At 35.7% G+C, this 71,262-nt stretch overlaps 8 protein-coding genes across 13 annotated transcripts in view; all 8 read right to left on the bottom strand.

Moving 5' to 3' along the window:
• The window catches only part of mus81 (MUS81 structure-specific endonuclease subunit), a 17,086-nt gene extending 16,891 nt beyond the window's left edge, over nt 1-195 (bottom strand). Inside the window, exon 1 of the mRNA XM_039659310.2 lies at nt 58-195. The gene's annotated coding sequence lies outside the window, so the exon portion shown is untranslated. The remainder of the gene's footprint in view (nt 1-57) is intronic.
• Nucleotides 196-1,705: 1,510 nt separating this feature from the next.
• ovol1a (ovo-like zinc finger 1a) lies at nt 1,706-9,367 on the bottom strand. Its single transcript, XM_039658397.2, has 4 exons — nt 9,144-9,367; nt 5,163-5,401; nt 4,657-4,948; nt 1,706-2,154 (listed from the first exon to the last, which is right to left on the bottom strand). Exons 1-4 carry the CDS (start codon nt 9,241-9,243, stop codon nt 1,814-1,816), a joined length of 972 nt encoding a protein of 323 aa, XP_039514331.1. The 5' UTR covers nt 9,244-9,367; the 3' UTR covers nt 1,706-1,813.
• A 5,753-nt stretch (nt 9,368-15,120) lies between these two features.
• On the bottom strand, nt 15,121-27,050 carry LOC120470253 (E3 ubiquitin-protein ligase TRIM39). Of its 4 annotated transcripts, none has more exons than XM_039659755.2 (9): nt 26,862-27,050; nt 23,912-24,070; nt 21,335-21,954; nt 19,218-19,313; nt 18,874-19,107; nt 17,398-17,545; nt 17,265-17,309; nt 17,128-17,154; nt 15,121-15,774 (listed from the first exon to the last, which is right to left on the bottom strand). In XM_039659755.2, the coding sequence occupies exons 3-9, from the start codon at nt 21,950-21,952 to the stop codon at nt 15,239-15,241; spliced, it is 1,704 nt and encodes a 567-aa protein (XP_039515689.2). In that variant the 5' UTR covers nt 21,953-21,954; nt 23,912-24,070; nt 26,862-27,050; the 3' UTR covers nt 15,121-15,238. The 4 variants fall into 4 exon arrangements, with proteins under 4 accessions (XP_039515689.2, XP_039515692.2, XP_039515690.2 ...); XM_039659758.2 differs by having other exon boundaries at nt 18,874-19,104; XM_039659756.2 differs by having other exon boundaries at nt 26,959-27,050.
• Nucleotides 27,051-28,968: 1,918 nt separating this feature from the next.
• On the bottom strand, nt 28,969-46,592 carry LOC120469827 (circularly permutated Ras protein 1). 3 transcript variants are annotated; one of them, XM_039659042.2, is made up of 21 exons: nt 46,458-46,592; nt 46,176-46,332; nt 45,300-45,383; nt 44,798-44,890; nt 42,935-43,027; nt 42,669-42,755; nt 42,488-42,585; nt 42,203-42,403; nt 42,063-42,113; nt 41,897-41,986; nt 39,141-39,292; nt 36,569-36,650; nt 36,175-36,296; nt 35,939-36,023; nt 34,071-34,177; nt 33,861-33,970; nt 33,581-33,692; nt 32,326-32,466; nt 32,148-32,241; nt 29,494-29,544; nt 28,969-29,381 (listed from the first exon to the last, which is right to left on the bottom strand). In XM_039659042.2, exons 3-21 carry the CDS (start codon nt 45,379-45,381, stop codon nt 29,280-29,282), a joined length of 1,953 nt encoding a protein of 650 aa, XP_039514976.2. In that variant the 5' UTR covers nt 45,382-45,383; nt 46,176-46,332; nt 46,458-46,592; the 3' UTR covers nt 28,969-29,279. The 3 variants fall into 3 exon arrangements, with proteins under 3 accessions (XP_039514976.2, XP_039514975.2, XP_088986606.1); XM_039659041.2 differs by having other exon boundaries at nt 46,176-46,534; XM_089130480.1 differs by lacking the exons at nt 46,176-46,332; nt 46,458-46,592 and adding an exon at nt 45,475-45,619.
• A 542-nt stretch (nt 46,593-47,134) lies between these two features.
• Nucleotides 47,135-59,518, bottom strand: tkfc (triokinase/FMN cyclase). The gene is made up of 16 exons (XM_039659940.2): nt 59,396-59,518; nt 59,045-59,234; nt 57,939-58,231; nt 57,785-57,863; nt 57,482-57,571; nt 56,223-56,257; nt 56,062-56,146; nt 55,885-55,974; nt 55,628-55,744; nt 54,230-54,346; nt 52,851-52,988; nt 51,890-51,996; nt 49,693-49,796; nt 49,258-49,291; nt 48,464-48,556; nt 47,135-48,372 (listed from the first exon to the last, which is right to left on the bottom strand). Exons 1-16 carry the CDS (start codon nt 59,399-59,401, stop codon nt 48,214-48,216), a joined length of 1,737 nt encoding a protein of 578 aa, XP_039515874.2. The 5' UTR covers nt 59,402-59,518; the 3' UTR covers nt 47,135-48,213.
• A 3,170-nt stretch (nt 59,519-62,688) lies between these two features.
• On the bottom strand, nt 62,689-66,308 carry LOC148998515 (uncharacterized). Its single transcript, XM_089130533.1, has 3 exons — nt 66,205-66,308; nt 63,682-63,792; nt 62,689-63,578 (listed from the first exon to the last, which is right to left on the bottom strand). The coding sequence occupies exon 3, from the start codon at nt 63,552-63,554 to the stop codon at nt 62,730-62,732; it is 825 nt and encodes a 274-aa protein (XP_088986659.1). The 5' UTR covers nt 63,555-63,578; nt 63,682-63,792; nt 66,205-66,308; the 3' UTR covers nt 62,689-62,729.
• Nucleotides 65,394-66,357, bottom strand: LOC148998514 (uncharacterized). The gene has a single exon (XM_089121828.1). The coding sequence runs from the start codon at nt 66,270-66,272 to the stop codon at nt 65,394-65,396; it is 879 nt and encodes a 292-aa protein (XP_088977954.1). The 5' UTR covers nt 66,273-66,357.
• Nucleotides 66,358-71,110: 4,753 nt separating this feature from the next.
• The window catches only part of LOC148998513 (uncharacterized), a 1,383-nt gene continuing 1,231 nt past the window's right edge, over nt 71,111-71,262 (bottom strand). The window contains exon 2 of the mRNA XM_089130526.1: nt 71,111-71,262. This exon is cut by the window's right edge and continues 797 nt beyond it. Within this exon, the coding sequence (XP_088986652.1) occupies nt 71,199-71,262 (64 nt within the window). The 3' untranslated portion in view covers nt 71,111-71,198.

The raw sequence follows: 71,262 nt of genomic DNA, 5'->3' as shown, positions 1-71,262 counted from the left end.
GATTGAATGCTAGCTACAGTGATCATGTAATTAGATTAACTGTGATTCTTTATTTACCTAGTTTAGTTGCCACACTGTTTCCCCGCCTGTGCTTTCGAAAGCACTGGAACTGCGTCATTTCCGGCCGACGATAACACGAGTAGCGCCACTCAAAGGGTTGACGCTGCATTTTAGTCAAGCTCAAAAATTAAGAAACATGACATAGTGGATAATAATAGCCCAACTATTTTAACATTATTTCACAATATGGTTGGATGATGTTTCGGTGAATGTTTCACAGTATTATAAAACGACGGTTACGCAACTTAGAAGGTTAGTTCACCCAAACAATTCTGTCATCATTTACTCACCCTCAAGTTGTTCCAAACCAGTATGAATTTCTTTCTTCTGCTGAACACGAAAGAAGATATTTAGAATAAGAATATGGTTGATGAGCCCCATTGACTTGCAAATTATTTTCCCTTCCATACAATGGAAGTAAATGGAGCAAATGTTTGGTTAAACATTCTTCAAAATATCTTCTTTTGTGTATGACAGAAATTCATGCAGTTTCGGAACAACACGAGGGCGAGTAAATGAGGTCAGAATTTAAATTTTGTGGTGAACTATCCCTTTAAAAGTACATTTCCCATTTCACTTCAACTTCTGTTTGTTTTAAACGAGAAATTCTTGTACTGTTTCTAAAGGGTGGTACTGCATTTGTTGGTGTTGAAAATAACGGTTCTAAAGGGATAGGTTTCTTTGAGCCGTTAATGCCTGATGGCCCCACAATGAAACAGACACTGGATTCCATGAACAAGACCAAACAAGGATCTGGAATCCACCAACACCAACATACACCCACTGAATCTCTCGCTCTCTCCTTCATCCTCTCTTACATGCAAATTACTAAATGCTTTATTGCTCTTATCTCCCATTTACTAGCTGGCATCATGCATAACAATAAAATAGCCTATAATTTAAAATATCAATAATTAAGTTCTAGTGAGTTTCTGATGTTGCCTAATCCTAAAACAATACAAGTGAATGAACCACACTCATTTGCAAACCATCAACAAAAACATTTATTGTTGAGGTGTGTTGTGATGATGATCACCCAAAATAGAATGACACGGTCTACTTATTTAAAGAAACAGTAACAAGAAATTACAATGTTATGTTGATGCTTTTGAATGTAAAAAAGTACAAAAAACAATAATACCACCCAAAATAAAAAAACAAACACATACACACAAGAGAAGCCAGTTACATGCGAAAACAAATGTATAAAATCTACAGCAAAAATTTTTAAACATAGCCCAGAAAATATAAAACTACACCAGGATAAATATAAATCTTTTTATGATAAATTTATGCATATATATATATATAACATAAAGCAGTAATTAGCAACACAAAATTAAATCCCTTTCGATTTCAAACATTCAGAGACCACTGATAATATCAGTTGAGTTCATAAAAGCACTATTTTAGTGTTGCTACATAAAATGAATGTCCCACACAGTACAAATGGAGCCATTAAATATCACATTCATGTGTGTATTTCTCCTGAGTTGTGTTTTATCTCATCAATATTATTATGTAAAGTGAAGTAGTGCATACTTATGCTGTTGTGGACATTATCGTCAGCTTTTGTGTGGGAAAAGTACAACAAAAGTGTAAACTGAATCTCAGCGTACTGCCATAAAAACAGCATTTTGCATGACATCACACTTCAATTATTTTGTCCCCTCTCCCTCGTACTCTGAATGAAACGATAAATCGTCAGAATGCGCGTCAATCACATCCTTTTGTATAAAAAACTATATTTTTTTTATAGGGAAAATCCTCCTGACCCAACAGTATCATCGCTGTGGAGTGAGAGAGGGGATCCAGGTTGGGAGTTGTCGTCTTTAGCGTTCGCCGACGGGGACAGTCTTCGCGCCGCCTTGGCCCGCAGGAGGACACTGTCTGGGTGTTCAGTGTGGAGGTGGCGCACCAGTGCATCCTGGGTAGACGCAGTGTGGCCACACTCTTCACAGACGTACAGCTTGCTGCGGCGCTCCTTGTAAGCGTACTGCTGCGTGACGCCGTGGATCTTCTTCATGTGGGACTCCAGAGAGCAGCGCTGGGTGAAGGCCTTCTCACAGAGACTGCACTTGTATGGACGAACACCTGCGGGAGGACGACAACAATATTCTCCATTTAAAAAAGGCGTTTTAAAAAAGCTAAACGTTCTGCTAACAAAACAAAAAAGAAAGAAAAATAAGGGATTCAAACTGAGAAGGAGATCACAGTAATGTTTTAAACTAACCAACAAGTTGTCATGATTTTATATTTTGTAAAAGCATGTTATAGATATTATTGTCAATGATTCATCCATATATACAGCGTATATATATATATATATATATATATATATATACAGTATATACACACACACTGCCATTCAAAAGTTTGAGATCGGTTCGATTTTGTAAGAGAGGTCTCTTATGCTCACCAATTTATTTGAATAAAAAAAACAGCAATATTGTGAAATATTATTACAATAACTGTTATTTTAATAATACATATTATTAAATAAACTGTTAATAAACTGTAATAAGTTTTATTAAACTGTTATTTTAATGATAAATATTATTAAAATAACTGTTTTCTATTTAAAAAAGCTTTCTATTTAAGCATAAACAAGCTGTTCTTTTAAACATTTTATAAATCAAAGAATCCTGAAAGAAATTTTACATGACAGTTTAACATTATTCATAAATGTTTCTTAAGCAATAAAATCAGCATATCAGAATGATTTCTGAAGGATCATGTGACACTGAAGACTGGAGTAATGATGATCACAGGAATAAATTACATTTTATAACATATTCAAATTGAAAAGTTATTTTAAATTGTAATAATATTTCAAATTTTTGGTATTTATAAATAAATAAATACAGCCTTGGTGTGCAGAAGACACTTTTAAAAACATTAAAATCTTACTGATCCCAAACTTTTGTACAGCAGTGTGTGTATATGACACACACCCATACAAACACATGTTGTGTTTCCATGTTTTATGGGGACTTTTACTATAGACATAATGATTTTTAAACTGTATCCCCTAACTCTTAACACATTTTTTTTAACCAAAGCTGCATTTATTGGATCAAAAATCAGAAATAAAAAAAATCAGGGCTCAATTATTATTGCAGTTTATAATTAACTATTATTATGTAGAAAAACTACCATTCAAGAGTTTCATTTAGAAAATCTTAATTATGCCATACAGTGGTAAGTGTATATCTAGTTCAGTCATGAATCTCTAGATGGCACAAGCCTCTGAGGATCCTGTAGCCAATGAGATTGCTTGCTTTACATTTAAAGAGTAACTAAACAGTAAACCAACTTTTTTCAGTTAATGATCTGAAAGAATGGATCTTTATTAATACCAGCCATTGATTCGAGTAACTTTTTTGACATTTGTGTATAAAGTGTTTTATTTCTACAATATATGGTGTAAAAACGTCTTAGTGCTGCCCTCTTCAGGTTGAACGGTGGCTACTGCAGTTGAATTTTCCTATTGGATGTTTCGCACTTTGTGACGTACGCAGGTTTCAGCTCACCACACGAGCTACGACCTTGGCACTATAAAAACCAGCTTGTTTCGTCAAAACCACTGTAGCGAGTCAGGAGTTGGAATTGCGAGTATTGAAAACGATCAGGATAGAGTGTTTTAGCATCTATTTCGTCCCCTCTATCTCCGCTGGGCTGTGCCCACTTTTTCAGTATTTTCAAATATTGCCAGTGGGTGGAGTCAGGCTCTGACCAGGGGTTTAGTTACCCTTTAATCAGTCTGGTTCACTGTTTACTATAAGTCCGTCCCACTTTCGGAGTTCCTCTGAAACCCTTGAAGGCTTTCGATTGAAGGCTTTCGATTGAGACGATTGAAGCCCGTTTTTGGCGATTTTTTTAGCACTTCAGTCCCTGACGCGCAGACTCAAACATAGCTTGACTACGTAGATGTGACGAGAGCAACCCGTCTGTCTTCTAGTGCTGTGGCATGAGAAATCTGAATCATTCCCTTCCGAAACATGCATAGGCGGAGGGTGTGAATAGGAGATGTCCATGAGCTAGAAGGAGACAATTTTGCTAGCTATTCTGATTAATTATTTTGTCATTTTGCCTCCACGTTTCCCTGATTGCGCGCGAGCTTCTCCTCCTGTCCATACGGTAATCTCTCTCCACTGTGCGACAGAGAGTCGCGTGGGTATGACGCAATCGTTAGCCTACTTTCACTAAAACTGCTTCTACGGGGCCATAACATAAGCTACAAGGTAATGGAGCCTTGTCGTTACATTGTCGTGTTTCTTTAGAAATAAATAGGACAAATGGGGTCTTCAAACGCCTCAGATGTAAAATTATTTGCCGTCAAAGTGATGCCAAAATGAATGGGAGTCAATGGGAATGCTAACGCAAGTGAAGTTCTGCTACAAGATGGCAGCTCCCGCGAGGCTTCAACTTCCCACCTTAAATCCCACCCTCCCCCAATCGAACGTAAGCCCGCAACCTTAAAAACCAATCCGCAACTAAAGGACAGAATCACATTTGATTACTTTTATGATAACCCATTGTCACATTGCAAAACAATCGATTTATTGCAACTTCAATTTCAGATGAATCTCTTACCCGTGTGTGTGCGGACGTGCCTCTTGAGATCGAACGTGTCGTTGAATCCCTTTCCGCAGAAGTCGCACAAGTGCCTCTTCTGCTCGCTGTGACACTTCAGGTGTCTGTTTAGCATGCGCTGGAACTGGAAAACTTTTTCACACACCTGGCAAACATAGGTATTGCTACGTGACTGCGCTGCAGGTGACTTAGGGACAGGTGGTGAGCAAGGTGTCCCTACAGAAACAGGTGGACTTGCAGTTACATTAGGGACGGCGGCCGGGACCTCTATGGGAAGCTCACCTGTGGTGACCTGCAGCCAAATAACAAACAAAGAGAGAAATAGAAAGAGCAAATTAGCGGCAGGGTAAACATTCAAACTAATAAAGTGATATGAGTAGAACCACACACATAAGCAATATGGAAAGACAAATCAATTGTGTTTAACAGCGGCACGACAGCTTAATGCTGCCGAAACTAGATCTTAGATCAACACAGCATAAGCAAACATTTTCCTGAAGCCTCACCTTTATTTTAGTGCGCACATACGCATTGTTTTGTGCGCTTCGGATGTGCTCGGTCTCTGGACTCTGGCCTAGAGCGGTGCATGATGGGAGCTCAGCGGCAGGGACCACCGCGCCAGGGTCATCGGTGTACGTCTGGTTGTACGTGTAGATGCTGTGGTCCTTGCGTGTGGACAGACACAACGCCACCTCTGCAGGACTGGCTTCGCTCTCCTCTCGCAGAGCGACTGGAGACATGGAGACTGGAAGAAACGTCCCAAAACATTAGAAACCATTTGTGTCACCCCAATATTTGATTGATGTTTAAAGACGAGCACAGGTTTACAACATCTTGGCCTTGTGAACAAGTGTGGATTACATCCTACACTGCTGAAGATGAAGGATTGCTAGACAATCAGAAACTGGGTGTGTATGTGGCTCTCGAGGCTAAGGGGGACAGTTGTGCCTCCGGGCCAGGTGTGTGAGAGTGTGAGTGGGTGGGTTGGCTGGTGCGCATGAGTGTGTGAGTGTATTGTGCCGGGCTGAAGTCAAACCACTCCTGTTACTGCTTTACCAGTCAGACCAGCTGGGCTAGAGGCACAGGCTTGAGCTCCCTTTATACAAACCTCCATGCAACACAATACATCAGATGAACAATCTGCAAATGTTTGACGGTAAACTATCATGTTCTTTCCTGAGAGGTTGTCCAAATAGCAAACACAAAACTAGGATTATTAGATCACAAAAAAACATTGGTTGAATGGAGATTTTAGATGATCACCAACACTAATACTAGCAGCCTTGAACAATGAATCTGTTGATTCTGGTGTGGCACAATCGACCGAGTTGCAAATTAAAATGCAAATATCTAATGGGTGCAGTGGCTAACGGTAGCCCATCCAATAACTGATATTTCATAATGGCCATTTTGACTTGTACTGAGCAAACTCAGTTTCCTGTCTAGAAGAAATCTGACGTTTTAATGTTTTTAAAAGAAGTCTCCTATAGCTTACTCGTCAATGCTGCATTTATTTGATCCAAAATACAACAAAAACAGTAATATTGTGAAATACATATTTACAATTCAAAATAACTGTTTTCTATTGAAAAATATATTTTAAATTCCTGTGAATTTTCAGCATCTTTACGCCATTCTTTAGTGTCACGCGATCCTTCAGAAATCATTCGATGATGATTTGCTGCTCAAGAAACATTTATTATTATCAATGTTGAAAACAATTATATTATGTCTTTACTGTCACTTTTAATCAATTGAATGCCTCCTTGTTGAATAAAAGTTTTCAACATTGATAATAAACATTGTTTCTGAGGGATCATACAGTACACAGCCGTGATTGTTGTTTCGTTTAGCCTTTGTCTTGTTTGCCAACCCCTCCCTTCAAAGACAGTCAGCCAAACCACAAACATTAACACGAAGATGAACGAGAAACGAAAGAATTTGATCTTTTTTTAAAAAAAGCGACCGCATTCGATGTCGACAAATAGGCTGTGTTTGATTCGAGTGAACGTGCGTTAAAATGAAACACACAAGCCGTAAATAATAATCAGGGAAGTGTCATGTTTTACCTCATATCAGTTAGTAAAGTTTCCATTAACCCTAAACTGGTTTATCAGTCATTTAGCTTATTATGTTTCAAAGTCAATTTTCTTTACTATGACAATTTGCGTCACATCACATGGAGGGCGGAATAAAACAATTAAAAAACAAGCAATGGGTTAAAACAAGAGTCATAAAATGGGTAGGCGACGTCGATAAATACATAACAATGCCTGTGCTCCGGGTTTGTTCAGCAGTCAGATATCGAAAAGTGAGGTGAAAGGTACACTCGCTGTGTGTGTGTGTGTGTGTGTGTGTGTGTGTGTGTGTGTGTGTGTGTGTGTGTGTGTGTGTGTGTGTGTGTGTGTGTGTTTGCTAAGGGTGTATAGCGGGAGAAGGGAACCAGCGCGGTGAAGCCCGTTATTTCCTTCACCGCTGTAAACATTAACCCGACACCATATCACGGCCGACAAAATAAAGGACCACGATGCGTTACACGGATGCTGCATTGATAAGAAAGAAAGAAAGAAAGAAAGAAAGAAAGAAAGAAAGAAAGAAAGAAAGAAAGAAAGAAAGAAAGAAAGAAAGAAAGAAAGAAAGAAAGAAAGAAAGAAAGGTGTCATAACTGAGAAAGAAAGAAAGAAAGAAAGAAAGAAAGAAAGAAAGAAAGAAAGAAAGAAAGAAAGAAAGAAAGAAAGAAAGAAAGAAAGGTGTCATAACTGAGAAAGAAAGAAAGAAAGAAAGAAAGAAAGAAAGAAAGAAAGAAAGAAAGAAAGAAAGAAAGAAAGAAAGAAAGAAAGAAAGAAAGAAAGAAAGAAAGAAAGAAAGAAAGAAAGAAGTTTTGTAAATACACATGTGAACAGTAGGCTAATCGTTATGGCAACGAATGAAACAGGTGTCCACAACAACCTCCTGGCATACCTGCATGAATCAATGCTATAAATGTCTCTGTTTCAAGTTGGTTCAGTTTATGAATGCGCTGTTACGCAAATGGATTACACTTTCAAAAAAAAAAAAAAAAAACCGCATGGCCGACGAACGCATAATTAACGAATTATTTAGAAATGGCAGTTCTACACATATTTTAGCCATACCTTTAACTGTGGACCGTATAAAAAATGCTGGGTTGTTTTAACCCAATTTTGGGTCAAATATGGACAAACCCAGCCATCGGGTTACATTTTTAACACAATGTTTGAGTTTGTCCATATTTGACAGAAAATTGGGTTAAAACAATATATATATATATATATATATATATATATATATATATATATATATATATATATATATATATATATATATATATATATATGAAGAGTTCAGGTGCAAAAGCCTCTAAGTGCCATTTGAAATTTTCTTCTAAAATGATCATTATTATCAAGCTTGTATATTTAAGTTCAATTTCACTTAAATGGCAATGAAGATTACCTATTAATTGCCATTTAAGTGATTATATATACACTCTAAAAAATGCTGGGTTGTTTTAACCCAATTTTGGGTAAAATATGGACAAACCCAGCCATTGGGTAAAAAATGTAATTCAAAAATGTAACCCAATGGCTGGGTTTGTCCATATTTTACCCAAAATTGGGTTAAAACAACCCAGCATTTTTTAGAGTGTATATATATAGTATATATATCACTATACATCTCAGAATATCTCATTGTGATGATAGACTGAATTAGGGGGTCATAATGAACGGTTAATAGTCCAAATTGTTAACTTCCAAAAACAGTGAAATCTGGCAATTTTCAGTAACTTGATTGTAAATATCACCCAATATATACCTAGCCTATAATTAATTACAGTGATTAGTCGAGTAGCTTAGGGGGAAACGTTTAGCTTTAGTATATTTATTTATATAGGCCTGCTTTAATTTTAGACGACTAACGTTGTATAGGCCAAACTGGCACCGTCCTGTGTTGCAATGAGTTTCATGTTATAAGGAAGACAGTTGGGTCTGAAGGTCAACTAAGGTGCAGTATAACGGCCCTCTTAACACACACACACACACACACACACACACACACAAACACATTTTATAAGATCAAATAGCCTAGTTGTTCAATCGCTCATAATTACAGAAATGGTCACATTTAGGCAAGTTGTGTCTATTTTAATTCAGTCTAGGCTAAATCACATACAGCCTATAGTTACAAATAATAATTGGGCAATAAAAAAATAGGCTAAAATAAGCTTATCAATTTGGCACGGCTGTTCCTTACACAACTCACTCTAAAAATGATGGGTTGTTTCAACCCATGTTTGGGTCAAATATGGACAAACCCAACCGTTGGATTTTATATATAGGCCTAGGGTATTTTAATTAAAACAACGATTTAAAAAAAACAACAACATTGTAGACCCCCTGGAATGAACTGTTGCACCCGTACCGTTATCCGGATTGTGATCTGAAAAAGAGTTTACTTTTGTATCTTCTCACCTGGAATATAAATGTCACCGCGTTCATGATCTGGCAGATTGCTCCAGTTTCTCTTGCCGGGTGAATGTCCCGTTTTCTTCACCAGGAAAGCTCGTGGCATGGTCTATTCCCGAGGTCCTTCCCCGCTATCTCTCGAAATTAAACAGCAGGTTTTTTAACACCGACCTACTTTTGATAAAACTGCAAAGTAAGTGGAAGTCCTTCTTGAATGGTGCCTTCCTCAATTTGGAAAAGCAAAGCCGAGTTACGCACACCTTACTCCAAACTTTTTGTACCTGTCCAGGTTTCCGTGGAGTTTCCCACTCTTTACCCGCTTCTGCTACACCTTCCGCCGTCTTCCGCTACTCCGAGTGGACGAGGCTTTTTCGGAAATTCACTCAGTCCAGTTACCTTAGGTTAAGACAGAGCTAGGTGTCTTTGTCCAGGTGGGAGATGATGTTTGTGGCAGATAAATAGTCTAAACTGCTCAACACGACGGAGTACAAAACGAATTTCAGTGGCTGATTAAAGCGCAGGTACACATTTCATGAGGAAACAGGTAACAATGCGCATGCGCCTGAATATAACGGTGACAACAAACCCGACCCAGTCCTGCCTCTACGTCTTACCTGTCCAACCGGTTTTCTCTCTCTCTCTCTCTTTCTCTCTCTCTCTCTCCTCATCTGAACATGAATGTGAATGAAGTGTCTTACGAGGCAATATGCGACCAAAAATGAACTAAAAAGAAATCCTACACCGATTGTATAAAGTTAATGTCTCCCATGTCGCCATTTAAATATGGTCGAAACAGCTTAAATATCATTATAAAGATCATATTTTCTAACTGTTCAAATGAACCAAGACTGTTCAAACTCCAACAGTCAAAATTCAAATTTAAACATCCAGAAGCCCATTAAGCCATTATGCATCCCAATCCCATTCATATTTCTAAAACATATTCATTTAAGTTTTCATTCTATCTGTGATATTGCTTACTGGGCTAAAGCATTAGGAACAGCCAGTGATGATATAGTTTCCTTGTAGTTTTAGTTAATTGCCAAATACACTGTGCATTCAGCCCCTGATAATAATAATAATAATAATAATAATAATAATAATAATAAAAGACCATGACACCATAAGACCTATAATCCTCCCCACACATATTCACAGTTTATTTATGAGGCAAATGATGACAGAACACAATTACACAAACACCTCAAGTGTAGCCTCAGCAGTTCATCATGATGCTAATTGAACAATTAGGAAAATAGGCCTTCTCACTTCCCAGTTTCATGTTGGCACAAGTTTCTAAAGGCAAAGATATCTGCTTTTTTGCAGTTTCGCTGCTGAAATGTTTGTTAGATTAGAAGTGCACACTCATATTCCAGAAGTGCTAACAAACCATGAAGTTTATACCATGAAGTTTCTAAAAAAAAAATTAGCGTTAAATATGGTAAAACATGGCAGCTGTGGTTTCCAGAAGTTTACCGTAAAAAAAATCAAGGTAGCAGCAATTTAGGTTTTACAGATTTACCGTAAATTTACTGTAAAAAACAGTGTTAATTTACCAACCTATAAGCACTAAAATCTGTTCTCCTTTGTAATACACTGACAACCACTCAAAAACAGGTGGTCATTGTCCATCATGCTTATGAGAAAGTAAATTCAATAGAAATAAATAGAAGGTGCATAGTGTCATTCACACAAACACTAAACACCATCATGGTAACTCAAATGAAATAAAAAAAAAAATGCAATAAACATTAATATGACAACATAAGGGCCGGTTTCACAGACAGGGCTTAGATTAATCCAGGATTAGGCCTTAGTTCAATAAGGATATTAATGTAGCTTTTATAAATGTGACTTTGGAAAAAACACTGGAGTGAATCTTGAGACAAACTTCAAGATATGCCAGTGCAAGTTTCTTTAATTTAAAACAGCTCAAACATGAATTTTAGTCTGTGAAACCGGGAAATGTGTAACCCGTAAATAACTGATTAGAAAAAACTGAAAGAAACAGTTATTTCAATGAAAATAGTGTCACGCATGCAGGGAATTCTGGAAATGTCATGGGTTTTAACTGTAAATTATACAATCAATTACTATAATTTTGTGCATTTGTTCTTTTTCACTTCCAAAAACTGTAAATGTAACAGTTACAGTAAATGTACAGTTATATTTATTACAGTTATTCACTGTAATTATACAGAAATGTTCTGTTAACCAATTGACATGTTTCTATAGTAGCTTTTCTTTTTTTTTTTTTTTACAGTGTTTTACTGTTAAAATCACGATCCGCACAATGTAAAAAAAATGGAAAAATGTCTAAAAAGAAAAGATGAGGAGATGATTTAGGCTTTTTGCAATTGAGAAAGAGAAAGACTTTGAGCAACAAAAAAGAAAAAGGAGTGTGTAGGTGTGCAGAATGACAGGTATGCGACCTGGGCTGTTGGAGCGGTTGAGGCAGAACTTTTCACTTACGTGTTTTTGTTTTTTAAACATTTTTGATCAACCTCTCTATCCTTTAATTAGAATTAAACTACCACTATTTTCAAACTTCTAGGGATTTATAAATTCAACATTCCTAGTACGAGCTTCATAACTGCAAGGCTTGCACTCTATAATGCGTTATAAATAAGTTCAGCCTCAAGACGGAAGTCCCGTGCACTTGATGACGCTATAACTTTGCGGTTTCAAACGTGGGTCTCAGAGAGACGGAGACGTTTGCTGCCATGCGAGTAGAGCTGCCAGGAGGGCAAGAGTCAGTACATCAGGCTGAACCTGATAGACGGCCATTTCTCTTAACAATCACTCCACCCCTTCCCCCATTGCTCTTCTTCTCGTCTTGCTCGTGGCCTGCTTCGCTTCATTTACTTCTAAGCCATAAGAATGACTGGTGACTTTTACTAAACTATAGGTTATTTTCCCTCAGCTGGGTGGAGTTGTGACCATGCATTTCTCTGCCTATAGTATTTGTGACATGACTTTAACGTGCGTCACACCTGTTGACCAGAAACAGTTTGCGGTGTGTGAAAAGGCTCGGAAAAACTCTTCTCACAGATCCACATTCTGGAGAGTAGCCTATTAGTGAGGAATGTTGGTTACTATATTTAAATATTGTAATAGTCATCTCTCACACATGCTTTCTCGTTCTGTCAATTTTGTAATCTCAGAGCGTTCCTGTTTGGCTCGTTACATATGCGATTCTGCCATGATGAAACTTGAGGTTCACATGCAGCTTTTTTTCATATGTCGAAATTAGCCTATTTGTAGCTATTTATTCCGATCCTTATCTTTTTTTTTTATTATTAGGTGCCCATTTGCCACATGGAATTGATTTATTGGTGAATTTTACTTCACAAGAGCAACCCCCCGCTCCCCTAAATAGCCTACTTAAATTTAATAATTGGATTAAACTCATTCAAAGATTGAATAATTATTCGCAGAAACATTGCAAATAATGCACAAAACATCATAACATAATAAAGGCTCGGTATCTACTGAGGCATTTAAACCATGCTGAACTCATTGACCTAGAACAGATCAATAGAATACATCACGTATCAAAAAATAAAATTCAGCACAGATTTTTTGCCCCTATATTTTAAATACTTGGGAATTTTGGGGGATTTCCTGTTCCTCATTCGTCATTTTATTTACTTTCAAACCCTGAATGCCCAATGCACATATTTTTAAGCTCACATGGCGTATTTCCAAGTTCACCTTTCCAGGAACTGTTTCACTAAATTAGTAGCCTATGCAAGTAGTTTTAGAACGCAACACACTAAACATGACATTAAAGGAGTAGTTCACTTTAAAAAACACTTTTGTTGATAATTTACTCACCCCCATGTCATCCAAGATATCCATGTCTTTCTTTCTTCAGTCGAAAAGAAATTAAGGTTTTTGATGAAAACGTTCCAATATCATCTCCATACAATGGACTTCAATGGGAACCAAACAGTTCAAGGTCCAAATGAGAGTTTCAGTGCAGCTTCAAAGGGCTTTAAACGACACCAGACGATGAAAAAGGGTCTTATCTAGGACCCTTCGAGTCATGACTCGAAAAAAGATTTGTTCATTTTGATGAACGAGTTCGAACAAGAGAGTCACGAACGTGCATCACGGATCAGAGCAAGGCGAGTGTTTGTGCTTATAAAACTTTTTTATTTATTTTTCTAAATGACCGATCATTTCATTAGATAAGACCCTTATTCATCGTCTGGTGTCGTTTAAAGCCCTTTGAAGCTGCACTGAAACTCTCATTTGGATCTTGAACCGTTTGATTCCCATTGAAGTCCATTATATGACGAAAATCCTGAATTTCTTTTCGACTTTTCTTGGATGACATGGGGGTGAGTAAATTATCAGCAAAAGTGTTTTTTAAAAGTGAACAACTCCTTTAATAAGAAAAATGGTGCCAAAGAGTGAGAAAAAAGAGATTTTATTAAATAAAAAGAAACTGTTTTTGACAAGGATCAAGGATTTTGGATATTGCCATCTTTGTGGGGACATTGTGTCCCTATAGGGTTAACCTCAAACACACACACACACACACACACATGAATTAAAGTACAGGGGAGATAGAGAATAATTTTTTATTCTAAGGTTGCTGTTGAAAGTTCATTTCCACACACATCTTAAAGTCCTGGCTACAAAACAAAAGATAATATAAAATTTCCACTAAACTGCCATCAAGAGGAAAAAAGTTAACTGAACATGACACTGAACACTTTTGACATGTTCTCATGATGAAACCTGCCAATAAGCAGTCTATTATAAGCTTTTCAGGAAAATGTAAAGGTAAAACATTTATGCAACACCTTCCACTGCCTTTGTGACAACTAGCCCCGGTATTCCTTATATGTCTGTTCAAAATCGATCAGTTTAACATATTAGCAAGGAAAAACATGTCAACACCTGTGAAGTGTGTTTTATGTAATTCATAAAGAGCCTTTTGGATAGATGGCGTGAACAAACGTTACGTAGGCCCGTTTAAACCACGTGTTTGCCTTAGAAAGCGTTTGCGGTTGATATTCACTCAGTAGTTCTGCCATCTGGCGGTGCGTTGAGGAAACTCACACACTCAGCCCTCGGGGATCTTCTCTCCGACAGTTACTTTTGACATGCTTCAACACGATGTACAGAGAGAAAATACCGTTAGGATTTGGTTGGGAGTAACCCAAATTGAGCAGTAAGACAAACAACAATGTAAAGAGCGTGTTGATTACTGTGTGTGTCATTAATAAACACGAGGTGGTTGCAATGTAGGCCTATTAGACTATATCGTGTAAGCAGGAGCGAACTTTCGTCTTGGTATGAAAGAGAGAGAGACAGAAAGGGTGGAATGTCATAAAGAGAGACATTACCTGCAGTAACTTGCCGTCTGACACTGAAATGTTTATTTCATCATGCTCGCAATTACACTTCATAACAGGAACTTAAGGTGCAGTGTGTGAGAATTACATGATTGGCGGTGGACGGTGGACAAGATACAAACTAAATTAAATACAAACTAATGAATTAATTAACATTCAGATTTTATTAAAGTATTAGGCTAACTAACTTAATCTTCAATGACAAGTAATACAGTGTACACAATAAGTGCAGTCTGCAAGAAATATTTAGTCTTTTTATTCTGAAGAAAAGATAAATTCCTGTTGATTTTGTTATGTAAAGGTCAGATCAAAATGGACATTTATTTTAATGCAATGTAAATGATTAAGAGCAATAATAAAATAAATGTACTGTAATCTTTAAATCAAAATATCTTCCTCCTCCCTTCTTGCAGGGATATCTCTTCTCTAATGATGTGTTTACTTGCGTGAGGGCGGGGCAACCTGTCACTTACGTGAGATCGACCAATAGCAAACCACAAACGTCCAATGACACCCAAAGGACAAAATCAAGTCCCGCCCTGAATTTTTTCTTGTTCAAGAAGCCAGTTCACTCAGATGTATGTCACAATAGGGAATAAAAGACTATTGCAACCTTTGTTTAATGCCGACTTTAATATAATAAGAAAGATTTGTGGGTATGAAAAGGCTATTTTGTTAGGCGAAAAAGAAAAGCCCAAAACATTAGAGGTGGAGATGTTTGGTCACAAAACGTCACTGGACAGGCGTGATCACCAGCGGAGCATCGTTTTTGCCTGTTTTGTTGGTACAGGGACTGAAGAACGGATAAATGGTCTCGGAGAAGTTGTCCATGAACGTGTAGATGTGCATCTTTGCGTCCACATTATAAAAGGACACTTGGCCTTTTTCGTAGTCCACAAACAGCCCAATCTTCTGAGGCTTCAGGCTGAGGGGTAGGGCAGTGGAAGGCTCAGTCCTGAAGGCTAAATTGTTCTTGTCCCGCAAGCTAAGAAACCAGTAGCCGTTGCTGGGGCTGACTGTGATCTTACCTTTCCTGTTGCAGGAATGACTGGCCACCCCCAGGTCCCAGTCGGTCTTTCCACCGACCTCTACCTCCCAGTAGTGTCGACCCCCGCTGAAGCCCTCGCGCCCCAGAACGCAGACGACACGGTCAAAGCGCTCACGGTTGTTGGGAACATGTTGGTGCCTGTCACCGCACCACACCTTCTTCTTGTCTTCTGATAGGAGGAGACGTGGATGAGCAGTGCTGGAGTCCAGGGTCACATCAACTGATGGAAAAAGTTCATTATTACCTTTTTATGTTTTCGAATATAGTTTGGATTTAAAAGAGTCTGTGATTGGATCATAATTGCTGTGATAATTATGTTTCTAGCATGTTATATGTTCATCAGGCTCAAATTATGAAAGAATGGTTGGGAGAAGCACGGAGAACCTCTTGATGGAAATAAATGTTTAGATGTTATTTCCATCAAGAGGTGCATACATTTTTTGGTCAAGATCTTAGAATAATGATGTTAAATACTGTAAAAAAAAATTATATATATATATATATATATATATATATATAGTATATGTAACAATAATATATATATATATATATATATATATATATATATATATGAAGAGTTCAGATGCAAAAGCCTCTAAATGCCATTTGAAATTTTCTTCTTTAATGATGATTTTTGTCAAACTTGTATATTTAAGTTCAGTGATTTCACTTAAATGGCAATGATAATTACCTATTAATTGTTATTTAAGTTAAATTACTGGAGTTAAATATACAAGTTTGACAAAAATCATCATTAAAGAAGAAAATTTCAAATGGCATTTAGAGGCTTTTGCATCTGAACTCTTCATATATACACACACATATACTGAATATATATATATATATATATATATATATATATATATATATATATATATATATTCCTGTAATGCATACATATTTTATATTTTTAATTTTATTTGATATATTAAAGCAGAAAACTTTTATTTTAAATTGCAATATTTCACAATATTACTGTTTATACTGTATTATTAATCAAATAAAAGTGGCCTTGGTGAGCAGAAGGGACTTCTTTCAAAAACGTAATATATATATATATATATATATATATATATATATATATATATACACGTATATATATGCATGTATGTATATACACCGACCCCAAAATTTTGAATAGACACACACATAAAAATTGTATATAATTTTGATTAAAAATTCTGGTACTATAAAAAAATATCTAACTATAATTCTATTAAATATTATGTAATTCAATATTATTTATTTTATATACAAAAATAGGATTTGGCAACTAACGGGTCAAGCCAATCAGAAAAATGCAGTTTAATATAGTTTAATAAATAATATCATGTCATACTGCTTGACATGTCACGTTCTTGCACAAGAACAACAGAAATGAAGTTCTTTTGGCCTTCCTAAACACACAGGATGCAGATGAATCAACAAACAATAGAAACTGTTATCTCAACTATTTAGGACTTTATACAAGAGGGCAAAGCCTAGAGGAAATATATATATATATATATATATATATATATATATATATATATATATATACACACTGCAATAAAATTTAATCTAGAACTCATACCTGCGTATTCCTGTACTCTCTTCACTTCTGAAAAACATTGAAATAAGAACATGTTATTGAAAAGAAAAATGCATTTCGTAATTCTACATCTGTAGTTATATAACAAATCTTGGTATGATAAACACTTGCAATCTTACTTGGGTGTGACTTCAATGGCGTTTGGTTAGCGGACACAGAGAGGCCTAGAACAGAAAGAGATGATGTCACTGCATGCAGGAGCATCCGCCACTAGATGGCGCTGTAGTTTAGTGTTTGACAGATGTCACTCACAGACTGCAGGCAGTTTCTGAAGCTCCTGCTTATACTGTTCTAGTAGCTGACAGACTGAGGCGTAGATTGCTTTAGTTCCAAGGTCACAGGTCAGCGAGACACCCGTCCAGTCTTTCTTTGACATGGGGGTACTGACATCAGAGTAGCCCTGTTGGAGAAGACCAAGAGCAATTATTGAGCTTGGTGTTGTTTAAAGTGTCATGCTTATTTTCTTTCTAGAGTTTGCACATTATGAAATATCCGGATTAATTGATTAATCCAAAGGAAATTCCAAGCATTCAGTAGCTTATACAACAGAGAACACACCAATACACACAATATCAGATATAACAAATATATAAAAATCAGCAGTCCTATTTAACATTCAAGTATCCACATGTGTCAACATGATAAAATATATGCAAGATAAAGTATGTGTGCTGGAGGTTATAATACTATAGTGCAAATTCAATAAATAGCTTAATATTGCAAGGATAACAATGAAAATATATAAGTTAACAAGAACAAATAACAATTGTGCATGAAGGCTAATTTAGCCAGAAAGCAACAGGTTACAGCCACAAGACAAGAGTATGCCAATGAGTTTATAGCATTGGCAAAAGAATTAAAGATTTTAAAAATGTAATTTATGCAATTATACTTACTTTTAATAATATTTTAAACATTTGGGGAAACTTTTACATAAAGTGTTTAATTAAAAATAATTAAATTTACTATTAAAAATTTCATAAAATTATTACATTTAATATATATATATATATATATATATATATATATATATATAGAATTAGTTCAAAAGTTTTCAGTGTTTTTTTTAATAATGCTTTTATCCAGGAAAGTGCATTACATTAATCAAAACTGACAGTGAAGTAAAAGAAATTGGTACAAATATTTATATTTCAAATGAATACCTTTTTATAAACTTTCTAATTTATCTAAAAAAATTATCTAAATTTTTTTTTTTGAATAAAAATATTTAAAAACAATAATAAGCAGCAAATCGGCATTTCTGAATGATTTCTAAAGGATCATGTGACACTGAAGACTGGAGTAATGTTGCTGAAAATTCAGCTTTGATCACAGGAATAAATTACATTTTAAAATAATAAAATTTAGTTTAAAGTTATTTTAAACTGTAATATTTCTCTATTTTTTATTGTATTTTTGATTAAATACAGTACATGCAGCCTTGGTGAGAATAAGATACTTCTTTCAAAACACATTTCACCAAAACATTTATACATATACATATATATATATGTGTGTGTGTGTGTGTGTGTATATTGATAAACATTCCACAGTGTTGTGAGTGTCTTTGCTATGTGGGCACTGAGGTGATTTCTTATCGGCTCATGTCAAAAGAGCTCTATGATATTTGAAACAGACTTAATAGTCGAAGAGAAGAGACTGAAAGGATGGGTCTCAAGTGAAATCTGATGCACACTTCCCAAGGCATGTTCTCGACACATTACAAACCTTCAGTCCAGTGACAAAATTGTCAGTCTGGGCCAGTTTAGCCAGCGCTGCGCTTCTCCTCCTCATCTCCGTGATCTCCAGCTCCAGCTCTCGGATCATGAGCTCCGCCTGGTGCTCCGCCGAGCGCCGGTTCATCTCCATCACTTCCAGCAGCTCGGCCTGGCTGCGCTCGAGAGAACCCATCAGCGCTCCGAACACCTGCATGCTGCGCTGCACCTCGTCCTCGGACAGCTTCTGGAGAAGAAGAGCTGGATTTACACAGCGGGTCACTTTTCTCTAAGACATGCGGGACTTTTATTGTTGTGGGATGATGAAAACAAGTGAAAGCTTCTGTGTAAACTCACTTTGACGTCAACTATTGATTGTTTGATCTCCTCCACCTTCTGCATCCTCTCCCTGGTCATCTCCTGTATCTCTGTCTCTGTGGTGGAAATCTTCATCTGTGTGAACGTAAACAGGAAATGATGCAGCAGGAAGTGGCTTTTACCAGTAATGCTACCTTATATTAATATAGCTCCAAACCAGTGCTTAAGCTATATCAGAGCTTCATGTACATTTTTACATCCCAAATATATATATATATATATATTTTAGGAATGACTGTTCCTTGTTTTTGAATCATAATAGTGGCCAAAGATCTCTGCCCACATCAGTTATACTCAGTGGACCCAAAAGATTACCGGTGTGTGGACACTGAAGTCACACTTCCAAATGTATGAATGCCATTGGTTTAGATAAAATAAAACCAAGTGGAATTGCAAGAGAAGTTACATTTTCATTTATTATTTTATTTATTTATTTTATAGATTGACAGCACAAACACATTATTAAAAAAAAAAACAATACATATATTTATATCTATTTATTCGGTTATCATTTAATTTTATAATTTAACCTAAATTAAATTATGGAATTAAATGATTGAAGATAACACAAAAACACATTTCAAACAAAAAATCTGTCATTTATTTTGTTTCATTTTTACCATTTAAAATGTATTTAGCTCTTATTGAATTGAACTCCACTGACAGCAGTTGGTTAAAAGTAAATAAATAAGTTACTTCATTAGTTTGCAAATGCCACATATTTTTAAGGGGACATACAAATTAAGAGCACAGTAATATATAATAAAAATAATGTAATAGTTTGGGGGTCAGTGAGGTGTGAGGGGTTTTTACAAAGTTACTTTCAAAAGTAATGCATTAAGATTGCGTTACTCAATATATTGGGCCAAGATACTTTCAGAAATGGGTAATATCTTTAATATGGAGTTGGCACTGGATCCTTTATTTTTGATACTGGGTCTGCCTGATAAAGCTTTGATTCTTTCAAAAGAAAAAAAGTTATATAATCGTCTTACTTTTGCTGCTAGGAAAAACATATTACTGAGGTGGATAACCAGACTCCTAATATATTGGGTTGGCATAAGATTTTAATGGGACTTATTCTGCTGGAATATTTAACGTGTGTAGTTAATGGTCAGCCAGACCAGTTTTATAATATCTGGAAACCCTAAATATATAATCTCGGACTCAGGGTTGAGCTTTCAACTATTCTGCAGAAAGGTTTCTCCTCTCAAATGCCTTTTGAGTGAGTGCTTATTGTGTCTGAAATTGTATTGTACCTTTATTTATTTTTAATTCTTAAAGTGGCCTATGTTAAATGTGATTGGTATCATCTATGCCAAATTTTTTCTTTTTCTTTCATGGTTGTAATCCGTGTTGTGTTTTGTTAAAGTTGGAAAATGTTCAATAAATATATTTTTAAAAAGAAAAAGATTGCGTTATTCTCTAAAAAGTAACTAATTGCATTATGGAAAGTAAAGTGCATTACGTTATATTTTTGCATTTCTTTTCTCTTCGGTGGCTTGCTTGTTTGTTTTTCAATAACAAAAAAAAAAAACTTGTTTTTATTTTATTTTTTGCCAAACATAAAGGCCCTTTCACAACAAAAGAGAAATGAATAAGCCTCAGGCTGAAGGAAATACACAGTAGAGGGCGAAACCTGGTGCTGTCCTGGATTTTAAAAGAAGCAAATTCAACACAAATGTGCTGTTTATCTAAAGTAGTTTTTACTTATTCAAAGGTCAGCAGCAAATACACTGGTTAATAAAGCGATATTAAATACATAAAGTATAATTGTGAATTTTTTCATATTTAATTGCAGGTTTGCAATATTCACATTTCACACGGGATTATTTATTTTGAGAAACACTGAATGTGTTTTTGTGCAAGTGAGATGAGTGTTCACATTTAGACCAGCAGAACTACAATATCCATCAGGTTCACACACACACACACACACACACAACACCTCTGCACTTATGATTGCTCTCAACATGTGGATAAAAGATCAGTTGCTTGCGTTAGTATTGTTATTTTACTAGATACTTGAAAAAAAGTAAATGATTACTAGGCCAACACTGTAAACAGACAGACTCTTATTCCTCATTTCATCCTACCTTATAACTGCGCCACTCTTTCTCGGCACATGCGATGTCGTGTGATTGGTGTTCGGTTTGTCCACACTCAATACAAATACACTCCAGATCCGACAGGCAGAACAGCTCCAGGTTACGGTGATGTTTTGGACAAAGGGGCACTTTCATGGTATCTGCCGCCCCACTCAGGGTATACCTTCGCAGGGACAGCTGTCTGGCAATAACAGGCAATTGGGTGCCGTTAGCATCTGTGTTCGGGGTTTGTACAGACCTGCTTGATAATCTCTGCTTCATTTCTTCAAGAAGACAACCTGAGAGGTGGCCTGGCTCTGTTTTTTTACTCTCATCTTCAGCCTCTACACCTGCCCCGACCCCCCTAGAGTCCCCCGGGTTTGCCACCATATGCTTAAACTGTTCGGTGATCTCGCGTAGAGTCCGATTAATGTGGAGATCGGGCTTTCTCTTGAAGGACTGCTTGCAGAGAGGGCACTGGCAGAGCTTCGCCGTGTCCCAGTAGTGTCTGATGCAGGTCATGCAGAAACTGTGGCCGCATGGCGTGGACACCGGATTGTCGAACACATCCAAGCATATTGAACACAGCAGCTGCTCTTCAGACAAGAAGCTGCGGGAGAAAGGCATGGCTGTGCAGAGGGAAAGCAAGATGAGATTGAGAGAAAAATGCAGAAATTACTGGAAATCTACATATTTGGCTGCATGAAATGGGTAGGAAAATTAAGGGTAACACCTTTGCAGTCAATAATTTTATCCCTTAAAACTCAGTTTTGAGAATCAAAAAGATATATTTAAATGTTTTTCCAGTGAAAATAATTTATTCATGCCTTAAAATTGTTTGAATGTAACTCTACAGACTTCATCTATGTGGATTAATGAATATGCAAATTGGTCCCCGCCTCCACTCATTCACACCAGCTGAGAATACATCCACTCGTTTAACTCTAGGCTACTAAACGCTACACGATGGCAAATGGAAATATTAGTTTATTTCATTCATAAATGTTTGAATCAGAAACGGATTCAGAAAAAGAAGTGTGAAAGTGAATTGTACAAGTCGATGTATCAGAATGGGTTTCATGTATCGCTCTCTACAACGTTGAACACATAGGCTAATGGTAGTTAATTGTATGATTAGCCGGCTAGGCGGCTACATTATCAAAAAACAGCTAATAATGTGTAGCTAATGTTTCACAAAAATGAAAAGTCTTCTAAAAATCTGAATCTAAGAAACGCTTTGAAGAACTTATGAGGAAAATAGTTAATCATGACATCATCATAGTTCACCCGCTTTATTATTACTTCATGTGCCCGATTTCCCGGTCCCTTCTTAAAGGGATAGTTCACCCAAAATGTTGTCAAACACAAAAGAAGATATTTTGAAGCATATGGGTAACCAAACAGTAAATGACTTTCATGGGATGAAAAAAACAAAACAATACTACGGAAATTAATGGGGCATGTGGAATTACAAATTAAGAAACGGTTTAAGATCTGCTGATCCTATATCCAGACATAACATCACATGGAAAACTAAGGTGAACTACTCTGTATTGGGCATTCAAGGTGAACATGATAGCATCAGATCAGTTTACTGATAGTTTCCAGTGAGTTGGTTGTGTCAGTCTTTGATCTTCCCATTGCTAGTTAAGGTTTACATTGTCTTAGTTCTCCGAATGGTGCTTAAACCTTTTTACAATGATGTCTAACCCATCGATCCTGTTGTTTGAATTCTTTTGAGATAGATCTGCTGGAGTTTCATGACCAGAGGTGATTTTCTGTATTGTCTTTAGAAGCTTTTGGTTTATCAGTCACTTCTAGGTCAATACATTTAAGGACTGCCCACTGAATGGATGCCTATAAGACACTATGTAAAGTACCCTTGGCTAGACTTGATGACTGCAGATACCAACAGCTCGTGTTGTCAATAAAGAATCCTGCAACACAGTCTCCTTCACTTCTGAGAGTCCTACAGGCCCATAAACGTAACAATCTTCAAAATATCTTCTCTTGTGTTCAGCAGAAGAAACTCATACAGGTTTGGAACAACTCGAGGGCACGTGAATGACAGAATTGTAATTTTTGGGTGAACTATGTCTTTAAAGATGTTCTTGCCCATTAATAATGGGAGAAGCCCGGCCCCGCATGTTGATGGGATTGTTTATATGTGACGGATGATTTCAAACCCTATATTTGATACCGTCTTTGGTTCATTGCAGTTTTAAGGTGAACATACTCATCAAAGGGGTTGTTGAATGATTCATTTGCATAGGGGATCTTTAACATTAGTCAATACATTGAGTATCAATGACTAACATCACTATACAAAGGTATCCAAATAATGTCCTTCATGTGGTACTATCTAATAATACGTAAAAATGCCAAATCAACCTGACAAATTGGGCTATACCAATAAAAATAATTTCAGTTGGTATGACTTCACATTCACTTCTGTGTTGATCTGAAAGAATGGGAACATGATAAATGCAACCTATAGGATTATTGGACGTTAGTAGTAATAGTCTTTAGTTTCATTGAGCTTCTAAACACACTAAATGAGTCAGATTGAGAAAATGGTGTTCTCACCTGTAATCAGCACTTTTACACTGGAATGAGGCACTACTGGCTAAAGCGTGCACATATTGTGTAAGGACTCGAATCACGTTTCACTTCTGCTAAACTGGAATGTTCCTTGTTTTCCAAGTATCTTAGTCATCTGCTGCTAGATGAGTTCTGCGAATCCAACTGAGGAAATAAACACTTGCACACAAATACAATCATTTAGTTGTACTATCATTCTGTCAGTGGCACCCAGAGTTTTTTTTTATAAAGATGCACTTAAAACACCTGCATGCAAACCAAGGAACATCTGCTAAACATGATCCAATTTTTCAATCGATCATTTTCCCAATGACTTTTAAAGAGCAAGTTCACGCAAATATGAAAATTCTGTCATTAATTACTCCCCCTCATGTCGTTGCAAACCCAAAAGACTTTCGTACATCTTTGGAAAACAAATCTGTCCCTCCATTGACAGCCTATGCAACTACCACTTTCAATCCCAAGAAAGGTAGCAAAAGACATCATTAAACTAATTAATGTGACTCTAGTAGTTAAAAAACCCCCACAATTTACCACTTTACAAAATATTACTCTCGAGAGCACCACGATGCATGCATGCTGTGTTGAGGCGAGCAGGCAAATATAAGAATAACTGGATCTGTAATGTAGGTTAGGTAATAATAAACATCAAATCTAAGAATAAATGGATCAGTAATGTTAGGATACATAATAATAAACATCAAATCTAAGAATAATTGGATCAGTAATGTTAGGATAGGTAAAAATAAACATCAAATCTAAGAATAAATGGATCAGTAATGTTAGGATAGGTAAAAATAAACATCAAATCTAAGAAAAAATAGATCTGCAACATTAGGATAGGTAATAATAGACATCAAATATAAGAATAAATGGATCTGTAATGTTAGGATCAGTAATAATAAACATAAAATCTAAGAATAAATGGATCTGTAATGTTAGGATCAGTAATAATTAACATAAAATCTAAGAATAAATGGATCTGTAATGTTAGGATCAGTAATAATAAACATAAAATCTAAGAATAAATGGATCTGTAATGTTAGGATCGGTAATAATAAACATAAAATCTAAGAATAAATGGATCTGTAATGTTAGGATCAGTAATAATTAACATAAAATCTAAGAATAAATGGATCAGTAATGTTAGGATCGGTAATAATAAACATCAAATCTAAGAATAAATGGATCTGTAATGTTAGGATCAGTAATAATAAACATAAAATCTAAGAATAAATGGATCTGTAATGTTAGGATCGGTAATAGTAATCATCAAATATAAGAATAAATGGATCTGTAATGTTAGGATAGGTAATAATAGACATAAAATCTAAGAATAAATGGATCTGTAATGTTAGGATCGGTAATAATAAACATCAAATCTAAGAATAAATGGATCTGTAATGTTAGGATCAGTAATAATAAACATCAAATCTAAGAATAAATGGATCTGTAATGTTAGGATTGGTAATAGTAATCATCAAATATAAGAATAAATGGATCTGTAATGTTAGGATTGGTAGTAATCATCAAATATAAGAATAAATGGATCAGTAATGTTAGGATTGGTAATAATAATCATCAAATATAAGAATAAATGGATCTGTAATGTTAGGATCAGTAATAATAAACATCAAATATAAGAATAAATGGATCTGTAATGTTAGGATCGGTAATAATAAACATCAAATCTAAGAATAAATGGATCTGTAATGTTAGGATCAGTAATAATAAACATCAAATCTAAGAATAAATGGATCTGTAATGTTAGGATTGGTAATAGTAATCATCAAATATAAGAATAAATGGATCTGTAATGTTAGGATTGGTAATAGTAATCATCAAATATAAGAATAAATGGATCAGTAATGTTAGGATTGGTAATAATAATCATCAAATCTAAGAATCAATGGATCTGTAATGTTAGGATAGGTAATAATAAACATCAAATATAAGAATAAATGGATCTGTAATGTTAGGATAGGTAATAATAGACATCAAATATAAGAATAAATGGATTTATAATGTTAGGATAGGTAATAATAAACATCAAATATAAGAATAAATTGGATCTGCAATGTCAGGATAAGTAGTAATAAATATCAGAGCACTACATTTTAATTCTAATGTGAAAATATATTAGTTAATCGACAACCATGAAACACCTATTGTACGTAATAACGTATTGTAATTACAGATACAAAGTTTTCAATTTTCTATTATTTTCTTTGTAAAATGAAAACAAATGTATTCATCCATGGATATTAGAATACAATAAATTACAAAAACTTCACCAAAATGTATTTAAATGCATAGGTAAAACCTTAATGGGCACATATTAAACGCATATGCCCCAAACTGGCCAAAACAGTCATTCTGACTGTCACGGGAAAAGAATATGAAAATATATTAAACTATGAGAACTAATAGACTCATTTTCATGCTGCTCTGCTAGGTGGATTTATCCTGATTTACAGCTGATGATCCAGGATTTTGCACTGTCGCCAAGAAATTATAGCCTAATTACTTTGTTTTATTTCATGAAATATCTATTTTATCCAGTCGGTATGACTGTCGGAAATACTCAAAACACTTTTGTGTCTTGTAATTTTAATAAAATAACAATGACTGAAAAAAATAGACACATTTAGGAAAAGTCAGGGTCCTATAGTTACATGGGTTTTATTTCAACACACATGGGTTGTGTAGCTATCAATGAGGGACAGAAATCTCTCAGATTTCATTAAAAAGATCTTAATTTGTGTTCAAAAGATGAATGAAAGTCACAGGCGTTTGAAAAGACATGAGGGCGAGTAATTAATGACAGAATTTACATTTTTGGGTGAACTATCCCTTTAACCAGCTCGCCCGAAAGTGATTTTGTATGAAGATCACAGACAAACGAAGTCATAAAACGTATCTCGGAGTAAATTACCTCTGTAAGACTCGTTCTTCTATATCCAGTGGTCTGTCGCTCCGTCCTTGTGCTGTATATCCAGGCAAGATTAGGACAGGTCTGATAGAAATCTTACATGTGGTTTGCTTTTGGTGCTCTGATGATCTGCTCCTCCCTCCTCAGCTCTCTTTCACTCTCTCACTTTCTGCCAGATTCAGTGAGATTAAACCTGTTTGATGAGATTCCCAACAAGATTACATGCTTGTTTTAAACACAGGTTTTGACAGATGAATCTTGCAGGATCACTAGTTTACATTTTGACATATACTGACAACATATACTGACATTGATCATTCCCAGACAGACCCAGTACTACTATTAAAAATTACTTAATGTGATGAACAACAGTAAGTAACACTAGTCACTGCCATATATATATATATATATATATATATATATATATATTTTTTTTTATCATATAAATATTTAAATCCCAAGAAAGGTATATATATATATATATATATATATATATATATATATATATATATATATATATACCATATATATACCATATATATATATATATATATATATATATATATATATATATATATATATTTTTTTTTTTTTTTTATTAAAATATTATTTTTTTTGGTGGGGAAATAATGGAATTCTGTGGGATGTATTTAAATATTGTAAAATATTTAAGTTTAAATTAAAATAACTAATAAAAATATATATTTTTAATTATAAAATTAAAAAACAAGGATGAGAAGCAGTAGATTTTGCAGAGATCTGGTCTGAATACAGGTCTTATTATACGGTCCAAACAAAAACCTGATGCAGTTTTAAATTAGCAATCAGCAGATGTTTTTGGAAGGGAGAACCAGATGGTGACAAACAATGTTTTTTTGGTACATACCGTCTGCAGAGAGACAGATAACATCACCTCATTTCAAGAATGGTATTTCAAAAGTTTTGGCAAGTACCGATCATTAACTGGCAAACCTTTATTTCTTGGCAAGCAACATGTGCAACATATTTTCATTCCCTCTCTTAAAGGTGATTGGGGAAAAAATAGAGCTTATGTATGTATATATGAAATATAGCATGAATTAAAAAGTTTAAAAACATAAAGTAACCAAATGTAAAAACACTGTCTTCACCGTATAAATTCAATTAAAAACCGGTAATCCTACTTAAACTACTAACGAGCAATTGAGTGATTTTCTCTTTGGCCCTGTTTACTCCTGGTATTAAGATGTGTTTTGGTCTATACTCTATCCACCCTTTTCTATTTCCCATGACTCATAGAAGGTTCAACTGACTAAACAGTTTTCTACTTCCTGTTGAAGTATTTGTTTACATAAAATGCTAGCACTCTAGTCCAGACCACTCATCGCTATAGAATGATATATTATATAGATCAGTGGTCCAGACATTAGAAAAATATCAGTCTACACATGCGTTTTAAATCACAGAGATCTTAAACAGAAACCACAAAGAAACCTTTCTTTAAAGTGAATTTCGTTTTTTATTAATTGTATCTTAATTTCAATCAATATTTCGCCAACCAATTGCCTGGTTTTAATAAATAAGACGTATATTTAATAAATAGTAAACAACAGATGAGGTCTCATAAATGAAACTCGCCGTATAGCCTCTCCTCACAGGCCTGAGGAATATATAGACTAGAGACTATGAAAAAAATATTTCACTCGTTTTGGTTAAACCGTGGGCACGTTGAATTAAAGTTAATCGTTTTAAATTAATTAAAACAAGAAAATAAATTATTACAACGTGGCCATAGTAAAATAAGCTGATGTAGGCCAATTAGTAAATATATTTTTCCCCCACGTCATGTTCACAATAATAAACAAAAAATACTTTAAAATAATGTAAAAAATAAATATCAGCTATCTGCCAAGGCAAACTTGATGTCCTAAAATATCTGAAACTAAAACAAATAAAAATGAATAAAAACTATATAGTATATTTTAAAAATAAACTATTGAAAATGACAAATTACTTAAACTTTAACTAAAATTGAAAATATTTAAAAAAACAAAAAAAAAACTGTAATAGTATCACAATGATACTAAAATAACATTGGCTGTAAGTGAAAAGAATAAAATGAATCAGTCTGTGATTTATATAAAATGTTTTATTTCATTGCATTATATTTATTAGTACAGTCCCTAGTATTCTAGTTGTTAATCTGACATATTTGCGCTATATTTGCGCTATAACACAAACATGTCTGAAATCCACAGACCAGTCAAAGATAAATACTGGCAGGTGTTGCCAAACAGCAGCGATGGCACAAAGAAGTTTGACTCATTAAGTTATCGACACATAGTTTGTATATATTGCGTATTTTTCAAGCAAAATTGTTCATAGTTTGTGATTGATATCCAGCCTATATGACTAGATGATTAGTCTTGGTGACATCTGAGCTCAGTTCTCCAGCAAGGCAACTCTCTGTCCCTTTCCCTTTCCACTCACGCTCTTCGCCCTCTTCATTTGGTAGACCACGTTGGCCGCCGCGTCCGAGATGCTCTTGGGGAGTAAACAATTCGACTGATTGACAGTTTGTGCATGCTTATTACCACTTGAATCCAGCTTTAAATCATATTTTGAATATATAAAGCATGAGAGATCTTTTACTCACTGCAGTGGAAGATGTTCGAGCTGTTGGCTGAGCGTCAGTTTCTGTTTTGTTCTGTTTAGAGTAAAAGTGTCATGTTTTAACTAGGGCTGTCAAACGATTAATCGCGATTAATCGCATCCAAAATAAAAGTTTGTGTTTACATAATATATGTGGGTGCACTGTGTATAATTGTTTTGTATATATAAATACACACACATGCATGTATATTGTATATTCAAGAAAAAAATATTATTTATATATAAAATATTTATATATAATATAAATTATATATAAATCTATATACAGCATATACATGAAAATATTTCTTAAATATATACAAGCATGGGGGTGTATAATTATAATACACACATAATAATTATAATTTATAAATATAAAATAATTATACACTGTGCACCCACATATATTATGTAAACACAAACTTTTATTTTGGATGCGATTAATCACGATTAATCGTTTGACAGCCCTAGTTTTAACACAAGGACTTTAAATCATTTAGTCACAATGATTCATTTATAATCTTGAAGTTGTTTGATATTTTTGTGACATGCTCCACAAGCTTTACGGATAGGAAACCGGGATAGAAAGCGACATCCTGTTTGTTTTTATTTTACAATAGCACAATGGTTCGCTTTTATTGTGAGAGTACACAAATAAAGTCGAAACATTTCAAGATTAAAGTGGAAACATTTGCAGATTGAAGTCGAAACATTTCCAGATTAAAGTCGAAACATTTTGAGATTAAAGTCGAAACATTTCCAGATTAAAGTCGAAAAATTTCAATTAAAGTCTAAACATTTCCAGATTAAAGTCGAAACATTTCCAGATGAAAGTCGAAACATTTCAAGATTAAAGTTGAAACATTTCCAGATTAAAGTTGAAACATTTCCAGATTAAAGTGAAAACATTTCCAGATTGAAGTTGAAACATTTTAAGATTAAAGTCGAAACATTTCCAGATTGAAGTCAAAACATTTCCAGATTGAAGTCGAAACATTTCAAGATTGAAGTTGAAACATTTCAAGATTAAAGTCGAAACATTTCCAGATTAAAGTGGAAACGTTTCAACTTTAATCTGGAAATATTTCAAGATTAAAGTGGAAACATTTCCAGATTAAAGTCGAAACATTTCCAGATTAAAGTCGAAACATTTCAAGATTAAAGTCGAAACATTTCAAGATTGAAGTCGAAACATTTCCAGATTAAAGTCGAAACATTTCAAGATTAAAGTTGAAACATTTCAAGATTAAAGTGGAAACATTTCCAGATTAAAGTGGAAACATTTCCAGATTAAAGTGGAAACATTAGCAGATTAAAGTCGAAACATTTCCAGATTAAAGTCGAAACATTTCCAGATTAAAGTCGAAACATTTCCAGATTAAAGTGGAAACATTTCCAGATTAAAGTGGAAACATTTCCAGATTAAAGTGGAAACATTAGCAGATTAAAGTCGAAACATTTCCAGATTAAAGTCGAAACATTTCCAGATTAAAGTCGAAACATTTCCAGATTAAAGTCGAAACATAAATCGAAACATGTCTAGATTAATGTCGAAACATTTCCAGATTAAAGTCGAAACATTTCCATATTAAAGTCGAAACATTTCAAGATTAAAGTCGAAACATTTCAAGATTGAAGTGGAAACATTTCCAGATTAAAGTGGAAACATTTCCAGATTAAAGTCGAAACATTTCCAGATTAAAGTCGAAACATTTCAAGATTAAAGTCGAAACATTTCAAGATTGAAGTCGAAACATTTCCAGATTAAAGTCGAAACATTTCAAGATTAAAGTTGAAACATTTCAAGATTAAAGTGGAAACATTTCCAGATTAAAGTGGAAACATTTCCAGATTAAAGTGGAAACATTAGCAGATTAAAGTCGAAACATTTCCAGATTAAAGTCGAAACATTTCCAGATTAAAGTCGAAACATTTCCAGATTAAAGTCGAAACATAAATCGAAACATGTCTAGATTAATGTCGAAACATTTCGAGATTAAAGTCGAAACATTTCCAGATTAAAGTCGAAACATTTCAAGATTAAAGTCGAAACATTTCAAGATTGAAGTCGAAACATTTCCAGATTAAAGTCGAAACATTTCAAGATTAAAGTTGAAACATTTCAAGATTAAAGTGGAAACATTTCCAGATTAAAGTGGAAACATTTCCAGATTAAAGTGGAAACATTAGCAGATTAAAGTCGAAACATTTCCAGATTAAAGTCGAAACATGTCTAGATTAATGTCGAAACATTTCCAGATTAAAGTCGAAACATTTCCATATTAAAGTCGAAACATAAATCGAAACATGTCTAGATTAATGTCGAAACTTTTCCAGATTAAAGTCGAAACATTTCAAGATTAAAGTCGAAACATTTTCATATTAAAATTGAAACATTTGCAGATTAAAGTCGAAACATTTCGAGATTAAAAAAGTCTAAACATTTGCAGATTAAAGTCGAAACATTTTGAGATTAAAGTCGAAACATTTGCAGATTAAAGTCAAAACATTTCCAGATTAAAGGCAGAAAAAGACTACAGGAGTGCAAAAACTATTCTCAGCACAAGTCTTATTTTTCATTATTCTATGTATTCTGTACCTTTATAACATAACTTTATAACTAATTTCTATTGTACTGTATTGAGGTTGTATTCAGACCTGTTTGACAGTGGAGAGGTCTTCACAGATCATACTCATGGTACTGATCCAGTTCCCATAGATGCTCTCTTCTTTAGGACTTGGCTTCTGTTGACTGTGAGATGAACAGAGAAAGAAACACATGTCATTTCCCACACGTTTGACGCACCAGAGAGCGATCTGGAGAGGTTTACTGTACCCGATGTCTTTGAGAAGGTCCTGCTGAGCTCGGAGTTGTCTCTGTGCTTCCTGTACTCGGCCCTCCATAGTCAGCCTGGCACACAGCTGGGCGCAGTGAACGCCCAATACTGACATATTTAAACTGCCCGCCCACACCCAACTACACACACACACAAAAAGAGACGGAGGTGAAGAAAACGAGGTTGAGATATATATATATATATATATATATATATATATATATATGAAGAGTTCAGATGCAAAAGCCTCTAAGTGCCATTTGAAATTTTCTTTTAGAATGATCATTTTTATCAAGCTTGTATATTTTAGTTCAGTTATTTCAGTTAAATTGCAATGAGGATTACCTATTAATTGTCATTTAAGTGAAATTACTGAACTTGAATATATAAGCTTGATAAAAATGATCATTTTAGAAGAAAATTTCAAATGGCATTTAGAGGCTTTTGCCTCTGAACTCTTCATATATATATATATATATATATATATACATTACTACATATTCAAAAGTTTGGAATAATGAGACTTATTTTTGTTAATAATAAGATTTTAATGTTTATAAAAGAAGTCTCTACTGCATGTACTGCACATCTAATACAGTAATAATATTATAATCTAAAACTGAATTTTCAACATCATTCCTCCAGTCTTTAGAGTCACATGATCCTTCAGAAATCATTCATTCTAATATGCTGATTTGCTGCTCAGTAATTGTTATTGGTGCTAAATTACTAAATGTTTCTTATTATTATCAATGTTAAAACGTTTTTGTGGATTAATTTTTTGGGGTTTTCGGGATTCTTTGATGAATATAATCTTGAAATATAATTTTTTTGTAATATTATAAATGCCTTTACTGTCACTTTAATGAGTCTTTACTGAATTTAAAATCTTGCTTACCCCAAACCTTTAATTGGTAGCGTACCATCGTTTCCCACAAAAATATTACGCAACAAAAACGGTTTTCAACATTATATTTTAAAAAACGCATTTCTATAATATAGAACAGAACAGTTATTTTAAATTGTAACAATATTTCATAATATTACTGTTTTTATTGTATTTTTCAACCAATAAATGCAACCTTGGTGAGCAGAAGAGACTTCTTTCAACTGCTTTTCTATGTCCACAATGATATTTTACATGTGAAACAACTGATTAAAAATTTATTTCAAGACTATATGGTGAGTGTGTCATCACGAGCTGTGGATCTGGAGTGTGTTTGCTGTTATTGTGCAGTGTTTTGAGCGCTTTACCTGCTGGTGGTGACCCGTTTCTGTTGAGTGATGACTCTCATCACTTTCTGCAATTCCCGAGTCCTGAAACTCAGCTGCAGCTGAAAAGGGAGCCGGTCCTGTTGCTGGAAACCTTAAAAGACAGAGAAAGTTCACAATGTATTTATTTTTAAATCTACTTTGGTGTTTCATTGAAAAAATATCAGTAAACAGATTTGGGACAAGTGGGTGAGTACAAGGTAAAAAAAATAAGCTTTTCTCAAATGTTTTCTTTTGATTGCACTGCATATTTTGTTCTTACTTTCAACTTTTTCCGGTCTGACTGCAAACTGAAAGGTGATCTCAACACAGTCAGTCACGTTGCCAATCTCTCTCACTAACCGATGATTATCCTCCTCATAGGGGAAGTACCTGTATCAATCAAAGGAGAAAAATAGAGACAGAGGTACGATGTATGTGTGTGTGCATGTGTCTGTGAGTGTGTGTGTGAAGGTTACGACCGGATACTTACATGCCATCCGGTGCCAGAAGTGTTGCCATGACGTTAGTTGCTAGGACATTGTCAGATATAGCGCTCTGAATCTCTGTGGCGACTGTACCAATATTTACAATATTTATCTGGGAAGTGGGTAAAAAAAACAAAAAAAAAACAATGCAGTTTTTCTGACTGATCTTTAATTGCTTGATATGTAATATTGCAGTTATTTTTTCCAAGAGATACAAAACTTTGAGGTGTGATTAAAAAAAAAAGAAAGTTATTTTGTGAAAATATTGCAATTTAAAATGACGGTTTTCTATATGAATGTGTTGTAAAATGTAATTTATTCCTGTGATATAAAAGCTGATGATGTGAGGTGATTTGATGTGCCCAAACATCATTTCTGATTATCATAATATCTAATAAGGTAAAAAATAGTCGTGTTAAGTAGGGCTGTCAAATGATTAATCGCATACAAAATAAAAGTTTGTGTTTACATAATATATGTGGGTGCACTGTGTAGAATTATTTTCCATATATATATATATATATATATAAATACATACACATGCATGTATATTTAAGAAAAAATATTATTTATATATAAAATATATTGATATTTATATGTAACATAAATTATATATAAATCTATATCCAGTATATACATAAAAATATTTCTTAAATATATACAAGCATGTGTGTGTATTTATATATATATATATATATATATATATATATATATATATATATATATAATAATTATACACAGTGCACCCACAAATATTATGTAAACACAAACTTTTATTTTGGATGCGATTAATCACGATTAATCATTTGACAGCCCTAATTTTAAGTAATTTTAAGAAACTAATGCATTTTATTCAGGATTCATTGATGAATAGAAAGTTCTTCACTGTCACTTTTGATCCATTTAATGCATTCTTGCTGAATAAGTGTTAAAAAAATGACTGATCCCAAACTTTTGAACATACGCATGTATATTATTCACACTAAGCACAACCTAATATTAAACAGTCTGACCTTTAAGTAGTGCACAGTATAGACATTGATGTCATTAAAGTTTTTGCAATATGTATGCACCAGTTTCCTCTTAGCAAAAAAGCACAAAAATCATTTTCATGTTTAAATAGAGCTGAAGGGGAAATACTGAGCCCAACATCGTGCTCCCTTGCGCGTGTGGGTGTCTGGTGATAAGTATCAGTTTCTCTGAAAAAGGCTTTAAGTTACATGTTGCTTGAACCCTTTAAAAACAGGTTAAGCCTTCACAGAGGGGTTTCATTGACAAGGTTCATGTAGTAACATGTTCAGAGTGATTCAGAGTGAAGGGGTCAAACAAACAATACGAGTATTTCTCGCTTAGTTTACAATGAGCAACAAGTATGTGAAATATAGCCAAATTAGTGAAAGATGACTCCCTTTGGGGAAATGAATCCTTATGCACCTCTAAGGCCCTGTTTACACCTGGCATTAAGATGTGTTTTGTTTGTAGACGAGGGAGACACATTCCCGTTTACACCTGGTGTTTTAACCCCCAGGTGCTCTTCGTTTCGGAGTCACACTTGTTATCTTCCCGTTCAAAAGTGACCAGACACCTAAAAATGTAATTTCCTCCATCCCAGTAAAACCAATGCAATTTATTTTTGTTCTATAATATTTATTCTTTGTAATTTAGTATTTTGAGACAAATTGATTGAATTTATTAATATTTATGCAATATTTATGGTCTATTTTTGCCACGTAAAAATATATGTATATATATTTCTATATATGTATTTCTTTTTTTCAAAAAAATTATTAATGCAGTATTTTAGTTTAATATAGAGTCTAGGCCTTCAGAAAAAAAAAAACGGACTGCAGATAAGGCAGTCTCAGTGACTCACTCTGCCTCCGGTGTGGTCAGCCAGCCTCCCAACCTCTGCCAAACGACAGTCCTCTCCTTCAAAGGTCATCACGGACACTATCACACTATGAATACCCACAACAACAGACATGCAAGACTCAGTAACCACCATAACACTTGACATGATGTTAGTTCTTGTGTATTTTCACCTACAGTCATTATTTATCAAAACTAACATGATATTCAGAAAGAGGTTTGTGTTTTGGAGTCGCTCACCCCTTTTCAGCAGCATAATGGGCTAACTGGTTGTAGAAATAAGGTGAGGGGGCTCTTGAGGAAGACTCTTGTTCTAAGTGGCCTAGTCCTATGTTGGCCAGCCCGTCTGTGCAAATTATAACCTTAAAAAGAAATAGCACATTTTAAAACATACAGGTATGGGAAACCACAAGACTAGAGCAGTGTTGTTTTATTCTGTGTACAAAATCACGCACTGTCCTAGTAGGGACTATTGAATTTGAGTTTACTTCGAGTAAAGTAGAGGAAAGTACACTCTTTATCAGCAGTATTTAAATGGCAGACTGTGGTTTGCTTGTTCCATCCGGTTCAACTCAATGAATAGTAGATTTATAATTTTGACAGATTGTCATAGCATGTAATTGTGAATATAGACCTTTGATCCTGTGAACTGGGACGCCATTGCAACCGAGATGAGGGCAGCAGGTCCCAGTGCTGTGGCTCCATGTTCTCTGAGTCTGGGGAGAAGAAGAAAGAGAAATTAATCAAACGCTGACAACTATTAGACACTTTTTTTTTCCTTTTGTTGTAGTTGTTTCATATTCGTAACTGACCGCACAATCTGTTTATCAAAGCGACTTAGAACCACAAACCATATATGGCTCTTTCAATTTAATTAAAAATCCACATGTTACATATTTAAAAAATATACTACATAATTCACCACTGCCTGTTTGTCATGTATAATACACCAACCAATCATGATGTGGTACAAACCTCAAATGTCACTGGACAATGTGAAGTGGAGTGGTAATTTCCTGGTCTTATTCATAAATTAGTTGAAAACCATATAAGCCACTGTCTGTTTTCAGTTTTTTAACAAAGGTGAAAAAGCTGAAAGAATGAATGTCTTTTACGAGTATTAATTTTATAGTTTGAATGTGGTACGCAGGGAAGGAGACCAGAGGCCGTTTTTTAATGGATGTCAATGGAGGAGTGGCTTCACAACGCTGAATAAACCGCTTTTAGGGGAAAACGGTTGACTTTTAAACGGATGTCTTTTAAAAAAGAAAATGTAAATACTTTTTGTAATTTTAGTACTTTTTTGTGTTAAATATTGCTATTTAGTTTTGATTTGAAAATGCCTTATTCAATAAATCGACACGCTTTTCACCAAATAGATTGCTTCAAAGCAGCTTCACAGTGTCAATCAAAACATAATAACAATGTTCGTTTCTTAGCAGTGTTGCCAGATCTCGCGAGACAAATAAGCAACCAGGCCGGTGAAAACAAGCCCAAAACAAGCGACTTTTTCTCATAGACAGTAAAGAAAAGAGTAAAGACAGACAGTTTAAAGAAAAGAGCCCCTCTAGGTTTCGGGAGGAGAAAAATAAACCATGTGCACAGTTTTACAATCCGTAGGGATGGATGGTTTTAAACTGGCTACAGATTGTCAATTTACATCCACCTGGACAGATTGGTAAACTACGCAGTTTTCGTTGTGCACACGGTAGCCTATAGCTTGGCTGTCCATTCAGTGTTAGTACTGAGCCCAAATAAAATCTTACTGAAAACTCATTTTTGAGTAAAACATATTTTGTAATATAAATATTTTATATAAAATATGAATAATTATATTTTTACATTGTTCATTTTCATAAACTCAAAGTTTCACTTTCATAATTTCATAATACTTCACTTCAACAATAAATATGGCAAATGTCTTCTTTAAAACAAGACCAAATAGTTCTATATATTCCACAGCATTTTTGAATTGATGATTATGATTATGATTGTCATGTCTATGCAAAAAAAAGGGGGGGGGGGGGGTGACAGTTAAAGGGTTAAACTATAATACATATCTCTATAATATCTAAAAAAAAAAATGAATATATGAAAACTCACCTACGGTCCAGTCACTATCAGTCACGACTGGCACGTTATTTATATTTAAATGTCACTCACTGACGTTTTTCTAAACAAAAAAACAAACAAAAAAACCTGAAAAAAACCAAAAAAAACAACAACAAACGATTGCCCAGCTTTCCCTCTGATTGGCTAGTACTCGTTGCCATCTGGGTCCAAGGGTCAATATAACTACTCCCAAGTGTGGGAAAAAAAACTCAGGCAAGGAACAGGCAAGAAAAACTCCTACGTTTAAATAACATATAGAAAATATCTGCTTGGCAACAAGCTGGGAACAAGCCCAAATAAGCAACTACACTTTAGAAACAAGCCCAAAAACCGCAACCCGCGACTACCAATAATTGTAAGCGACTTCACAGAAAAACAAGCCCAAAGTGGCTTAAAATAAGCGGACTTGGCAACACTGTTTCTTAGTGGAAAAACATCCACGTTTGGTAGAGCTGATCAATACTGATTGGTTAATTAATTTGAATATCCCCAACTGAGCAAGCCAAAGGCAAAAGTGGCAATTAGTTTTGGATTGGTCTATTTTTAGACTTTATATCTGAAAAAAATGCTGTTTTTAATACCAGCATGACTGGTATGATTCAGTTTACAGCACTTCTCATTAATTTCTATGGTATCCACACACAGTTGACTGTGCACATATTTTAAGATGTGTTCGTGCAAGTGGGATTAGACTTAATGCCTTGTCTGTGAAACCAGGGGATTGTGATTGATGCCCATTGATTACCAAATTTAAGCCCCTGAGGAAGTGAATACTTCGTTCTGATTGGATAGAATGTGCGTGTTAAAACTCCACAGAGGTAACTTCTTAGTGCTGAGGTTTTTTTTTTTTACTCTCACATTGTGCATTAAAAATGATCCCTAACGTTTAAAAAATGTTATAGTTATTTCATAAAATCATATCAGACAGAATGATCTGACACAAAATCAGATAGACCAACTGACATGCGACAAACAAATAAATCAACCGCCCAAACGCATACAGATACACAGAGGCTCTTTCTGATGAGAGTACAGACAAGGTGGCGTGACCTTTGACAGACATACAAACAACAGGTGGAGAACGTTCCACTCACTCTTTGATTTTCTGTGTGAGAGGCTGGATAGTCTCCGCAATGCAGTGAGGCGTTCGGTAGTTCTCTCCCTCCTTCTTCAGATAGTCATAGTCCACCAGCGCCCAGTCTCTCAGGGTGAGAGGAACCCCTGTACCGTCACCATACATCGTTACCTGAAAACCACACGCACAACTGTCCTCAAATCTGGTCACATGACAGTAAATAAAGCGCAATGAGAGCTATTCCGGCACTATGCTTTACATCTGATTTTCTAAAATTGTCTCTTCAGTTTCAATATTAAGTGTTTCTCTTGCTTCTAAATGGTGAATTCTGGTGCCCACAACCAGAAGCCACAAGCCCGTCAAAACTAAAACGAGAAAAGGAAGTGCTCAGTCATCACATTTTGACATCTCAGTTGCTTTTATAGGCGTGTTGAGTTTTGGCTTTAGAAGAGTGTAGTTCTTCCTCTTGACTGTGATTCTCACACAGGGTGTTATATTCAGCCAGATCAGCATGTGATGCCAACATTTTGTTTACTGGCGTAAACTCAAAAAAGCCCACTTAGACAGGAATATACCATGTGACGGACATGTAGAATAAGCAAACAGTTTTTGTGTGTGTTGTATAGTCACGAACCCATCTTAAATGTAATATACAAGGTGTTTTCAAATTTTTTGATGCTGACGACCCGCAAATGTGACGATTTCTTTGCGAAAGACCCCAGACGTTACAGACAGGTTATAACCAGAACTGACAGATTTCAGATGAGCTTTTTTTCGGTAGCTATACAGATTTTGAATGCCATCCGACACTCATGTTATTTTGATTTTCTCTTAACCCTTGTGCATCCTTATGGACATTTTTGTCCTTTTCAGTTTTGTTTTTTTGATCACTTTGCCTGTGTTAAAGCTAAGTGCAAAAAACTTGGCACAGGTGTGTATTTTTATTGGAATTTTACTATTTCACCGTCATTTTCTTTAAAAAATATTTTTTGCATTAGGTACAAAAAATACTCCCTCTCAGCGCCTTTTGGACAAAAATGTCCCCATTGAAACCCATTAAAACTGCCATTTTTAATCCCCAGTTCAGTTAACTATAAAATTATGCAATCTTTGTTAAGAGGCTTTCATTCTGATGGCAAGGCTTCAAAATTTAATTTTTTTTTACTATTTTTTATCAGATGGTGTCATTTTTTTTAAGTTTGGCCTATAAAACAAATATCACTTTAATCCTTTTTTCTGGTTCGGCATACTATAGAGCCAACTGGATAAATTATGCAACAATATTTGTGTGGGTGTGTTGGTATGGATGGTTAGTATGTGTGTTATAAAAAAAATATGTGTGTGTGTGTGCGGATGTGTGTGTTTGTAATACTGAGAGAGAAAAACTGTAAATTCAAATCCAATCACTGTGAGCTCCAGTGGGGTTTTGCTGGGACACAATGGGGAAAATATGTTACTATGCCCAAACAAACTGTTACCGAAAGCTCATTTTTGAGATTTGAAATTTGGAACACAACCTATTTAGATTTATGGCTTTGATTTTATTGTAGTTTTGAGTTCAACCTGATTTTAAAAAATATATTTTATATAAAATATTTTTTATAAATAATTTTCATAAACTTATACCTATATAACTTTTTTTTTGGATTTACTTATTATTATTTTTTTTTTTACTTCAGCAATAATCTGCAAAGGGTTTTCTTTAAAATGATACCAAACTTAAGTCTGTGCTCCAAAGCGTCACATTTTTATGACAGTTTTTTGACATGGACATTTTTGTCCTCTTTTTACCTATGAGTAACTTTTTTTAATTGATGCACAAGGGTTAAGTGCACTATTATTATCTTTAATCATTTTTGTAGTGTAATGCAGTGCTGGTATGGGACGTCTCATACCAGTGACAATGATCCACTTGTTGGGTTTTGAATACGAAAAAGAAAACAAACAGTATTTATATTGTTTTTACCTCTTGTAACCACAGCCACGTCCAAGTGATCTGAGGGCGCGGGCACTTTGTGGCTGTGGTTACAAGAGGTAAAAACGATATAAATACTGTTTGTTTTCTCACAAAAACCGCTAGTTTCATGTCTTAGGCCATCAATGTGTACTTACATTTACGAGTCATTAAATCTTGTTTAATTTGGACTTCTCTGTGCATGCTCTTTGAGGTGGTGACCATAGACCTCCATTATATGACTGACAGACAAAAATAGTTTGACCTAAAAATATCAAAATTGAAACTACTGCGGAAACAGAGACACCTGCATCTTGGATGCCCTTGAGGTAAGCTAAAACATACCAAACATTAATCTCAAAGTGAACTATCCCTTTAAGGGGAATAACAAAAGTTAATCTACTTTTGTTGAATGAACGAAATGACTCGAAAAAAGATTTGAACAGGAGAGTCACACAGAACAGAGCAAGGCGAGCATTTACGCTTATAAAACTTAAACTTTGTTATTTATATTTTAAATGAGCGATCGTTTCGCTTGATAAGACCCTTATTCATCGTCTGGAATCGTTTAAAGCACTTTAAAGCAGCACTGAAACACTCATTTGGACCTTGAACCGTTTGGTTCCCATTGAAGTCCATTATATGGAGAAAATCCTGGAATGTTTTCATCAAAAACCTTAATTTCTTTTCGACTGAAGACAGAAAGACATGGACATCTTGGATGACATGGTGGTGAGTAAATGATCAGCAACAGTATTTTTAAAAGTGAACTACTCCTTTAAGTGACACTTTGATATGTCTCCTCTTATAAGTGTTTTTACCTCATTGTTAAAAGTCACAAGTGCCAGTCTTCGATGAGGTGAGGTTTTCTGCAGGGTGGACAGCACCATCTGAAGTGCCTCTTGGACTCCCTGGACCCCAAAAAATAGTAACTTCACATGTTTTGGGTCAGTTCATATAAGAAAAACTTCAAAAGTCACCTCTCACCTGCAGTCGTGAAATATATGTGGGTGATCGCATGCTGTTACCTGGAGAGATCTGAGAGAAAAATATATCTAATGTAAACATAATCATTTTAAAAAAGGGTGTTTAAGCCCTGGCCGTGTGTAATGAAAGACGACAGGCACCTCAGAAGTGACACTCATACTTCCGGAAGTGTCCACGCACAGCACAATCAGCATGTCGTCTAGATTCTCATACTCCATATCCCCGTTGTCGTCCATGTAAAGTATATCCCTGCCTGGAGGAGAGCGCAAGGGAAACCGTCCCGCCGTTAGTGCCGCCAGCGAATAAACGTTCTCCTTCCCGCAAAACTCACATCTCCAAATCTAGAAAAAAAGACAGGAATCACTTTTAACAAAAGAAAATGTTATTTCAACACTCGTATCAGATGCACAAATGGTATAACTTACTATTGTTGTTTGGTGGGTCTCAGGGCTGCTTGCAGAGGACATGACGGCACTGCATTTCCCACAATGCACTGGTTTCTGGCTGCTCTGTATAGTAGATGCTACGGACACAGAGTAAGCTGGTTTGAAATGAAAATTTTGGATTTTTATACTTTCAGAAATGTAGTTTAGCAGGGTAGCACACCTTTAGTAATGTCCACAAGGCTTCCTACTTTTAGCGACACTACGTTTACATTCGCTTTAAGTTGAGTCTCTCCATTATTCTCCAGACCTGAGAGAAAAGAGAGAGGGTAGAGGAAAAATATATCAAGTTTTGCGAGTTTGGCCCCACCCCTGTTGAAAAAAATCAACTCACTGACACGGTTTATTAAAAAGTTGAAGTTATTTATGCATAACTGAATGGTGTATGCGCATGTTTGTGGGATAAAGGGTGTGTGAATGTGTTCTCACCTCTTGGTGGCACGGGTGGTGGAAGAGAGCTAGTCAGACTCTTTCCATGCTGTATGTTACGGGGCGGCACAGGTGGTGGAACCAATGATGGAGCTTGAAAAAAAAGTAATTAATTAATAAATAATAAAAAATATAATTTCGTAGACAAATAAAAAGTTTTTTAATTAATCAAAGATTTTATTTTTTAAATCACAGAGCAGCACGACTGTTAATATTAATAATAAATGTTTTTTGAGCACCAAATCAGCATATCAGAATGATTTCAGAAGGGTCATGTGACACTGAAGACTGGAGTAATGATGCGGAAAATTCAGCTTTGATCACAGGAATAAATAACATTTTAAAAATATAAGTATAAAAAAATATAAATATAAAAATATAACATTTTATAAATATATAACAGCAGGTATTTTTTAGCACACATTCATCAACATGCACTTGAGCATGTTCCTATCATCAGTTTTTAACACCCACAAAAAGGATGTGATGTGATGTTTTTTTTCCATTGAACTATTTCTTTGCAAAGTAACTTTCACCTTCTATTGAATTGAAAGCGTGGTTTCACTACACATTATTGTCTTTTAAGAGCTGCAGAATTGAATTCTGTTTGCAGCATTGAATCATTATTTTCCTGTTTATCATTGTAAAGCTGTTTTGAAACATTCTGCATTGTATAAAGCGCCAAAGGTGACTCAATCAAATAAAGTTAAATTAAATAAATCAGTAAATTCTGCTGTTCTAGTAACATTAAAACAGTAAAGGTAGGATAGGCAATTTCTTTATAAACATTTTTGTTATACTGGTCGAAACTCTCTTCACAGTCTGATAACAGTTCACTTTTGCTGATAATTTACTCGCCCCCATGTCATCCAAGATGTCCATGTCTTTCTTTCTTCAGTAGAAAAGAAATTAAGATTTTTGATGAAAACATTCCAGGATTTTTCTCCATATAATGGACTTCAATGGGAACCAAGTTTTATAAGCTCAAATGGTCGACTTGCTGTTCTGTAATGCGCATTCGTGACTCTCCTGTTCGAACTCGTTCATCAAAATGAACGAATCATTTTCGGAGTCAATTCGTTCGTTGAATGAACCAAATGACTCGGAAAAAGATTTGTTAATTTTGATAAACAAGTTCGAACAGAACAGAGCAAGGCGACCATTTGAGCTTATGAAACTTTTAAACTTTTTTTTCTTTAAATGAGCGATCGTTTCGCGTGATAAGACCCTTATTCATCGTCTGGAATCGTTTAAAGCCCTTTGAACAGTTTGCAGTTTGCACTGAAACTGTCTTTTGGACCTTGAACCATTTGGTTCCCAATGAAGTCCATTATATGGAGAAAAATCCTGGAATGTTTTCATCAAAAACCTTAATTTCTTTTCGACTGAAGAAAGAAAGACATGGACATCTTGGATGACATGGGGGTGAGTAAATTATCAGAAGTTTTTTGAAAAGTTTTTTCAAAAGTTTTTTGAAAAGTGAACTACTCCTTTAACACTATCAACGCCGCAATTAATCTGCAGCAGTCAGGTGGTACAACTAGATCTCTATAAGTTGTTTACGTTCATTATCATCATAATGTTGTGTGCTTTGAGACATGGGGTAGTTTAACGCCGTCTCTCGTGACATTTTGCAGACTCTGCTGTGTTTTGAAGGAGGTGTGGCTTTGGAGACGCTCTTAAGAGAGAGTGGTATCTTTTCAAAGTTAACTTGCTATTGCTAGCCTCTCCAAAATTACCTACACTATCTTTAAAAAAAGAAAACTCACTCCTCATTTCAAGAAGGCTCACAAATACAGAGATAATACAAGCTTCTTGGGGCCAATCTTCATAAAGCCATGAAACATTGTGTTATTTACTCACCTGGTTTCGGGGTGAAGGTTACACGGTTGTCGTAAGGATGATCTGAGACAGAATGCGCTCGAGACAGACCACAGGGAAGAGTGGAGGTAATACCTACAAAACATGAGCAATCATGTGGGACAGATGGAGTTATAGACTGACTGACTATGTGTGCAATAAAATATAACAGTACCCCACTACACTATATGGGGCAAGTTGTCACAATTAGACCATGCCTATTTTTAGACACTATTCAATGTTGCTTCAGTAAAAAAATTATCAAACACAAAACAATTGAATAGCAACACTTAAAAGGCAACATGTCATTCAATAATATTAAACCAACAAATACTTAAGCACAAACCTGACAATGAATGCAACATAAAAAAACATAGCTAGAGAAAGCTTTGTTACTAAGATGACAAATCCCCCTTGATCAGAATTATCTGATTAGTCTCTCATCAGAATTATCGGAACTCTCTAATAATAAATGTTTGCATCACATACACAGAATATGACTAACCTTGATTTGAGATTTTAGCTTCCTCTTCTGTTAAACTCTCAGACCTCCAGTTACACACAACGTGACTGCAAGCAAACTCCATCTCTGTTGGTGACAGGGAAGTGCTTAAATTATACTTACGTCAAGCTCTATTCTTTACAGTAAAGTTAAAATAGAACCCATTACGGCAACACACCTTAAAAAAACAACTTCAGAATTCCCTTGTTCACGTTGTGCACACAGATAATGTGTTTCTATGCAGTTTAAAAGCAAGGCTCTAGTTCTTTTCTAAGACTTTCATTTCCTGCTAAAATGGTTCACTTAGTACTTTGATCTCAGTTGCTTAAGGCAGTAACACCTGTGCTAAACACTGTGGTTAAAATTATCTATAAAATCACCCGTATTTATCATTTAAAGGGATAGTTCACCTAAAAATGAAAATGTCGTCATCATTTACTCACCCTCAAGTTCTTCTAAAACTGTATGAATTTCTTTCTCTCTTACGCACACAAAATAATATATTTTGAAGAATGTTGGTAACCAAACAGTTGATGGACCCCATTGACTTCCATAGTAAAAATTAATCAAACTATGGAAGTCAATGAATTGGGTCCATGACGTAATTTTTATTTTTGTATGAACGATACACTATCCCTTTAAGGAATACGAGTATGTGGTGAGACTTTTATCCATCACCGTCTCCTTTATTTTATTTTTTTCTGTTCCTTGCAAGAGTTTGCAGAAACCAACCCTTGTCTCATATCATATTATAGCCATATAAGATGTACAAACATGTCAAAATGACCGAGGTATTGAAAACAACTGGTCACACATGGTAATATACAGCGTGATAGAAACAGTCTACTAATCGCGAGGGCTTAGTATGAAAGTGCCTACCTGGTTACGGACGGCAATTCAAAATGAAGTGTCCGACTGGCATTCAGCTTGCATTGAAAGCCAGCAACACTACGGTCCTGCTCTTCACACACATACCTACTGTGCACGACTGTGCGCGTGAAGATACAGGAAGTCAGGAAACTGTGGGTAGCTAAGACTAGAAGAAAAGAAACGAAAGAAATAAAGGAACGAAAAAAGTCGCCCGCCTCAGATGTCTTAAAGTGTTTTCTTGCCTATGTCCTCCATCACCAACGTAGACTTTGACTCGTATGTCAGACTTACATTATAAAGATATAAATGCAGGCATTAAACAGTAACAGCAGTGCAGTGTGATTCTTGCTTTCTTGATTCACCGTTTATTGTAAATAACTCATCACACTTACGTCACACCATATCAAGGCTCAATACGGGATTGTCAAGTTCCTTCCGTTGACGTGTGAACCTTGTTTTATGCAGTATGAACAACATTAAGTTGTGTGGGTATTGTGAGCAGTAATACTTATCATGTTGGGGGAATAGACATCACAATATGCACCACAGATGCATAAGGTTTCCTCTGTGTATATCTTTTATTTGATTTTTTTATTTATTATATATATATATATATATATATATATATATATATATATATACATAGAAAGAGTCTTTATATGAAGAGTTCAGATGCAAAAGCCTCTAAATGCCATTTGAAATTTTCTTCTTTAATGATGATTTTTATCAAACTTGTATATTTAAGTTCAGTAATTTCACTTAAATAACAATTAATAGGTAATCTTCATTGCCATTTAAGTGAAATTACTCAACTTAAATATACAAGTTTGATAAAAATCATCATTAAAGAAGAAAATTTCAAATGGCATTTAGAGGCTTTTGCATCTGAACTCTTCATATACAGATAAAGAGTCATGCAGGTTTCAAATGACATGAAGGTGAATAAATGTAATATAAAAAAAAATAATAATTGGTTGAGAAAGCTATACCTTTTATAACATCTGATTATTCAAAATGATGTCATCACAAACTTAAATACAACATTTTTTAATGTTTTTATTAGTTAAACATATTCATTTCACAAATTCATAATTAATACTGCATTTGAAATTACGTTGTTATAACATTTAGTGTTAAATCGACCCTTTAATGAGGCTAATTTTGGAATTAAAAATTATTAATCCCTATTAATTTATTAAAAGCTTATTAATTTTAATAAATAAAATTATTAATTAAAAAATAAATAAAAAAACTTATTAATTTAAAAACAACAGTTTTTAAAAAAGCCCTCCTACTTTTACAATGTTTGGTCTCAGTCACTATTATTGTTTCATTAATGGTAGTGTATTGATGGATTATTTATTCAGTATTTCCACCATTTTCATTAAAACTGAAGAGTGTAAATTCTGCTGAGCTAGTGGCAATAAACTGCATTCCAAAAAAAGACCATTTTAAACAGGTTTCAGATGCACACAATTGATTGAGCCAGTATTTCTATGTTCATCAAAAACATTTGAATGCTGAAAATACAGCAGAGCCACAGTTTTACACTCTTCAGGAGTGTGTCAACTTATATCACATTTAACCGGGATCAGAGAAAGTATTTCAACGGTTTTAAAATCATTCACATCTTTGAAGATCTGCACAAATCGATGTTAGCAAACCTTTGTGTTTTTTTACCAGCCTTTTGCTTTACTGTTCCCTAAAGTGCCCCTATTATGCTTTTTCTAAAATTACCAAACTACTTTTGACCCTCAAAAACTGTAGTTGTAGCTGAGGCCTGAAAGAGTTTGGTTCATGTTGTCGAAATGTTGAAAAGATTATGTTTTCAGCGTAGCAAATCCACTTTGATGAACCTAGAGAGACTAAATCTTAAATTCAAAGGAACCGGTTTCAAAATATGGAGATGTGAAATATATAATAGAATGATAATTTTCTTATTTTTTTTACCTTGCATGCATGTAAACACTATTGTAGGAGACATCCAAAATACAAATATGAACCTTTAAAATGGCATAATAGAGGCACTTTGAGAATCTGCATATTGTTAACTCTCCACCTTCAAAGAATGGAGTATGGCCCTCAGTATGGCAGCTACCGCCACGGCCCCCGGGTCAGGCTGGGTCAAATGCTCAGACGCAACGTAACTGGCACGTCCAGCCCTTGCAGTGAGACTGCGTGTAGATTCGGCTCCCACATCTGCTTTCTGTTACAGATAGATATGTAAGAGACTAATATCATAGATGCAAGAAATTATGAGAAAGCAAAAAATTGCCATTTAAAGTGTTAGTCCATACCTCCACTGCTGCTTGTAGTATCGCCATGTGACCATCGGGAGGTGCTGTGGAAAGTTTCATCAACTCCTCCACAGCAGGGCATAGGGCATCAAGCTAAAAGTTAACACAGAGGGTCAGCTTCGTCAATGATTTGCAGGTATTGAAAGATTTGATTTAATAAAACGTTAAGACTTGCAGGTTAATTAATGCCCAAGCAGATTAATCATTGATACATGGATATAAATGGTCAGTAGTGTTTGCCAATAGCCTACACATATTTATCCAAAATACTGATCATCTACATTCAGTAAACTATTCAGGTAAACAGGGAACTACACTTCTATTCAAAAAGTAAGTAAAAGTTGCACTTTTATTCAGCAAGGATGCATTAAATTGGTCAAAAGTTAGAGTAAAGACATTTATAATGTTAAAAAAAGGTCAAAATAAATATCAGTTTCCACAAATATATTATTATTATCAATGTTGGAAACAGTTTTGCTGCTTAATAAGAAAGTTTTTTGAGCACCAAATCTCAAATTTCAAACACCTGAAGGATCATGAGACTGGATAAATGATGCTGAAAATTCAGCTTTGACTTTTTTTAAATCACAAAAAAAAAAAAAAGGGCAGCCTTAGTGAGCAAAACACATAAAAAAATCTTCAGATTGATTTTTTTTTACCTCAAACTTTTGAACGGTTGTGTAATTCATATGTTAACTAATACGCTTTTACTATTTTCTAATTTTCTAAGATTAGAGATTTCCAATTTGTGTGCAACAATGACTAAAACTAGAATATTCCTGTGGCAATCATACCATGGTCCGATCACCTGGTTCAGCACCTCCATATCTGTCGGAAAAAAACCAAGGAATAAATTTGCAATAAAATGACACACATCTTTATACTTTGTAAATTTGGCAACGTGTATATTCGAATATACTGAGAATACTAAAGTATGAGGGAAAACAACTGAGAATGAGTTCATTTATTATTGGTTTCCCTGACAGTGAACGGTGAAGTACAACATCTACCTAAATCAACATCTTTGTTGATCCTGGAACATCTTTCCAATCAACCAATCAGATTTAAGGGACAAGTTTACAGATTATGTCACGTTTAGGGTTACAACCAGTGTTAGGTGCTTCTACAACAATGTTATACACCATCATTTTAGTGATAACTTATGGGTATAGAGTTAGAACACACCTGACTTGGCAAAAAAAATAAATAAAAAAAAATAGGTCACTCACCTTTTCATGGCCTCGGTCCCAGCATGCAATGCCTTGGCCCAAGCAGCACCATCACTGTTTTGTTTGAGATGAGGGGCGGCCGCAGACAAAAACAAGCAATATAACTGTGGAGAAAAAGATAACGGATCATTTGATGATTTCATGAGAACGATATTTAGGGTGTGTTCACACTTGGCATGTTTGGTTCGATTTAAACAAACCCTGGTGCGATTGCTCTGTTAGTGTGGTTCATTTGAAAAAATGTGAACGTTGCTCTCTGAACCCTGTTGCCAGCAAACAAGCGGGCCGAGACGCTGGAAATATGGGTCTCGGTCCACTTCAAATCAAACTCTGATTCGGTTTGACTGAAAAATGGGCCAAAGACATAAACGAACCAAAAACAGGACATGATGTCACAAGATGAGACCCTAAAAGGACAGAATGGTTCTTCTCCATTACAGAAATCCCGTCTCCTTGCAGTAGATCTTCATTTAATGCAATAGAAGAATTCCTGCTGTTAATTTGGACTCCTTTACACATTAGCTCTTTGCGAGTTCTCAGCTGCTCAAAATACCACCATATTTAGTCTTCACACATATAATGACCGTGTTTAGCCCAGCACAGCATTGCTTTGGATGTTTGGTAAGTTCGGTCACAGAATATACGCCATAAAAAACATTTCTTTGTTTTGTATGTTTAGGTTCAGTGTGAACGCTAGGACTAAATGTATACACTGGTACAGAGCAGACAAACAAACCAAGAGACCCGAACTACAAGTGTGAACACACCCTTAAAGGGATACTCCACTTTTTTTGGAAATACGCTCATTTTACAACTCCCCCAGAGTTTAACTGTTGAGTTTAACTTCTTTGAATCCATTCAGCCGATCTCCGGTTCTGGCGGTACCACTTTAGCATAGCTTAGCATACATCATTGAAGTGCACAAGACCATTAGCATTTGTCCCAAAAAAATAACCAATGTGTTTCGATATTTTTCCTATTTAAAACTTGACTCTTCTATCGTGCACTAAGACAGACGGAAAATGTAAAGTTGTGATTTTCTAGGCTGATATGACTAGGAACTATACTCTCATTTCTGCGTAATAATCAGGAACCTTTAACGCCGTACCATGAGTGCAGCAGGCGCGATCATACATATCTATATAAAGGCTAGATACGTCGTCTACGCTGCTGGCCAATGGAGGTCGACGTCTGCGCCTGGCGGCCATCTTGTCACAGGCAGCTCGCTCACTCGTAACATTGTGTTAATGGTACGTGTGCTATTTGAATAACCATAACTTGCTCAATTTTCTACCGATTTTCAAACGGTTTGTTTTGTTATAAACGTCTGAGATGTAGTTATGACACTGCATACTTATGAATAAAAAGTGTATAAAAATAAATAATCATCCAGATAATTATAGCCACGTTAAGATGGCCGCCGGTGATGACGATGGAAACACCGCCGTAACACATCTAGCCTTTATATACATATCTATGGGCGCGATGACTACACAAACTTAGTCCCGGTCACGTTGGAAGCTGGGGACTATTTTCAGGCGCTGCGTCATAACATTGTGCCTGCTGCACTCATGGTACGGCATTGGTGTTTCCTGATTATTACGCAGGAATGAGAGTATAGTTCCTAGTCATATCAGCCTACATTAACATTTTCCGTCTGTCTTAGCGCACGATGTACGTAACTATAGAAGAGTCAAGTTTTAAATAGGAAAAATAGCGAAACACTTTGGTAATTTTTTTAGAACAAATGCTACTGGTCTGGTGCACTTCAATGATGTATGCTAAGCTATGCTAAAAGTGGTGCCGCCAGAATTGGAGATCGGCTGAATGGATTCAAAAACGGTAAAACTCAACAGTTTAACTCTGGGGGAGTTGTAAAATGAGCCTATTTCCAAAAAAAGTGGAGTATCCCTTTAAGGCCTAATCACACCAAGGACGATAACTATAATGATACAGTTCTAAAATCATTCTACATATTAAAAATAGCAGAGTTCACACCACAACTATAATGATAACGGGAGAAAGGAATGATATCATTGGAATCACTTTAATAAAAATAAATTCCAGCTGATGAACGATAAAAACATTGACAGCCAATCAGAATACAGCAGACTTTTAAGAGCTGGAGCATTTGAAGCAGCAGATGATTGCAGTGCGCGCTTCGAATAAACAGAACAATATCAACACATCCACATACCGCCCCTGATGATCCTCCCATCCTTTCCTGGACCAGCAGACCCAGATCTGCTAGAAGCTGGCCAAGGTTTCCAGGGATCCTGCTGGTCTGGAGCCACTCCTGAATGGCTGAAGTAGACCACATTGTGAAGGCAAGTGAAACATTTTACGGTAACACTTTACAATACGGGTGCACAAATATGCATTAATTCATCCTTAACTAATGCACAGATAATCATGAGTTAATGTATAACTCATGAAGAACTAAACCATTAATTAATGATTACTGCATCAGCAACTAATAAAGAGTCTATATGATTAATAGATTAAGTAATACATGAATTGCTATTAATTCAATGTGTCATTGTGTATTAATTCCTTAATAGTGTAAATTAATGTGTTAATTGTCACAATTAGTCACAAAAAGTTATGCACTTCAACTTCCAGTTGTCTGCTTTAATTAATCATTAGCTAATGATTTGCAAAAGTATCATTATGTTATGACTTTACTTGTTGGGGCACATCATTATTAACTAGTCATTTAGTACTTTGCACATGAATTTGCACTAACAATGAAGTAATTAATGATGTATTAATGCATATTAGTGAACCTGTCATATTATCTGGAAGTTGAAATACAAGGCTCTGGCTCATTCTGGTAATTAACATATTAATTAGCACTATTAGTTAAAAAAATGAGTTATTATGGAATTAATCCACAATTACATTTTTAATTAATAACAATTCATGTATGAACTAATACATTAACCTTACAAACTCTTAATTAGTTACCAATGTGGTAATCATTAATGAATAGCTTAAATAATCATTAGTTACACATTAATTCAGTATTATCTGTGCATGCTTATTAGTGCACACGTATTGTAGAGTGTTACCCATTTTACTAACATTATATATTTGAACACAAAATTAAGCAATATGTTGGTTTAAATAATATGTGTGCACTGTTTAAATGTGGATACCATTGGCTAAAAGAGCATGTGTGCTCCCACAATCTCCATCCCCTGCTGCGCGGTCCAAAGCATTGAGTTCCTCTCGGCGCTGCAAGAGGATCTTACACACGGACTCCAAAACCCGGCGAATGACGGAAGAAAGCGAGCCTGTGAAGCAGCACCAATGTGTCGATGAAGTGCTTCAGGTGTTTCAGTTAATATACAATCCTGTTCAAGTAAGATTTTTCAAATACTTTCAGCAGAGATGCATTAAATTGACATTTGTAATGTTACAAAAGATGTCTATTTCAATGCAGTTCTTTTGAACTTTCTGTTCATTAAAGGGATAGTTCACTTTGAAATTAAGTTTTAGCTTACCTCAAGGGCATCCAAGATGCAGGTGTCTTTGTTTCCACAGTATTTTCAATTTTGATCTTTTTAGGTCAAGCCGTTCTTGTCTGTCAGTCATATAATGGAGGTCTATGGTCACCACCTCAAAGAGCATGCACAGAGAAGTCCAAATTAAACATGATTTAATGACTCATTAATGTAAATACACACTGATGGCCTAAGACAGTCATCATATATGTGATGTATACATCATAAAACATCATTATATGACTGACAGACAAGAACGGTTTGACCTAAAAATATCAAAATTGAAAATAATGTGGAAACAAAGACACCTACATCTTGGATGCCCTTGAGGTAAGCTAAAACATACCAAAAATGAATTTCAAAGTTGAATTATCCCTTTAAAGAATTCTGATTTACCTTTACCATCATAGGAATAAATTACAGTTTAAAATATTAAAATAGAAAACAGCTACTTTATTTCTAATATTTCACAATATTACTGTTTTTAGTGTATTTTTTTTTAAATAAATCCAGCCTTGGTAAAAATAAGAGGCACCAACGACGACAATGATAAAGACATAGCTCTAAATATATAAGAATAGCAGAGTCCACACCACAACTATAACGATAACGGCTGAGAGGAATGATAATCACTTTCAGAACAATTTCTTTTTCAGCTAATAAGCGATAAAAACATTGACAGCCAATCCGAATCCATCCTGCTTTTTAGAGCTCGAGCAATTAAAGCGGCAGACGACAAAAATGCAGCACAGTTATAATAAACAGATTGACATTGTCTGCTGTTGTAGACGCTAATATAGTTTATAGTTTTATAGGCCTAAGACTTACACTAAGACTTACACTGGCCCCAAGATTTTAAACAGTTGTGCATTTATATTACTTTATTAGTAGTAAAATATTTACCCATGCCAATTATTTATTATAAAGAATTTATGTATAGTATTAGTTTAATAATTACACTAAAAATAACAAAGAAACTGAGGCATATATAACTGACATTTGAAAAATGTAAATTTTGCACTCTTCTCTACCTTCATGATATTGATCTGAAGCTGCGGCAGGTTTTTCTGCAGGTTCAATGAACAGGTTCCTCCCGCTCACAGAGGTCGTGCTGAGGTTAGGCCAGGCCGGGGCGGTGGTTTTAGCATCTGAGAAAGACAAATCAGTGACACTTCCCATACACTGCACTATATACTAATATATATATGAAGAGATCAGATGCAAAAGCCTCTAAATGCCATTTGAAATTTTCTTCTTTAATGATGATTTTTATCAAACTTGTATATTTAAGTTCAGTAATTTCACTTAAAAAACAATTAATAGGTAATTATTATTGCCATTTAAGTGAAATCAAGTGAACTTAAATATACAAGTTTGATAAAAATCATCATTAAAGAAGAAAATTTCAAATGGCACTTAGAGGCTTTTGCATCTGAACTCTTCATATATATAAGACAATCTCCTGAACTCCAGACTGAATGTCAGAATGGGAAAGAAAGGTGATTTAAGAACAATTTTGAGCGTGGCATGGTTGTTGGTGCCAGACGGGCCGGAGTATTTCACAATCTGCTCAGTTACTGGGATTTTCACGCACAACCATTTCTAGGGTATACATTTATAGACCCTACATTTATTTACATTATATTTATTTCTAGGGTCTAGGGTTTATAAGCAACTGTCATGTGATTGGTTGATTAGATAATTGCATTAATGAGAAATTGAACAGATGCTCCTAAAAATCATTTAGGTGAGTCTATATATTTATATAGAGAGTAAATTCTCTACACCTGCATTCATTTCAGAGTATACTGGTAATTTTAACATCTTAAAGATGCTGTGTGTAGTGAAACTTTGTTCATGTGTTTAAAGAGTAACTAAACACTAAACCAACTTTTTTTAGTTAATGATCTGTAAGAATGGATCTTTATTAATACCAGTCATTGATTTGAGTAACTTTTTTGACATTTGTTTATAAAGTGTTTTATTTCTACAATATATGGTGTAAAAAAACGCCTTAGTGCTGCCCTCTTCAGGTTGAACGGTGGCGACTGCAGTTGAATTTTCCAATTGGATGTTCTGCACTTCGTGACGTACGCAGGTTTCAGCTCACCACGCGAGCTACGCCCTTGGCAGTATAAAAAACATCTTGTGTCGTCAAAACCACTGTAGCGAGTCAGGAGTTGGAATTGCAAGTATTGAAAACGATCAGGATAGAGTGTTTTAGCATCTATTTCGTCCCCTCTATCTCCGCTGGGGTCAGCCCACTTTTTCAGCATTTTCAAATATTGCCAGTGGGTGGAGTCAGGCTCTGACCAGGGGTTTAGTTACCCTTTAATATACATTTCAGCTCTGTCATATTAACTCTTTTTCTGAACCAATGATTTCAATGTCATCCAGGTGAAGCAAAACTGGATTTAAAGCGAACGCACCAAACAGTCGGAGCATCTCTTCATCAACCTTCATTAAAGAAAGAGACATTCCCGCCATCTCCAGTGATGTCATGAACGATCCGGACATCACCCTGACAACCAGCACACCACGCTCCTCTGAAAAGGAGAATCGAATCAGAAACAGAATTTACAAATAGTATAATGAAATGCAAATATTAGGATATAACAAGATCAAATATTCAGTTCTATATTATTTTGTAATGTTTTAATCTAGCGTTGTGCCACTTGAGTCTCACCTAGGCAGTGTACAGCTGCTTTGCAAACCACAGCTATTTCCAAACATGAAAGAGCACCAAGATTATTCACACACAGCACCACCTTGTCTCCTGTTAGACAAATACATTTTTGAATACACATTCATGTAAATGCACAGCCTCAGAATCAACCCTGCGCTGACCAGTTACGCATCATACCTGACTTCAGGGACAGATGTGATTTGTTTGAGGAATCAGTCATGTGACTTATTACAGTTTGCACAACTTCATCGGCAGAGGCCACCTGAAATAAATCAAAACCATCAATCTCAATACTCTTTATTGTAGGATTGGATGAACTGCAGTTTGAAAAGACTCACTTTTGATCTCTTAATACCTGGTTCTCCATGGATCCCTATACAAATAAATATAGTGTACATTTTAATATGTAAATATAGTATATAAACACTACTGTTAAACGTTTGGAATAAGTAAAATTTAAAAAAAAAGGATTTGACATGCAAGAACACATGAAGTTGATCAGCAAAAGACATTTATAATTTCTTTTTAAAATAAGAAGTTTTTTTGCTGTTCTATTTATTAAGAGTCATGAAAAAAATGTCTCGCGTTAAGCAGCATCTGTTTTCAACATTGATAATAATAATAAATGTTTCTTGAGCAGGAATGATCATGTAACACTGAAGACATGCTGAAAATTCAGCTTTAAATCACAGGAATAAATGACTTTTTAAAATAATATATTCATATAAAAAATTATTTTAAATTCAATAAAAAAATGCTTAATATTGCAGTTTCAACTGAAATTTTGTTTAAATAAATGAGTGTATATACAAATATAATATATATTTCTGTCAAATCGATTAATCTTATCTAACAAAGGTTTGTGAAATATATATATTAGGGCTGTGCAAAGATTAATCGCATATGCCATTTCCCTTTTAAATAGTTGAATTAGCACTATTCGGACTATTTTATTATTATTATTTTTTATTATTATTATTATATATTTTTATTTTTTTATTATTATTATTTTTTTTTTTATAGTTTGACATCTTTGTGTGAGTTTGTGTGTAACTGATGGCCATATCAAATTCCTGTGTATCTGCTGATGCATTTGGCGAATAAAGTGATTCTTGATCTTGATGTGTTTACATAACATATTTGTGTGTGCTTCGTATAATTATTTTGTGTGTATATATATATATATATATATATACACATGCATGTATATATTTAAGAATTGCACCTAAATACTGTATATATAGAAATACATAAATACTGTATATATATAGAAATACACAATCTATCTTATATATCAATATTTTGAATATAAATTTTCTTACATACTTTTTCTTAAATATATACATGCATGCATGTGTATTTCTATATACAAAATAATTATACACAGCACACACATAAATAATATGTAAAAAAAATTATTTTGGATGATGAATCAATTTGACAGAACTATATATATATATATATAACTGCTGTCAAATCGATTAATTGTAATTAAAAATGCACATAAACACTATATACACATATTTACTGCTACATAAAATAATTAATTTTTAAATAATTTCTAATCTTTACTCTTTTTGTTATAGATCTCTCTTACCCAGTCCTAACTCCATCTCTCCTGGTGGAAGCTGGAAAGATGGAAGGCATCCGGGAACACTGCATGGAGACAGACTAACGCCCAATGTCCCTGATAAAACAACAATATATATGATGCCAGTGTGTGTGTGTGCATGTATATATATATATATATATATATATATATATATATATATATATATATATATATATATATATATTGTATAGCACAGTGGTTGGATTTTCACAATTGAAACAAATTTCCTTCAGTACTGCAACATTTAAGCTATAACAACCGAAATGGTAATATGCTGGTCTTTCTCACCAATGTTTTTTGTTGCTTTGTTCACCCATGCAACAATTTCATCCAAAGGACAGCCTTTCTCTGCTAGAGCTCCAGCTAGCTAAAAAGAAAAAATGGCATTTATTAAAAAAAAAAAAAAAAGATTAATATAGCCATGTCAAGCTCATTTTGGTACCTTATGAATGAACACAATTCCACACAAGCCTCTCCTGCCGGCTTTGCTGGGCTGAGCAAAGGCGCAGTCATCGCCCACAATCACCATGTCCGCCTGGACGCCCTGCGATCTGGCCTGTTCGACAGCTATGCCAAAGTTTAGACGGTCACCCGTGTAGTTCTTCACGATGAGCAGGACTCCTGAAGCGCTTCCCTTCCACAGAGTCAGGATGGCAGCCAGGACACTTCCCGGAGGAGGAGAGGCAAACACTGCTCCCGCCACAGCTCCGGACAGCATCCCCATGCCAATGTAACCTGAAGTAGAGTGAAAGTAGCTCAAATACAACAATGGCACTAGCAACACCAAGTTCATAGGTTCAATACCCAGGGAATTCCCTTTAAAAAAAAATGTTTTTAAAGAAGTCGCTTATGCTCACCAAGACTGCATTTTTTGGATTGAAAATACAGTAAAACAGTAATATTGTGAAATATATTTTCAATTTAAAAGAACTTTCAAATTTGTTCATATATTATAAATATAATATAATCATTATACATTTCTTTACTGTCACTTCTGGTCAATTTAATGTGTTCTTGCTGAAATAAAAGTACAAATTTCCAACAAATCTTTTCTTAAAGAAGAAAAAAAAAATCTTACTGACCCCAAACATTTTAAAAGTAGCCAAGTGTAAATGCTATAAAAATGGATTACCACAAACCTTACTTTAGTTATTGTTAATATTGTAAACAAATCCCCTCCAAACTGTATAAGAAACTTTCATAATCATCATCTTTGTCATTGTAATTTCTTTCTTTGTTACTGTAATGTCTAAGGACCAAACAGGAATGCATTTATGATACAATGTATTACAATTATACAGTATCATATTCCCTCTTGCTGTGCACAGGGCTTTACATTAATGTTTTATCAGGTGACCTAAAAAGTGCATCATCTAAAAGAACCTGTTATTCAAGTCAAAAATATTATTTAAAATGTCTGATTCTAAATGACTACAACAAATTACAGCAAATGTAATTTCAACAACTAACATCCTATGTTATTCTTCTTCTTTAAAATTCAGTAACGAACATAGCACACTAGAGAAGGAACCGTTTCACACGCATTACCAGCATGTGCGGGTTCATGGCCAGATCCTCCTCCAGACAGCAGAGCTACCTTTCCCTTAATGCTCTCCAGATCGGACCGCAGCACCACTCTGTGCCCCCGCAGGAGCGCCAGACCCCCGGTACTCCTGACGAGACCCTCCAAAGCCTCGTCCACACACTTCTCAACCGAGTTCAATAATTTACTCCGCACCTGCTCCAACCGTATAAAAATAATACATTTCAATTCAAACATTCGCATGTAACTATCAGCCAGTCACTACTGAACAGTTGTGTCGAAACCATATGCTTTGCAATCAACATGTAAGTTAACAAGTTTGTTACAATATTCCCAATGGAGACACCGTTACATACCTCCATTACGCCTGCAATCAGTGCACAACCTTCGTCCTTTTACCACTTCCGCAAACTTGCGTGACGATGACGTCACGAGCCCCGCACCAGACCACGAGCGCTCATCTCCAATTTATTTTTTTTTTTTTTAACTCTTTCCCCGTCATTGACGGGATTTTTCAATAATTTCCCGCTATTTATGAGACGACTATGGAAGATTGTTTCCACTGACACAAATAAAGATATTTTTGATGCAACCTGAGCGATTGATGTCTGTCCTTAGATTGACTGGTATGCAACTAGCCTACCAATTTGAAGCTTCAAAAAGTTCATAAAGACATCATAAAACGAATCCATATGAATTGAGCGGTTTAGTCCAAATTTTCTGAAGATACACGAACACTTCATGTGATGAACAGACTGAATTTACGCTTTTATGTAGCCTACATAAACATTCTACTCACACATCAGTTGTGGTAAATGTACGGTTGAGCGAGAACCAATGAGCTTCATTCCCGTGTTGCTTCAACAAGAGGGTTGTTCCCTATCAGTTCGGTCAAGGTACCGTACTCTGGATCACGCTTAAGCCAATGCACTTGGCGTGCAAGATTTTTATCTCGCGCTCCGCCTCGCAGCGTGGGTATGGGTATAATGTATAACCATAGACATATAGACCTCACCTTGGATACGGCTGTTCATTGGAACGAATGCGTCAATAGAGCCGCCATTTTGAAACAGGGGAGCCCCTCCACTTTAATGCATCAGCGTCAATGTAGTAGACACAGGTCTAACGCAAATAAAATCACCATAAATCATCATGAATGCGATTTTTCTTGTTTTTTTTGGTTTGTTCCAAGGGTCAGACATGTATTTATCATTGATTCCAGAAAGAAAAAATAAATGTAATTTTTTTTAAACATTCTTCCAAGTTCAGATTTCATCCGTGAACTTCATACGCTGCACAAAAGTCCGCCACCATCAATGAATTCGAAGTAAAGGCAGAGATAGCAGCGTTACCTAGCTACTTCCTATGACAAGACTCCTGTTCCAAGATGGCGGCGGTTTTGACGCATGCTTAGAACCCCCAGGTGAGGTCTAGTGTATGTGTCTATGATGTATAACTAGCCTACAGAAGCAGATGCATGCAGCATTTGTCTTTCGCATCAGAGCCGATCGGTCTTCACGTTGATTGATGTTTCTGAAGAAAGTTGTTTAACAAGCGAGTGTGTCGGTGCTGTGCTTCTTCTGGAAGTCTCAGTCTTCTGGAGATCATAAGCTTCTGAGCTCTCAACTACTGTTTTAACAGCATTCTTTGTGTTTGTTTGTTTTGATGGTCAGTTAGAGGGTAAAGAAGTAAGTGCTTCACTGCTACACACTCTTAGAAGAAATGGTTCTATTTAGAACCAGAAATGGTTCCATCCCCCGCTTCATATATGGAACTCCAAAATGGTTCTATATAGAACCATTTTTTGGGTAAAAGGTTCTATTGGCCAAGTATGGAACCCCAGGGTTCTATATAGAACCCAGAGGAACCCTTTTTTAAGAGTGTATAGAACCTTTTACAAAAAAAAAATGGTTCTATATAGAACCATTTTGGAGGTCCAACTACATAGCGCTGATAGAACCTTTTAAGGTTCTGTATAGAACTTTTTGTTCTAAGAGTGGCAGGCTGCACCATCTCCTGTCAGTTTTGCCATGGTCATTCCCCTGTGTGCTCCGGCACTGGTAAAGAGTGTTATTTCCTGAAAAAGCAACACGGGTGGGTCTGTGTCTTTTTTAAGATGCCATTCCACCGGGCGTTTCTGTGTGTGGTTGTTCCCTCTCCCCACCTGACAGTCACAATAGATGCATCACGCGTTTGGGCATTCAGCAAGCTGAAGCAGCTTTGTGGATGGCTCATATTCTCATTGCGGGAACATGACTATCTCGGTGTTGAGATTGAGACTCGCCTTCATTCGTGATGACAAACCGGGTCGAGCTACCGAGCAATACCGAATATTGTGCAGTGCCTGGTTGTGGAAGAAGACAGTGGCTGCATAAGCTTCCTCTGGATTTCAATAGGACTGCATGGATAAACTTTATTTTTAATGACGTGCAGCTGATGAAAACATTGTCGTCTGTTCGCTTCATTTCACTGAGGATTGTCCTGTAAACAAGACTGGATTTACAGCCCGATTGAGACTAAAGAATGGAGCTGTGACGTCTATATTGGATCTGACAGGAATTGTGCAACACACAGACTCTGGGTCGAACATGTATGAGCGAATCATTCCGGTTGCCATTTTACAACATTGGACGTTTTCAAATCAATTTCCCCCTGGTGTATCGAGGGGTGAGTCGAAACTCATTATTATATGCAAAACTCACAGCAGTGGGCGTTTACTTCCAAATCTTCAGTGTGAGACGCTCATAAAAACCGAGCGTTTTTCAGCTGGGCTCAAAACTAGGGTACAAAATAGCCTATTACTTATTCATTTTGATGTTTTTGAATGCAAAAAGCAAGCGAACGTCATAAGTTGACCTCAGACAACAATATAATAAAATTTAAAAAGCCAGTTCATGACCCCTTTAATCCCAATAATCTCCTTTGAATCCTGCCTTTATTTTTGTGTGGATGTAATGCATGACCACTTATTCTCAAGTGTATGTTTGTAAAAACAATAATAATAATCAAAATAATAATATGCTTATAGTAAAGTACTCATATCCACTTTTTGCTCTCTTTATTATTAAATTACAATTTACTACATCAGCTACATAACTAAGCACCTATCTAATTTACACAACATTGATGTTCTTCATTATTCATATAGATGTATATTGTATATATTTACCAGATCATTACGGTCAAAGTGTTTGCTTAATGCAAACTGTTGAGGCTATCCTATAGGCCTCGGCATAGATGGCATGGTGTTCTCAACGCGTAGCTGAAAAATTCAAAGGTCCAAACATTTGCTCTCTTTTGGGTGGTGTTCCCGTTTATTATAAAAGTATGAAAGGGAATAATTTACATTAAAATGGTACTTCACCCAGTGCTAAATATTAAAGTGCTGTCGTGCTGTTGGTAAAGTGGGTGCTCACGGCTACGGTAAGAACCGTGTGTTCCTCACCATCCACACCATACCTAACTGATTACCACACCTGGCTGTAAATATACTTAATTCCCAGTGATGTCACACCCAGTGCAACACTCCACCAAGTGGCTAGAGTAAGTAATAGCAATATTAACCTATCCACAAAAGGTGAAGGTATAAATGGCTCCTACACAAACAAATGAACAAACCTAACAAAGTTATATTTGAAGAAACTTTGCAAAGGACAACATTTGTATTAAACAAAGCCCCCCACATAATGGTTAATCTTTTCTAGTGAATGGCAATTTCTTTTTCTTGGACAGAAAGAGAACAGATTGCATTACACTGCTTGGTCGCATTAGCCATAAATTGATGCCCGCTAGAAGGCACAAATTATGTAGTGACAAATTTCCATTTATAATGAAAAATTCCAGGCCATATGGAACAGAGATGCAAACTAGAATGACAGTGATAATTACAAATGCCCTCTTTTTCTGGTGGTGCATCCCTTCCTTCTGTGTTTCACCAGGACTTGGTCTCAACAGGATCTTGAGCACTCCTAGACTACAAGTAGTGATCACCAACAGGCTGATTGTAAGGGAACAAGCGTAGACCTCAATTTGGGTGTGTGGACTGTAAACAGAAAGACCTCCATAAACCACACTCAGCATCCAGACCAGTCCAGCACTAATATATCTGTGCTTCACAAAGGCTGGGTTGCGGTACATCGCTGGATGAGCCACGGCTATGTAACGCTCAACACAAATCAAGCTGTTCATAAGGGGTCGTCCAACTAGGTAGCTTCCAGTAAAAAACATAGCAATGAACATTGTGTATTCACTGTCAATGTGATCAGTAACCACAATAACGCAATAAAGTACCATCACAAAAACCTCTAGTGCAGAAAGGTTCATTGTAAAGATCTCTGAGGCTGCCAGACGTCCCCTAAGTCCATTATTTCGAGAGCCCAGCCAGAGGACCCAGATTTGGATGGGAAGGACAACAATGAAGTCCAGTGCTATTACAGAAAGTTGAAGTGAATACCCTGGCTCTGTGCATCGGAGCCCAAAAGAAGATGTTTGGTTGTTGGAGACAGTGCTGTTCATGTTTCTCTTCAAGTTCAAGCGTTTCTAAAAGGCATCGAGAACTACAAATAATGGAATAGTAGCAATGAAAATACATTCCAATGTAAAACAACAAAACCAACAAACGTATTCATTAAATTACACTGACCTGATGTTAGACAGATGAGAGTGATTCCAGCGTCGTTCCTTTAGTGTCGATTCTCTCACGTTGGTTTCATCAAATATGTCACATTTATTTGCATCTGTATCTCTATGTGTGCTTTATTAAAGGAAATGTGCAAATACGGAATGAAAAGCAGCATTTTAAAGGGATAGTTCACTTTGAAATTAATTTTTGATATGTTTTATCTTACCTCAAGGGCATCCAAGATGTAGGTGTCTTTGTTTCCACAGTATTTTCAATTTTTAATATTTTTAGGTCAAACCGTTCTTGTCTGTCAGTCATATAATGGAGGTATATGGGGTCCACCTAAAAGAGCATGCACAGAGAAGTCCAGATTAAACATGATTCAATGACTACACATTGATGGCCTAAGAAACAAAACGAGCCGTTTGTGTGAGAAAACGAACAGTATTTATATCGTTTTTACCTCTTGTAACCACAACCACGTCCAAGTGATCTGAGGGTGCGGGCGCTTTGTGTCTGTGACACCTACATCTCGGATGTCCTCGAGGTAAGGTAAAACATATCAAAAATTAATTTCAAAGTGAACTATCCCTTGAACAACATGTGTTCATTTGAGTTTGTTTTCACAGTTTTATATTGCAGAATTTGACTGTGAATATCATATTTACTGCTCTGATTTGTTAATGACAATAGGATTGATGTGTATTGTGTCCATTAACATTTCAATCAAAATTTATTTGTATAGCGCTTTACAACAACCCTCAGATATCCAAAGTATTTCACATCAAGATTAAATATAAAACAACATACAATAAACAGAATAAACATGTAAAATCAGAAAATGTTGCCAAAGTAAAATATCACACCACTACTGCGTATTAAAAGCCATACTTACCAAGTAGGTTTTGAGTTTAGACCTAAAAAGTGTTACATCTGTAATTGTAAAAATACACCAGCCCATTTAGTGCCTTAAAAACAACTCGATACTCGATATAAAGTGAAGATCACTGGAACTAACTAGTATTGACTCAAGTGTTACTACATGATCTAGTCATGATTTGTGCAACCAAACACTAAAGTCATTTCAAGTTTAGCCAATTTTTAATTGATTATACAACTTTGTTTTCAGCATAACAGACAAACTTTTATACCAAATAGAGCTGCAATATTGCATATGCTCATTGTCATGTAATTCAAAATTAGTAGGTATATTATAGCGTCTCAGTCTCATTATCATTTCACTAATAAGCAGTTTATTTACATTCACAGAACATTAAAATTCTCAATATTTTCAAACGTTTTTACTGTGCTTTATTCACATGATCTAATGCAAAATACCACTTATAGCCTACAATTAATTAAAGGAATTCCTGTTTATTAAATTGTTTATTGGGCTTTTTGCCACTTTACTTTAAAGTCAAGCAATCTTGATAGGTTAATGATAAGGAGTAATGCTTTATTTACAGTGTCCTTGTTACATCTGTTACAACTTAACATAGTAATTACAGTAAATTATGCATAATTACATGCAACAAACCCTCAACCAAATCCTAATCCTACCCTAACTCTAAAGTAAGCACATGTAGTTACTTAATACTACTCAGTACTTAAATACATAATTACACTGTAATGACACCTTAAAATAAAGTGTAGCCGATGATGTTTACAAAACCCAACCCAGAACTGACCTTTCATCTCTATCTGAGAGCCACTGCTCTGCATGGATGCGCTATTTATGAGGACGTGGCTTCAATATTTTGTGTTGTTTTAATAAAAACCTTTTTAATGCATGGAAACTTACCATGCTTGGACAGATAGAGAACAGGCTGTATAACACTACCTTGTTTCGATAACCATACATTGACGCCCAGCAGCACACAGAAAGCATCATGAGAAATATTACTGCTAATGTTGAAAAGTAGTATATCCAGGCCATATGGAACAGATGTGTAAACTAGAATGACAGTGATAATTACAAATGCCCTCTTTTTCTGGTGGTGCATCCCTTCCTTCTGTGTTTCACCAGGACTTGGTCTCAACAGGATCTTGAGCACTCCTAGACTACAAGTAGTGATCACCAAGATGCTGATTGCCAGGGAACAAGTGTAGACCTCAAATGGGATGCGTGGACTGGTACAAACAGAAAGACCTCCATAAGCTGCACTCAGCATCCAGACCAGTCCAGCACTAATATATCTGTGCTTCACAAAGGCTGGGTTGCGGTACATCGCTGGATGAGCCACGGCTATGTAACGCTCAACACAAATCAGGCTGTTCATCAGGGGTTGTCCAACAATGTAGATTCCATAAAAAAACACAACAACAAGTACGGTTTCTTGATGCATAAAAGTAAAAGGAACCATACATAAAGAATAAATTATGGTCACAAAAACCTCTAGTGCAGAAAGGTTCATTGTATAGATTTCTGAGGCTGCCAGACGTCCCCTAATTCTAAAGTTTCTTGAGCCCAGCCAGAGGACACAGATTTGGATGGGCAGGAGGACAAAGATGTTCAGTGTTATTACAGAAATTAGAAGTGAATACCCTGGGATGGAGTCTGTGCATGTGATCCCAAAAGAAGATGTTTGGTTCTTGGAGACAGTGCTGTTCATGTTTCTCCTCAAGAAGTCAAGTGTCTAAAGAATGCAAAAAAACAACAAATAATGCTGAAAACACATTAGAAAACTCTAAAAACAAGACAACACCTGTTTTTCTCTGTGGTGACGATGAACAATATATAAATGTAAACAATAACATACACTGACCTGATGTTAACCGGGCAGATAACCTTCTGAGTGGTTGTCACCTGCAGCTCCTCTCACATTAGTTTCATCCCACGGCACTCATGTTTGCATTTGGATGAATTATGAAAGGAAAATATGCAAATACTGAATGAAAAGCAGCATTTTAACAGCATTTTGTCACGTTTGGGTTTGTTCATGTCATGTTCCATGTCTGTCATGTGATTCCCTGTTTGTCATTTGATCCTGCCATTTGTCTTGTCATTGGTTAATCGTCTGTTCATTGTTCACAGGTGTCTCTTTTCTTGTCATTATTCTGTGTATTTAAGCTGTCATGTTTGCCATATGTCTTGGTCAAATTTTGTTACTTGTAACCTTTGTTGGGTAAGTTCATGTATTTGTTTTGAGTTCCACATTATGTTTAATTTTTATTATTGAAATAAAGCTGCACTTGGGTTCTTAATCATGGCATCAGTGGATCCCTTTTGTGTTCATTTGAGTTTGTGATCACAGTTTAAAAAATCTCAAAATAAAAAGGAAACTAATGCAACCTTTTGAATGTCATATTTAAAGGGTTAGTTCAACCCAAAATTTAAATTAGTCCATGATTTGCTCACCCTCAAGTCATTCTAGGTGTACAAGCCATTCTTCTTTAAGACAAATACAATCGGAGTGAAAATAAAAAATGTCCTGCTCTGACAAGCTTTATAATGGGATTGAATGGATGGAGAAAATTTGAATCATTATGAAAGTAATCCATATGCTCCAAGGGTTAATAAAGGCCTGTCACAGTGTCACACTGAGTCATTACATAAGGGATTAGGCCTAATACAGTAATGGCGCTTTTCCATTACCAGAACCAGCTCGACTCGGCTCGGCTCGCCTTGGCTTGACTCAGCTCGCGTTTTTGCAAAACGTACCGCCACAAATAATCGTCATAGCGACGCCTTTCGTTCCTCGTTGCCCTATCAATCTCTCTCAGGATCCTCCCACCAAACAAAGTCTGCACCTCCCCGTTTGACCACGGTGTATTCTTCCGAGTTGCCATAATAATAATAGTAAGTTTAGTAACTATCTCAGGCCAAACTATTTAAAAATAGCGGGGTTATTCTGGATACTCCATCTGGTGCGTGTAATGATGACCAATCAGCAGTCGGGATTGTTTTCACGTCACATTTTAGCATCGCTTCAGCTCGCTTAGTACCTCGCCGGAGGTGGTACAAATACAAGTACCTGAAAGCAGGTACAAGTACAACTTTTACACAGTGGAAAACCAAACAAAGGCGAGCCGAGTCGAGTCGAGCTGGTACTGTCCAGTGGGAAAGCGCCATAAGAGATCTTATTTCATCATGAAGGGCTATATTTTGTGAGAACTTTTGTTTCCGCAACCATATTTCATTCATTACTGTTATTATGATAAGTAATTCATTTTCAGGTAGAAATGACCTTTTGGGGCGACAGTGGCTCAGTGGTTCATGTAGGTTGTCTACAAACCAGAAGGTTGGTGGTTAAATCCCCGGTTCCACCTGACCAAGTGTCGAAGTGTCCGTGAGCAAGACACCCAACCCCAGCTGCTCCCGATGAGCTGGATGGCGCCTTGCATGGCTGACACCGCCGTCGGTGTACTGTATGAATGAGTGAGTGAATGGGTGAATGTGAGGCAAATGTAAAGCGCTTTGGTGGCTGAAAAAAAGCTTCCGTTTTGTAGCACTTATAAGACGACGTGCCAGCTCAGGGTGTAGACTGTCCGATCAGAGACTAAACCGAAAGTGCAGTTACTTTCTGGGAATAACCCATTTATTGTCACCACTCAACAGATTGGCTTGTATGGTTGTGAATCGTGAGGGTTGGATCTCGATACATCAGTTCTGGTTCAGGGGGAGGTGATGGCGTAAGTATGGCCTTTGTGGATGCCTTGCAGTATCTTGAGAGACCCAGTCTGGAGGATTTAGTTATTCCTTTCTGTGGGAGTGATGTCCCTCTGATCTATGAAGTCTTTGTGGCCTAAAGTGGTAAGAACAGCTCTGTTTAGTATTGGAGGTCGATGCTGGAGTTGGGTGGTGTGGAGGACTTTGCAACTTATCCTCAGTCTGATGCTCCCTTTACGGATTGAGGCGCGGAGCTGGTACAGGCCGGAAACTAGGTTCATCATAACATGCCTATGGATGAGCGCGTGGGGCAAGTACAGGACAACTGGGGCTATACTGCCTCGTAGGGGTGGCAGGCGAAAAGGGCTGACTTCCAGGGCTTTCATGCTCCATCTAAATTTGCAGCTGTTTCAATTGCTGCCTAAGCTGAAAAAGCTGCTTTGCATATTGGTCATTTGAGGTCCGAACTGTGTCCCTTTCTTGTGCCTTCCTCTGCCATTCTGGTTAAATGAGTAACTCCAATTAAGCTTATAATGTCTTTAAATGCCAATCCCAATGCATCTTTTTCATTATCTATGTATATTAAAGTCACCAACTATTAGTACTTTATCTGCAGCCAGGACTAATTCATCTGCAAATTCTTTGATAAAATCTTTATGGTGCCCTGGCGCCCTGTATAGACCATTTCACAAGATGTAAACAAGACTGGTCCAGAAGCACTTCCTGTTTCAGTTTGTAACCGTTTTCTTTATTTCACATGTAAAGAAAACATCTTGATGTTTGTTTAACTTTTTGATTCAGTTTTAAATGTTCTGTTGGTTGTATTTTATCCCAGCTTTTATGTAGTGTTAAAAAACTGAAACAGGAAGTGCTTCTGGACCAGTGTTGTTTACATCTTGTGAAATGGTCTATACAGTAGCCAGCAGAATTCTCAAATATGATTTATCAAATACACTATATATTTTTACACTAAGCACCAATACTTCAAAAGAAGTATATTTAAAACTAGATTTCTTTGTGGTTTTGAGGATATTACTATAAATTACAGCAACACCTCCCCCTTTGCTTTTCAGACGAGGTTCATGTTTATAACTGTAATCTTGCGGGGTGGACTCGTTATGTAATCGTTTGTTTTTTTTGTAATCGTTTTGTTTTTCCCAAGCTTTATCATTTGCTCATCTGTATTATTTCTGTTTTTTTATTTGTTGAATATTAATTAAATTTTTAATCTGACGTTTTTTGGATATCCAAATTCGGGAACAGACACAGTCTCTAGGTGGAAGAGGCTCTATGTGATGGGATTTATCTGACCTTGGTGACGCGACTCCGCTAGCAGACGGTCAGTTTAGCCAGTCTGTCTGCTTCCTGACCTGGTGCCAAATTTGTCATGTTTTAGCACAAGATATAAACCAGACAGAAGTGACAGAACCCTGACAAATTCATTAATCCCATTAATCTCATTTGAATCCTGCCTTTATTTTTGCATGGATGTAATGCATGACCACTTATTCTCAAGTGTATGTTTGTAAAAACAATAATAATAATCAAAATAATAATATGCTTATAGTAAAGTACTCATATCCACTTTTTGCTCTCTTTATTATTAAATTACAATTTACTACATAACTAAGCATATATCTAATTTACACAACATTAATATTCTTCATTATTCATATACATGTATATTTACCAGATCATTACGGTCAAAGTGTTTACTTAAAGGTGCAATGTGTAACAAAGTTGAGTATCTATTAAACAGAAATGCAATATGACATCCATAACTATGTTTTCAGTGGTGTATAAAGAACTTACTTAATTAACCGTAATGTTTTTATTACCTTAGAATTAGACATTAATAGCTCCATAACCGCGGGAATCCCCTTCTATGAAGGTCGCCATGTTGTGACGTCATATTCCTACCGTAGCCGAACGCGAACACACAGTGCTACAGAACGCGTTTCATCACTACCTTGAAAGAGAAACAGCGGAAAGCTGGAAGCTAGCCTTACACTCCGTGAGTAGTGACTTTTCCCTTGTGAGTGGTGTAAAATATGTAGTTGGGATTGTTTCATGTAACTTAGTTCTCCCTCGCTGTGTTATGGGTTTGTTATGTTGGGGATAGATGTGCTGTTACGTTCGTGAGACAGCTGATGATTAGTATTCATGTCATTGACCGTAAAACAGTACGTTACAGGAATCACTAACCCGTCGATAGAGACTTTTACTAAAGTCTTTTATCACTAAAGTCGATCGCGAAGATTTTTCAAAATCAGAGAAAAAAAGCCTATTGTGTGTAGTAAATAGTAGCTATGGGATGCGGAGATGACATGATTGTAACAGCGCGCGCACTTCCGACCTTTGGACTCATGCAGACGCGTCCCAGCTCAGCCACAGTAACAGCTCATATTAGCCAGCTAAACTATTACTACCCTGTTAGAAAAAATATATAGCTGCTCCCTCGCTGTATTATGGGTTTGCTACAGTATGTGGGGATAAATGTGCTGCTGGTTACGTTTGTGAGACAATCAGCTGATTAATATTATTTTATTAAATTATATATTAAAACCCTTGATCCTCACCTGACTATGGCTTTGTAAACAGTATTCATGATGTGGTTTATAATGGACTGTGGTACAGAAACAGTGACAATGTTACACACTCTTGGCTTACTCTGGCTATTCTCTGCTGTCTCAGCCGACGAGATGTTTGTCCCGTTTTAGCAACCGTAGCTTCTTCGAAAGGGAGGGGTGAGCAGTGGGCTGAGCCCTTAGTGCAAACCTGGTGCAAACTCGCAACCGAACCACTAGATGTCGCTAAAAGTCACACATTGCTCCTTTAATGCAAACATATGAACAAACCTAACACAGTTATATTTGAAGAAACTTTGCAAAGGACTACATTTGTTTTAAATAAAGGTCCCACATTATGGTTAATCTTTTCTAGTGAATGGCAATTTCTTTTTCTTGGACAGAAAGAGAACAGATTGCATTACA

The sequence above is a fragment of the Pimephales promelas genome, chromosome 1 (genome assembly GCF_988280905.1).
Source record: "Pimephales promelas chromosome 1, fPimPro1.hap1.1, whole genome shotgun sequence".
NCBI classification, from domain to species: Eukaryota; Metazoa; Chordata; class Actinopteri; order Cypriniformes; family Leuciscidae; genus Pimephales; species Pimephales promelas.
Note: the sequence above shows the minus strand (reverse complement) of the source record. Positions and strands in the feature narration are given on the sequence as shown.

What these genes read in the sequence shown, in the direction of transcription:
- ovol1a (XM_039658397.2), bottom strand. Translation starts at nt 9,243, where the DNA reads ATGCCACGAGCTTTCCTGGTGAAGAAAACGGGACATTCACCCGGCAAG. An exon ending in CGGTGACATTTATATTCCAG is followed by an intron (nt 5,402 to 9,143) that starts GTGAGAAGATAC and finishes CGTTTCTTCCAG; the next exon opens with TCTCCATGTCTCCAGTCGCT. An exon ending in GCACGTCCGCACACACACGG is followed by an intron (nt 2,155 to 4,656) that starts GTAAGAGATTCA and finishes GTCCTCCCGCAG; the next exon opens with GTGTTCGTCCATACAAGTGC.
- LOC120470253 (XM_039659755.2), bottom strand. Translation starts at nt 21,952, where the DNA reads ATGCCTTTCTCCCGCAGCTTCTTGTCTGAAGAGCAGCTGCTGTGTTCA. An exon ending in AATCAATAGTTGACGTCAAA is followed by an intron (nt 19,108 to 19,217) that starts GTGAGTTTACAC and finishes CTTCTTCTCCAG; the next exon opens with AAGCTGTCCGAGGACGAGGT. An exon ending in GAGAGTACAGGAATACGCAG is followed by an intron (nt 15,775 to 17,127) that starts GTATGAGTTCTA and finishes TTTTTCCATCAG; the next exon opens with TTGATGTGACCCTGGACTCC.
- LOC120469827 (XM_039659042.2), bottom strand. Translation starts at nt 45,381, where the DNA reads ATGGAGTTTGCTTGCAGTCACGTTGTGTGTAACTGGAGGTCTGAGAGT. An exon ending in AGCTAAAATCTCAAATCAAG is followed by an intron (nt 44,891 to 45,299) that starts GTTAGTCATATT and finishes CATGTTTTGTAG; the next exon opens with GTATTACCTCCACTCTTCCC. An exon ending in ACCTCTCCACTGTCAAACAG is followed by an intron (nt 29,545 to 32,147) that starts GTCTGAATACAA and finishes TACTCTAAACAG; the next exon opens with AACAAAACAGAAACTGACGC.
- tkfc (XM_039659940.2), bottom strand. An exon ending in CAAAGCAACAAAAAACATTG is followed by an intron (nt 57,572 to 57,784) that starts GTGAGAAAGACC and finishes TTGTTTTATCAG; the next exon opens with GGACATTGGGCGTTAGTCTG. An exon ending in CAGGTATTAAGAGATCAAAA is followed by an intron (nt 56,147 to 56,222) that starts GTGAGTCTTTTC and finishes GATTTATTTCAG; the next exon opens with GTGGCCTCTGCCGATGAAGT.
- LOC148998515 (XM_089130533.1), bottom strand. Translation starts at nt 63,554, where the DNA reads ATGAACAGCACTGTCTCCAACAACCAAACATCTTCTTTTGGGCTCCGA.
- LOC148998514 (XM_089121828.1), bottom strand. Translation starts at nt 66,272, where the DNA reads ATGAACAGCACTGTCTCCAAGAACCAAACATCTTCTTTTGGGATCACA.